This window comes from Eubalaena glacialis, chromosome 9, assembly GCF_028564815.1.
Source record: "Eubalaena glacialis isolate mEubGla1 chromosome 9, mEubGla1.1.hap2.+ XY, whole genome shotgun sequence".
In the NCBI taxonomy this organism is placed as follows: domain Eukaryota; kingdom Metazoa; phylum Chordata; class Mammalia; order Artiodactyla; family Balaenidae; genus Eubalaena; species Eubalaena glacialis.
The window spans coordinates 69586366-69657753 of record NC_083724.1 but is presented as its reverse complement, the minus strand read 5'-3'; the positions used below and the strand labels follow the sequence as shown (position 1 = coordinate 69657753).

The 71388-nt window shown below is 38.8% G+C and overlaps 2 protein-coding genes, 1 non-coding gene and 1 pseudogene across 4 annotated transcripts; all 4 read left to right on the top strand.

Moving 5' to 3' along the window:
- Positions 1-3301: 3301 nt before the first annotated feature.
- On the top strand, positions 3302-11676 carry PLIN2 (perilipin 2). 2 transcript variants are annotated; one of them, XM_061199086.1, is made up of 8 exons: positions 3302-3363; positions 4358-4411; positions 4498-4693; positions 6323-6405; positions 7567-7852; positions 8649-8830; positions 9741-9875; positions 10823-11676. In XM_061199086.1, exons 2-8 carry the CDS (start codon positions 4382-4384, stop codon positions 11276-11278), a joined length of 1368 nt encoding a protein of 455 aa, XP_061055069.1. In that variant the 5' UTR covers positions 3302-3363; positions 4358-4381; the 3' UTR covers positions 11279-11676. The 2 variants fall into 2 exon arrangements, with proteins under 2 accessions (XP_061055069.1, XP_061055070.1); XM_061199087.1 differs by having other exon boundaries at positions 3350-3367.
- Positions 11677-26260: 14584 nt separating this feature from the next.
- HAUS6 (HAUS augmin like complex subunit 6) lies at positions 26261-69872 on the top strand. The gene is made up of 17 exons (XM_061199085.1): positions 26261-26673; positions 31203-31298; positions 32618-32696; positions 33207-33339; positions 35636-35783; positions 37809-37874; positions 38178-38226; positions 46205-46375; positions 47811-48004; positions 48744-48870; positions 50974-51076; positions 57451-57532; positions 62146-62212; positions 62505-62681; positions 64481-64616; positions 66517-67563; positions 69379-69872. The coding sequence occupies exons 1-17, from the start codon at positions 26546-26548 to the stop codon at positions 69471-69473; spliced, it is 2898 nt and encodes a 965-aa protein (XP_061055068.1). The 5' UTR covers positions 26261-26545; the 3' UTR covers positions 69474-69872.
- Positions 48953-50179, top strand: LOC133098105 (DNA (cytosine-5)-methyltransferase 1-like; annotated as a pseudogene).
- Positions 61930-62063, top strand: LOC133098450 (small Cajal body-specific RNA 8). The gene has a single exon (XR_009702155.1). It is a non-coding gene; the product is annotated as a small Cajal body-specific RNA 8 (non-coding RNA).
- Positions 69873-71388: the final 1516 nt, after the last annotated feature.

The following is a 71388-nucleotide window of genomic DNA, read 5'->3' as shown; positions in this document are numbered from 1 at the left end:
AAGGGGAAACTTCAAGTCAGATTTTCTTTTTCTTGCTATTTTACTATTACTTTGTATCAATAATACACCCAGGTTGAGTTGTTACAAACTCTAAGAAATGTGTCTCTGTCAACAGAGTCTCTCATACTTTGTAGTCCAGGAAGGAAGATCAGGTGGGACCTGGGATATGGCCCGTCCCCTGGAGCCCCTTCTGCTTCCCCTGTGAGCAAGGCTCTCTTGGGCAAAAAGGCTCTGGGCGTGGTTAGAAAACATTAATAATAGCTACCATTTCCTTGGGTCATTTGTAGAGATGTGGATGGACCTAGAGACTGTCAGACAGAGTGAAGTAAGTCAGAAAGAGAAAAACAAATATCGTATATTAACGCATATATGTGGAACCTAGAAAAATGGTACAGATGAACCGGTTTGCAGGGCAGAAATAGAGACACAGATGTAGAGAACAAATGTATGGACACCAAGGGGGGAAAGCCGTGGGGGGGTGGTGGTGGTGTGATGAATTGGGCGATTGGGATTGACATGTATACACTGATGTGTATAAAATAGATAACTAATAAGAACCGCTGTATAAAAAATAAATAAAATAAAATTCAAAAATAACCAAACAATAGGTACCATTTCCATGTGCCTGGCATTATTCTGTTGAATGTATTGATTCATTTACTCCTCACAAAAACCTTATGAAGTAAGCACCACTATTTTTTTCTCTTCTCAACTTTTCAAAACTTTTAAAAAGAGAAGTATAGCATGCATATAAAAAATAAAGTGTACAGTTTAATGAACTTTCACAAGAAGAGCAGACACATGTAACTAGCACCCAGAACAAGAAAATTATCTGCACACAAAAGGCCCCTCGTGGCCCCATCCAGTTACTAGCCTTCCCCACCCTCGAAAGCAACTACCAAGCCTTACTTCTGACAACAGAGCTTAGTTTGCTTGTTTTGTACAGTATTATTTGTATGCAGCTTCTTTCACTTACATGGCATGTAGTTATAGGTCTGTTCATTCTCTCTCATTGTTGGGTAGTATCCTCAACCTTTTATTTTGAAACATTTAAAGCCCCAGAAAAGTTGAAAAACTAGTACATACAATGAATAACCATATACCCTTTACCTAGAACATGAAGGACTGTTATTATTTCCAGTTTTTAAATGAAGGAACTAAGGCAAAGAGCAACTAGGTAACTAGCTCAGGTTATGTCCCGGAGATCTAGTCTCACCTAGCTTGCTACTTAGTCAGTCATGACTGTGGGCAAAATCACCTAATGTCTCTGAGACTGTTTCTCATTATTAAAATGGGAGTAATAATCCCTATTGCACTGAGTTCCCAGATTGTTGTGAGGCTCAAACAATGAGGAACATATGAAAGTGCTTTGTGAAGAGTAAAGCGGTGTTACTAAAGAAAGTATTTTAAAAAATGTAGGCTCCTGGGCCTCACCCCCTGTAGCTCCTAACTCAGTAGGGCTTGGGTAGGAGACAGAATGTTTAACAAGCACCCTAGGTGATTCTGATGCACTAGTCCCTAGACCAACTATGAAAAATCACTTCTGTAAAACAAAGGTTCTCAAACGTTAGAGACTAACAGAATCACCTGGAGGACTTGGGTGTTATTATTGCCACTAGCTCCATGTTCTCCCAGACTCATGAAGATGAAAGAAAAGCAGGTGCAGAATTTGGTGTGCTTTATCCTCTGGGGACTTGGAGAGCCTAGACCCCAACATTAGTCTCTGGAGCCCTCTCCTTCTCAGGTATAGAAAAGCACAAGGAAGCTTGCTTATCCTTAAAGAGGGCAAGTGACTCACAGGTTTAAAACAAGTAAAAGCATAGAGGCATTTACAGGTGAAAGGGCAAGAGCCTTCTGTTGCAAAATAAGAGGCCAGAATAGTGAGAAGTTTAAAAAAAAAAAAAACCCTCACCATCATCACTCAAATTCCTGTTGTTTTACATCAGGGTGGTGACATTAACAACAGGCACACTAAACATCTGCTTAGAGCACCAACAAAGAGAGAACAGCAAAAAGAAGAGAAAAAAATAATTTGATTGCTTAAAGCATTGAAGATGTCAACATAGGAGAAAAAACCCCATAAATTTTTGGACTTCCTAACAGTTATTTTATGGTAGTACTGCATTTTGTTTTGAATGAGCTGGTGTGTGTAGGCGGGGCGGGAAGACACAATATTTGGTTTTTCTTGCTGGGGGCCTCCAGATGTCTTCCGTCCTGTATTAGGGATACATTTTGTAATGGGTCGGTTTGGAGCTTTAAATATGCACAGTATCTCTGTGCATGCAACATTAGTTACGTAATTAAGGTAAATGCCTTTGAGGGTTTCCCACAGTTCAAACTCTGTAACTTGACAAAGCCCGGCGCCAGGCTCCTGCGTCCTCCCTACCTCCGCTTGCTCCCAATTCCGGAGGCCGAGGACCCGGCGCCAGTTCCCCCTCGCACCTCCCACCTGTCCTTTCTTGTTTACCTTCCCTGAGAGGGAGCAGGGAGGCCGAGGCCCTCGGCGATGTCATCAGATCCCAGGCCACTCACTCGGGGAGCGGTCCACGGAGCCCCTACCCGGGATGCGGCAGTTGCACAATTTGTTTGCTCACATAATCTGGTTCAAATCCTGAATTTTACACAAGAAGAAACTGGGACTCAGACGTTGACTTGTTTCTTAAAAAAAAAAAAAAAAAAAAAAAAAGCCATCTTGCATAGTAATCATAGGCAGCTATCATCCCGGAGTGATTTGGGTTTAAGACTCGCTGAAACAAACCAACAAACAAAAAACCAACAAACGGTATTCTCGGGCCCTTTTTTTGAAATTCCGATTCAACTTTAAATCAGACAGATGTCTGAGGAACTGACTTTAAAGTCAAAAGAGCAGCAAAACAGCCATCTCTACACGTCCGTCATCATTTAGAATTTCACAAAACTTTAGAAGTTGTTATAAATAACAGTCCAGACGCCACTGCTTCCATTTTTAGAGACAATTCTATTCTGAGGACTGGTGGAAATCAACAGGTTAGTTACTGTTCGTCTGTCCGCGCGACTCCTCCACTGCCTTTTGCAAAACTACAAATCCAGCGTGGGCGCCGGCCGCATTTTTGTCCGGGGAACCCCAGCACCCCTGACCCAGGCAGGGCCCCCCCCGCCACGCCCACCCCGAAAGAGGCCCCCACCCCTGGAGGCGGACCTGCGGTGGGGGGAGGTGGCGGGACTCGGCCCGGCCTCTGGGGGTCGGGTGTCCAGGAGCCGCCGGTCACGTGGCTCGGGGGCGGGGCGGGGCGGGGCGGGGTATATAGCCCGGCGCCCGGGGGCTCGTCCTTGTGAACGCCGCGCGGACCCGCTGGACTCTCGTCGCTGAGCTGCTGCTGGCCGGTGGGTGCGCGCCACCTCTGCGGTCCCGGTTCCTCGCGGCTCGGCCCCCTGCAGGCTCCAGGCTGGACGCTGGCGGCCGCGTGGCGGTTTCCGGGCCCCGGCTGAGAAGGGGCTGTCTCCTGGGCCTGCGCTTTCCAACCTCGCTTTTGTTCCTTGATTCAGGCTGCTTTTCTGCACGCTGCCTTAGTGCGGTTGTAGCTTCTTGTCTTGGTTGCGGGTAACAGTTTCCAGTCGTCCCGAAAAGACATTATTTAAAAGGAAACGCGTGAGAAAATCGTCTTAAAACAGAATTTTGTGGGGTACGCAGTGACAGACGGGCTATTGATGCTGGCGTCTGATTTCCGCCTTTAGCGTGGTTCTCATTTCTTGTAAAAGTGGGACCCTTGGCCGGAGGGTGAACTGATTGGCTCCGAAGTGGTGGGTTCTTAACTTTCCAGCTCTGCTGCTTAGCAGTGAGGCTGTTTTGTGTGGCTGTGGATCGTTGGGGACACTAAATTGACATTTTAAAGCGTCCGGAAAAGTTTCTCATTTCCGCGGAGCACCTCCTTTCTCGTGTGTTCAGTGTCCCCTGAACTCGTTTCAGTTCTTTGACAAAGAAGGAGTAACCACCGCCCCCCACCAAAATGCTCCATCTTGATCGTCCTGACTGTCCAAGATGTCTTCTACTTGGAATATCTCTTTAGTTTTACCATGGATTTTAACTTGGTTAGCATTTTTGTGGACAGATATTTATCTTCAAAAAGCATCTCTAATGTTCTGGTGGGGAAAACATTGAATTGAACACTTTAAGTGGGTGACTTGTACACGTGAGCTTTAAGAACCTTCTTTCAGAACAGTTTGCCCAGAGGAGAGCTCTGAGAGCCAGAGGGTGGGAAGAAATGCAGACTAAACTTGATCTTGAATTTTGCTCTACTTGAAATTAGCATTTGCTTCGGTTGGAGAATGAATCTGGGAGTCTTATTACAGTGTCCTGAACCAAGTTTCTCTTCTGCAGATTTTTTCTTTCTCCAGAAGAAAAATGGCATCTGTTGCAGTTGAACCACAGCCGGTATGATTTATAAATAGCAGTTTCTTGATTCCTTTCCCTCCCCAGTGTGTTTTGGAAGTTAAGCTCCCCCTCCTCCTTGGTTGCAGAGTGTGGTGACAAGGGTGGCCAACCTACCCTTGGTGAGCTCCACATATGACCTCGTCTCCTCGGCTTACATCAGTACGAAAGATCAGTATCCCTACTTGAAGTCTGTGTGTGAGATGGCAGAGAAGGGCGTGAAGACCATCACCTCGGTGGCCGTGACGAGTGCTCTGCCAATCATCCAAAAGCTAGAGCCACAAAGTGAGTTTTGATTTCCCCCTCAAAATTTAGTCCTATGTACTCATCAGGAGTGAGCCCGAAGCTGGCTTGAATATGGTGAATGCCAGTGTTATGCCTTAAGTACGCATCAGGGAATCCTCAGCCTTTCCTGAGACACATGCTGCCTTTCCCGAGAAACTGCCAGGTGGCCCTCATTGTTATAGAAGGCCTGCTTCATAACAATGGCAGATGTTATGATATTACCAAAAAAATCCCCCAGAGATGCTTCTGTGTTGGCAAGTGAGATCATATGGGGAAAGAGTGAGTGAACTGAAATAGCTGACTTCTTTGGGACTACACAGTATATGTGAACTGCTTTAAAAAAAATAAAATAAAATAACATCAGCATACAATTCAATGGCTTTTAGTATATTCACAGAGTTGTGTAGGCATCACCGTAATCAATTTTAGAACATTTTCATCACCCCGGAAAGAAACCTTATACCACTTTCTGTTTGGGGTGATGAAAAAGTCCTGCAAATGATAGTGGTAATGGTTGCACAATATTGTGAGTGAACAGTATTGTGAATGCCAGTGAATGTACACTTATACTCATTCACAGTCACTCCCCATCCCCCTCCCCCCACCTTAGGCAACTAGTAATCTACTTTCTGTCTTCATAGATTTGCATATCCTGGACGTGTAATGTAAATTGAATCATAAAATATGTGGTCTTTTGTGACTGGCTAGTTTTCATTTAGTATAATGTTTCCAAGGTTCATCCAAATTGTAGCGTCATATCAGTATTTCATTCCTTTTTAATATGGAATAATTTAATATTCTATTGCATGGATATATCATATTTTATTCATCAGTTGATGTTTGGGTTGCTTCTACTTTATGCCTATTATGAATAATGAATGCTACTGTGAACAGTTGTGCCCAAGTTTTTGTGTGCACATATGTTCTCAATTCTCTCGGGTATATACCTAGGAGTGGAATTTTCAATTTCTCCACATTATGAACTACTTTTGAATAAGGGTTTAAGTCATTCCCCCAAGTGGTTATGTCATGGACTTTTAGGATTATACGAAACCTTTTAGAGATCAGTTTTCCAACTCTGCTACTTCCCAAATGAGTATAGTACTAGTTCTAGGCTTGGTCATTGTTGGGGGGTGGGGGGAGCTTGGACTAAAATCTGTGTCTTTTTAGGGAGATCCAGGGTGCTGTTAGCATACTGTTTCCTGGTGATAACCCAAAGTACACTGCCACCTACTGAATTAAGTGTAGGTGCGGATTAAACTAGCATGGAGATGCTAATTTTGAGAGTTTTCATATACCTCGTTCCCTGAATGAGGGTTCAGGTGAAGCCTGGCTTCTCTTGGCATTAACCTTAGGGGACAGTTGATGAGTAAGAGGCTTCTTGGCCCGCGTCCTACTTGGCCTGTCACTGCCTCTGCTTGCTGCTCCCCCCACTTCCCGCACCCATATCCTTATTTCCCTGTCAGTAGAAGAAAGTTGCCAGAAACCTGGCAAGAATCTTCTTTCTGGACTAGAGAAACCAGGCAAAGTATTGCATGGTAAATTTTTTTATAGTAAGAATGAAGCCTCAAGATATATATTCACTCTTACCCAGACTGTTAACATTTTCATCATTTGTGATTCTTCTAGTTGCCATTGCCAATACCTATGCCTGTAAGGGGCTAGACAGGATTGAGGAGAAACTGCCTATTCTGAATCAGCCAACAAACCAGGTGAGCTTGGGACAAGAGTGCTGAGGCTTGCCACCTGACATTTTTAAGTTTTATCTGTTTAACACAGGCTGTGCAGACCATAAACAGGTAATACTTGTTTGTTCCCTCAACCTTGGATATATTTTTGAAAGAGTAATGATCACTCCGTTACCTCCCGAACAGTTGTCAGGTTGTCTTAAGAAGCAGAGATGAACTATCCACCTTTGGGCTAGAATACCTTTAGTCTGATCTCTGTTAAATTTGTGGCTTCATCTCTGTAGGTGAAATTGCTTTCTCAAATCACTGATTCCCATGTGGTACTGGATAAATGCAGAGGTGGTAAATAGAGCCTTTTCTCACTTGGTACCTGAAAGCACATCTAGTAGGATGGAGAACTGACACCTCTGCCTGTGTTTTGGCCTGGCGCTGTGTGCATAGGGCCAGGTGTGCATGATACCTATGTCTATACTTATAGGCATGCATGAGGGCCTCAGTATAAGCATGTCAATGTGGAAAATGCCATTTTCTCTAGAGTACTCCTTGTGCCTTAATTACTATAGGTTCATCTAGTGTAAAACAAAAACCAAAAAAACCTTGGGCCTCCCTGGTGGCACAGTGGTTAAGAATCCACCTGCCAATGCAGGGGACATGGGTTCAAGCCCTCGTCCGGGAAGATCCCACATGCTGTGGAGCAATTAAGCCCGTGCGCCACAACTACTGAGCTCGTGCACCACAACTACTGAAGCCCATGTGCCTGGAGCCCGTGCTCTGCAACAAGAGAAGCCACCGCAATGAGAAGCCTGTGCACTGCAACGAAGAGTAGCCCCCATTTGCCGCAACTAGAGAAAGCCTGCGTGCAGCAACGAAGACCCAACGCAGCCAAAAATAAAATAAATTTTAAAAATTAATTAATTAGGAAAAAAAACTTGACAAATTGACAAATTTTTTATCTGTTTCCCTCATTTGGTCCTCCAACAACCCTTGAGTGGTGGCAAGTAGGGTACTTATACCTGATAAGGAAATTGAGGCTCATCAACTCTCAGTGACTTGTCTAAGACCTACAACTAGAAAGTAAAAGGGCCAGATTCATTCTTTAACTCTTCAACTATGCTACCTTAGTTAAGAACTTAACTAGGTTTTTATGCTTCTCACCAGCCAAATGATCTGCTTTTTTCCCTGTAGGTTGTGGCCAATGCCAAAGGAGCTATGACTGGGGCAAAAGATGCTGTGACGACTACTGTGACTGGGGCCAAGGATTCTGTGGCCAGCACAATCACTGGGGTGGTGGACAAGACCAAAGGAACAGTGACCGGCAGTGTGGAGAAGACCAAATCCGTGGTCAGTGGCGGCATTAACATAGTCCTAGGAAGTCGGATGATGCAGCTGGTGAGCAGTGGAGTAGAAAATGCGCTCACCAGATCAGAGCTGCTGGTAGACCAGTACCTCCCTCTCACCAAGGAGGAACTAGGTAATTGGATTTTTTTCTTGAAATAATGTTGTACATCTTTTTTTTTTTTTTTTTTCTGTGCCATGCAGCTTGTGGGATCTCAGTTCCCCGACCAGGGATTGAGCCCGGGCCATGACAGTGGAAGCCCCAGAATCCTAACCACTAGGCCACCAGGGAACTCCCAATGTTTTATATCTTAAAGCAATCTTTCTAAACAGCTTTATTGAGATATACTTTTATATACCAAAAAAATTCACGTGTTTTCATTCTAAATTTACAGTTATATGACCATCACAATCCAGTTATAGAATTTCTATCACCCCCAAAGATAAAAGATCCTTCATGCCTGTTGGCAGTCAGTCTCCATCCCCCCACCACCCCCACTGTCTGAGCAACCACTAATCTTTCTGTCTCTATAGTTTTCCTTCTTGAGGCACTCTTCAGTTTCACACTGAGTTGTATGTAGTAAGTCTTGAAACTTCCGGAGAAATTAGCCTAGAGAAATACTTTCTATAAATGGATTGTCCTTAATGGGCTGCTGTATAGAATCATTAAAGATTTAGTGCTCACTATGTGCCAGGTAAGAAGCTCTAGTGGGAAGAGACCTGTGTAGGTGACATGTGTCACACATAGGGATGTGTTCGGGGTTGCGAAGCCCAGCAGCAGACATGAGGCATCTTGGGAAGAGGGGTCCATGATTGCTAGATGGGTGAGTGGCATCAACAAAGTCAAGATCCAGGTGAGAGTCCAGGCCTTGTCACTTAGAGCTGTGATCCTGGACTTTTTTTTTTTTTTGGTCACTTCTATATAACTTCAGAAAAAGAAGCCAAAAAACTGGAAGGATTTGATCCTGTTCAGAAGCCAAGTTATTATATCAGACTGGGATCCCTGTCCACCAAGCTCCGCTCATGGGCCTACCAGCAGGCCCTCAGCAGGGTTAAAGAAGCTAAGCAAAAAAGCCAAGAGACCATTTCTCAGCTCCATTCCACTGTCAGCCTGGTGAGTACAACTTCCTTTAAAGGTATCTGAAGTGAGTTCATTTATTTCGAGGATTGGGAGTAAACATATCATGAAATCCAAGAATTTTAATCTTACCTTATGAACAATCCAATAGAAAAATGGGCAAAGAGTATACAGAAAACTCGCAGAAAAAAGAAAGTATAAATAGCCGAAATATCGATATATGAAGTGGCGTTAATCTTACTCTGAGGGGTCAAATTACTGATTCCGGTTTTGTCCAATGGCACTGGCAAAGTTAGATGCTGTGGGCGACGGTGTAGAGAAAGAGGAGTACTTGTGTTTTTGCACTTCCAGAGGATTCAAGGGACTCTTATAGGGAAGTTACAGACACACCTATGCCTGGAGCAGCTTTCCTTCTAGAAACTTATCCTACAGATAAGTATATTTGTTCAGAGTTGCAAAAGAGTATAAACAATGCACATCAACTAATAGGGGACTGATTACATTGATACATCACAAAAGACCACTGTGTAGCCATTAACGATTGCCAAGTTACAGAACAGTATGTATTGTATGGCCATTAGAAACCAGTTTATTCTTGGAAGGGGAAGTAGGTGGCTGGCAACAGGGAAGAGGAAGTTCGAGTTCCTTTCTCTTTTGTAATTTTATATTTTACACGTATTAAATTTCAGTTGCCTTGCCTGTGTTAAACTGGAAGTAAATTGGAGACAGTGGTTTAATAATTAAATAAGAGGCAATAAGTACTATGACTGCTTGATTGACTTACACATATTGATAACAAATAACAATGCTATCAGGGATAGGTCTCCTTAAAAACCAAGAATTTCTGTAAGAGTTGATGTTGGCTGATTTACATCATGGATCTGAGAACAGGCTAACAAGAATGTCTGACTAGTTTGTTCCTTTGTCTTCTTTCAACGTGTTCTAGATTGAATTTGCCAGGAAGAATGTGCATAATGCCAACCAGAAAATTCAGTGTGCTCAGGATAAGCTCTATCTGTCCTGGCTGGAGTGGAAGAGAAGCATCGGCTATGATGATACAGATGAATCCCACTGTGCTGAGGTGAGACAACTGAGACAGCCATCCACTACAGCTTCTGTAGAAGTTCTTACTATTAAGAACTTCTTACTAGAAACTTACTAATAAGTTTCTTATTATTCCTCTTAGAATACTCTTCTCTATCAAAAGTTTGAACAATACAGTGTACATAGGTTGCCTGTTACGTGACCGAAAAGCAAAAATGTGCAACTTTATCTAACAATTTACAGATAGGCATATTGTCCCTATCAGGATACAACTAACTGAGAAACACGGGCATTGCCCTTACAATGGGTACAGACTAAGTGAATACAGGCATCTTTACTGTCATAGTGTTTTTTTGATAGCATAAATATAGTTGCTATGAGAATAGTACATAGGAAGGGTACTAACTCAACCTTGGAGTGAGGATGGGTGAGTCAGATGGTTTGCTGGAGGAGATGAGTGGTAAGCTGAGACCTAAGGGGTGAATAAACTAGGTGAAAAGGCAATAAGGGGAGGAATGTTCCAGACAGAAGAAATAGCATATTGTAGTCCTAGAACGTGGTTCTTTGCATTCCAAAAGCTAGTATGCATTTGCCCTTGAAATCAATATTAACTGTTTGTTCATATCATATCTCACTTGAGGAGAGAATATCTAAGTTGCCCTACTAATATGGAGTGTATTTTCCTTCTGTCCGGTCTCCCTTGTTAGGTTTCTTCAGCTTAAGACCATGACCTTTGAAGACTCAGGCACTAGTTCAAATCCACACTCCAGCTGTTAACTGGGGCATGTTATTTCAACTCGAAGCTTAAGTTCATGTTTATGAAATGTGAAATAATACTGCTTCACTCAGGGTTGTTACGAGGATTTTAAAAAGTTAAAGAATCCACATGTGTGGTGGATGTATAACCAGCTGACTGTAAGTGAACTAATTCATACATAGGACTGTTGGATCCACTGCTAATTCTTAAACTTGTCTTACTTTCAGCACATAGAGTCACCTACTCTTGCTATTGCCCGAAACCTGACTCAGCAGCTCCAGACCACGTGCCACACCCTCTTGTCCAACGTCCAGGGGTTACCGCAGAACATCCAAGATCAGGCCAACCACTTGGGGATGATGGCTGGCGACATCTACTCAGTGTTTCGCAACGTTGCCTCCTTTAAGGAAGTGTCTGACGGCCTCCTCGCTTCCAGCAAGGGGCAGCTGCAGAAAATGAAGGAGTCTTTAGATGATGTGATGGATTATCTTGTTAACAACACACCCCTCAACTGGCTGGTAGGTCCCTTTTATCCTCAGGTGGCTGAGTCTCAGCGTGCTCAGGCCCAAGGTACAGCCAGGAGGCCCGGCAGCCTGAGCGCAGAACACATTAAACCTGTCCCTGTCAGCGATGCACAGGGCAGCCAGCCAGATGACACCTCCTCTTACGTTGAAACCTGCTAGACAACTCTGAAGTGGGGAAGCAACTATCGAGAAAAAAAGGTCCTCTATTGTAGTCATTGCCAACTGGATTAAGAGCTTTAAAGTTTCCACTTTAATGGATGAGTTCTGTTGTTTACTTGGCTGGAAAGAAAAGGATGATAGACTGTTCAGAGCCTATCCAGAACTCACGAAATGTCCCAGTGCAGTTATGGCCTCATTCTGTTGCCACTGTTGCTGTCTGTTTGTATTGAATAAAAACACCTTCGTGTGCACTGTTGTACGAACTCGTGTCTGCTCTCGTTTGGTCTGAGCAGGCCTCAGCACTGGTTTGTCTCACAATGCATGCTTGTGCACCCTCAGTTTTTTATTTTTCATAAGGGAATGGCCCCTTTGAATTCAATAAAATTCACTGCAGAATAGATCAGTTTTATGCTGTGTGTTACATGTGCTTTTAGTGTGGCTTTCTTGGAACTGCTTTGCCTGCATGACAGGGTTATTAATACACATGAATTCAAATTGGCTGTTGGGGAATTTGTAATAACATTGGAAGACTAATGTTAAAAATGGAATGTTTGATAACAGGTTTTAAACAAACTAAAAGCTAATGTTCCTATAAGAATTTTATTAGGTGGTGGTGGTTCCTTTCATTTGCCCATTTACTGGACCCCTGAGAACAGGTTTTTAAACTAGCAGAAGGAGCCACTTATGACTGACTGCCTTGCTGAAAAGAAATCAGAGCTGAGAGGAAGCAGTGACTCTGCATCAGTCTCACGTAAAGGTAGCAGTACTTCTTGCCAAGGGGCCATCTAACGTGTAAGGAATGAGGTTGTTCAGTGTCCAGTCTCAGCTGGACTTAAGGTACCATGTTGTCACATTGGGAGAAATCACTAACCTCAGTTGTGGGTGAGATGCCTTTAGAAGACCACATGAGAATAATTAGAAAAAAAAGACTTTGGGCCCCCTGTAGAAAAGGGTTCTTCCTACCTCCTACCTAGGGTGTCCAGACTTCTAATCCCCTCAATGTGGGTTAATTATTTAGGAAATATGGATCTCCTCATGACAAAGCTGCAGTATGCCAAACCTTTTCAAAAAAGCCAGTCTTAGAACTCGTGAAATAGAGCTACATGCTTCTGCCTGTCCTGCCCTTCAGCAGAACTGAAGTCTACGTCAAATTTGTCTCCTCTTTCTACCCTGCTTCACCCCTGTCTCCCCATGAAAACAAGGAAGCAGCGTATAACTTTACATGGACTTGTGTGAATAAACTTACCAAAGCTTACTAAGTTAGAGAACTAAATTATTCCCCCCTTGAGGTAACTCCAGGAATCAGTAAACATGTGAGCTCAGTTGGAGGGACTCCCTGAGATACTTGAAGCTAAGGAACCTCTGGTTTCTGGGACGGTGGACTGTCATGATTTATGGGCCTCCAGGGTGGAACCAGTCTATGCACTGGCCTGCCCATCCCCAGTGACTGGCTTTTCTAGAGACTCTACCTCTTAAAAAAATTTTTTTTTTTATTAGTCCAAATTGGATGTGATCCTGCTGTCATTTGCCTCAGAACTTCAAGGCTGGTATTTTGTGGTTGATTCTAAATGGTTGGAAAATTTATATACTACAGCTGTACCCAGACTTTCTTATACTGAACATAAACCTTTGTGTTTCCCCTTCATAAGAGTTATAGTACCTACTGAATTGCTTATGAAAAAGCGACTTCTCAAAGCTGTTCTTCATGAGCAAGACAGAATATAAAGAGACCTCTCTTAGTTTCTAGAAGAATACCACTGCCCTTGGTTTTGTCTGTCTGACTTTGTGTCTCAAGTTTGTGCCTACATGCATTTCATTTTGTTGTCAACATGTCTCAAAATTTGTGATGTCTTCGTTTTATTGTTGCATAAACTGGCAGTTTTAGTTTAACAAACTTTTTCCCAAAGAGGACAATTATTTTGAGGGGAAAAAAAGCTGACTAAGCCTAGCACAGTCTATAATTATGGCAGGTTCTTGAATATTTGGCTACATGAAGCCTGGCATAGTGTGCCTGAGTGTTCAAGCCTACTTCTTTCCTTTGCATGTAATTATAATATGAACTTTCTAATTAGTTCTGGGCAAAAAAAGGAACATGGTATATTGGCCATTAATGTCTTAGCCTTAGTTTTATCATCTGTAAAGTAAAATTAGTGATGTTTTTCAACAGATGGAAGTGAAGTGTTTGAGGATAGGGTGTCTTTCTATTTTGCACTAGTCATGAGGATACCTTCTGTGGGGCAGTGACACATAGTGTCTTTAACTGGCCAGTTCCAGAGTGAGTAGTGAGTATATAATATGAGATCATGATTGGGAAAATATATCCACTTTGATAAGGCATGATAGATACTGAAGGAATAATGAAGTGAAACAGGAAAAACTAAAATTTGATTTACCTGAGATATCCCTTTTAGAGTATCATTTAGCTCATGGAGATGACTGGTGAGGGAAGGAGGAATAAGGAGAAGGATAGATATTTGTGCACAAATCTAAGAAATGGCGTCTAAATGATGCTTGGGAGAGCAGGTGGGGGATGGAAAGGAGGGCTCTTGCCAGCCTGACCTTCCTGGGCTCTTGTGGACTTGAGACTGGGCCAGCTGGGCCTCAGTCCTGATCCAGCTCCAGGAGTGACCTAGCACAGAGGCCTGCATGGGTGATGGTCTTGTGAGATGTCCCTGCCTTATAAACCAAGGTATTTGTTGCTTGTATCTCAAAGGGCAATACCTTCATGCTTTAAATGTCCACCTTCCCAACAGGTATCCTATAATGTAGGATATCCTATCATATTTTCACAGTTGCTATTTAGTAAGGAAAAGATGCTGGATAATTCCACTGTTGGATGTCTAAGTTCCCAGGCTATCCTGTAGCAGCCTACTTCATCTGAAAGATGGAGAAACTGGAAAGGAAATAGCATCGGACTATTCGCAGAGAAGGAGAAGAATAAGAAGTCATATCAGGCTTGAGGTCAACTTAGGCCAAGGAAAGATGTTTTATGGTATCTTTCCTGTTCCCCTTGCTTACCTTTTGAGATTCTGATGCCATTCCCTCATGTTTGAGAAGTTACCGATTGCTAGAAGAAATTGTGTCAACTGGACCCTTACTGGGATAGGTTCAGGTCATATTTTTAGGGCTGGTTGGGGTTGAGGCCTTCTTGTTCACTATCCAGGGGTTGCTGAGCAGAGGCCGGGTGCTCAAGTGGAAAAGGCAGACTAGGAATATCACACCCTCAATTGATGATAAGGTAGTAAGAGGCAGGCAGCCCATGGCCTGTTGAATTTGACAGGTGAGATTGCTGATTAACACAACGCATCTTTAGTTGTTAAGATTGTCCGGAAGATGGCTAAGTGAAATGATAGGGTGGCAGTGTGAAAGCACAATGTTTGGGGGAGGGGACACAATTGCCTGGGATTTCTCCTCCATGCTTAACTTGCTGAAACTGGGCCTACAGATTACAGAGAAATGGGATATAATATAATGAAAGGTTTTAAGTCTCACAGAGGAGCCTCGTCTTGTTGTAGAATAGACCTAGGTTGTTTAGCTTGGTACAGATTTTATGAAAGTGCTGTTTGAGAGAGCCACATTAAAGATATGAGAGCCATATCATAATATCTATGTTTTTTGGCTAACTGAAAAAAATGTTTTCTAGAATTTAAGAAAGTGAGGAAGGTAGTAGATAGTGTTGTTAATTGATATTTTACAAGAGTAATGAATAGTTTAAATGGTGCTTTTGTGTAAATGTCAGTGATGAAGAAATGGTTACCATGTAAATGATCTTCTCATTTCTCTTGGGTATATACCTAGGAGTAGAATTACTAGTGGGTCATATGGTCACTCTATGTTTAATTGTTTGAGGAACTGCCAGACTGTTTTCCAAAGTGGCTGCACCATCTTACTTTCCCACCAGTAGTACATGAGGGTTTTGATTTCTCCATATCCTCACCTACACCTGTTATCTGACTTTTTGATTCTAGCCGACCATTTGTTTTCTTTATTTTTTTCTAGCCAACCATTTAAATTATAACTTAGCATTAATAGGAGTAGATGTTGAATAGTATGAATCAAGCACTTTTCCTTTTTCGTTGTCTACTCTACTCAGGTTAGAGCACAGGACAACTCAGTAAGGAGGTAGCTAATATATCTATCAGACTGACTCCCTTGTATGAAATGGCCCTAGTGAGCTCTCAGCATGGATAAAACCATGCCGTCTGTCAGTGAGCCTTCCTCTGCCCTCTTTGTCTATGCCAGGGATTATCAACTGGGGACACTGATGAAATGCAGATTCCTGGGTTCTACCCCTACAGAATCTGGTTCGTAGGTCTGGAGGTAGTACCAGGCATCTGCACTTTTAAAAAGCATCGCTTAAAAAAAAAAAAAAAAAGACATCCTAGGCAATTCTAATGCAGGTGGTCCAACGACTGTACTTTCAGAAATGAAGGAAACAGGAAACAAATGATTTTAATCTGAAACAAAGATAGGGCTAGGGTTACCAACAGTCCTACTCTTTCCAAACAAGAAATCTGGTGTGGGCTCCATAAAATGTCTTATTTTAAAAAGAGCTGCACGACTTCCCTGGTGGCACAGTGGTTAAGAAGACTCTGCACTCCCAAGGCAGGGGGCCTGGGTTTGATCCCTGGCCAGGGAACTAGATCCCGCATGCATGCCGCAACTAAGGATCCCACGTGCCGCAACTAAGGAGCCCATGTGCTGCAACTAAGGAGCCCACCTGCCACAACTAAGACCTGGTACAACCAAAATAAATAAATTAATAATTTTTTTAAGAAAAAGCTACTCTTAATTTACTTTAATTAACAAGACGCTTGGGAATTCCCTGGTGGTCCAGTGGTTAGGACTCTGCACTTTCACTGCTGAGCCTGGTCGGGGAGCTAAGATCCCACAAGCCACGCGGTGTGGCCAAAAAATAATAATAATAATAGTAAAAACAAAATTTAACAAGACCCTTGGTGTAGACTCCATAAAATGTCATTTTAGAAAGACTTACTCTAATTTAGCTTAATTAAAAAAATTTTGTATTGAAGTATAGTTTACAATATTAGTTTCAGGTGTACAACATAGTGATTCGATGTTTTTGTAGATTACATACCATACAAAGTTATTATAAAACATTGACTATATTCCCTGTGATGTACATTATATCCCTGTGACTTATTTATTTTATACTTGCTAGTTTGTACCTCTTAATCCCCTTCATCCCTCTCCCCTCTGGCAACCACTAGTTTGTTCTCTTTATCTGTGAGTCTGTTTTTGTTTTGTTACATTTGTTCATTTGTTTTATAGATTCCACATATAAGTGATATCATACAGTATTTGTCTTTCTCTGTCTGACTTACTTCACTTAGCATAATACCCTCCAGGTCTATCCATGTTGTTGCAGATGGCAAGATTTCATACTTTTTTTTTTTATGGCTAATATTCCATTGTGTGTGTGTGTGTCTATCCATTCATCTGTTGATGGGCATGTAGGTCGCTTCCATATCTTGGCTATTGTAAATAATGCTGCTATGAACATTGGGGTGCATATATATTTTCATTTTATTCAGATAAATACCCAGAGGTGGATTTCAGGATGTATGGTAGTTCAATTGTTAATTTTTTTTAAAAATTATTTATTTATTTATTTATTTGTCCATGTTGGGTCTTAGTTGCGGCAGGCGGGATCTTCCTTGTGGCATGTGGGATCTCTTTAGTTGTGGCATCTCTTTAGTTTTGGCATGTAGGATCTAGTTCCCTGACTAGGGATCAAACCCAGGCCCCTGCATTGGGAGCAAGGAGTCTTAACCACTGGACCATGAGGGAAGTCCCTAATTGTTAATTTTTTGAGTAACCTCCATACTGTTTTCCATAGTGGCTGCACTATTCTCATCAACAGGGCATGAAGGGTCCCTTTTCTTCACATCCTTGCCAACACTTGTTATTTTTTGTCTTTTTGATGATAACCATTCTGACAGGTGTGAGGTGATACCTCATTGTGGTTTGTTTTTTTTTTTTTAATAAATTTATTTCTTTTTAATTTATTTTATTTTTGGCTGCACTGGGCCTTCGTTGCTGAGAACGGGCTTTCTCTAATTGCAGCGAGCAGGGGCTACTCTTCCCCTTGCGGTGCGCAGGCTTCTCATTGTGGTGGCTTCTCTTGTTGCAGAGCACAGGCTCTAGGCATGCGGGCTTCAGTAGTTGTGGCACGCTGGCTCAGTAGTTGTGGCTCGTGGGCTCTAGGGCACAGGCTCAGTAGTTGTGGCGCACGGGCTTAGTTGCTGCGTGGCATGTGGGATCTTCCCGGACCAGGGCTCGAACCCATGTCCCCTGCATTGACAGGCAGATTCTTAACCACTGCGCCAGCAGGGAAGCTCTCTCAGTGTGGTTTTGATTTGCATTTCTCTGATGATTAATGATGTTGAGCACTTTTTCCTATGCCTGTTGGCCATCTGTATGTCTTTGGGAAAATGCCAATTCAGGGCCTCTGCCCATTTCTTAATTGGATTGTTTGGCTTTTTGATATTGAGTTACTGTATGAGTTTTTCCTATATTTTGGATATTAACCCCTTATGGGACATATCATTTGTAAGTATCTTTTCCCATTCAGCAGGTTGCCTTTTCATTTTGTTGAAGGTTTCCTTCACTGTGCAGAAGCTTTTTAGTTTGATTTGGTCCCATTTGTTTATTTTTGCTTTTGTTGTCCTTGCCTGAGGAGACAGGTTAAAAATATATATATATTATTGAGACTAATGTCAAGGAGTGTGTATTGCCTATGTTTTCTTCTGGGAGTTTTATGCAAATTAGAAAATGCCACCTTATCCTCAACACTTGTAGTGCCACCTTCTGGAAAATTGTCATAATAAATACAGGAATCATGGGGCTTCCCTGGTGGCGCAGTGGTTGAGAGTCTGCCTGCCAATGCGGGGGACACGGGTTCGGGCCCTGGTCTGGGAAGGTCCCACATGCTGCGGAGCAGCTGGGCCCGTGAGCCACAACTACTGAGCCTGCGCGTCTGGAGCTTGTGCTCCGCAACAAGAGAGGCCACGACAGTGAGAGGCCCGCGCACCGCGATGAAGAGTGGCCCCCGCTCACCGCAACTAGAGAAGGCCCTCGCACAGAGACGAAGACCCAACACAGCCAAAAATAAAATAAATAAATAAATTAATTAAAGAGATCCGGGGAGAGTAGACAGCCAGTTAGCAACTTTGGGGAGCTCCGGCTAGAAAAGAATCTCTCTAAAAAAAAAAAAAAAAAAAAAAAAAAAAAAAACAGGAATCAGTGAAGTTTATGAATGAGTGGTGCCCCCTTATGGTTGTATGGTGAACAACCTGCAAAAATTATGCAACTCCCTGGAACCCTGGCATGGTCGCTTGGTTTTCTTGAAAAGAATGTCCTTGCAGGGAGGGACTATGGTTATCTCATTAGTTTCATAGTAAGCATGTGATTCTGAGTTTGGCCTCAGAATGCCTGATGGGCATTCTCAGCAAAAGACTCCTTACACTCCTTCTTTGATGGTCCAAACTATTGTTGTTTATGCCAATGGAAAAGGAATTTATTTTATAAATCTGTGAAGTGATTTCTCTTGTGCCACATTTCTAAAAACCCTATGAAGATGGTCAGGCACAACCACTATATTTTAAATTAAACTCGCCATTGAAACTTGATAGACTGTGGCTACTTCTTAGCTGCTCCACCCTCCCCTATTTCCTTCCCAGCCCCCCAAATAGGTTTTGGTGATGGTCCCAAATAATGAAAATTATATACTCTGATTCATTCTGGATACATGGAAGGTGAATTATTCATATGGCTCTCCTAAATCATCTCAAGGACTAGAGCTACTTTTTTTGGTGGTGGTGAGGCTTTTTTCCTAAATCCTAAGTGTGGAATCTCCAATCTTCTGCAAAGAACTCTACTTTAGGCCAGTAGTTACCTGATCTATAGGTGACTTTGGAGGTTTGTGTGTGTGAGAGGGTGGTATTTAAGAAACTGAAGAGAATTGAAGCTGCTATTTATTGAGCACCTTTTACAAGCTAGGCGTATACTATCTTTACTCCTCACTTGCAATGCAATCAATTTGGTATTTTCCTCACTTGACAGGTGAGGAAACTGAGGTTGAAAAGAGGTAAGTGGAAGAGTGGGGATTTAGTCCAATGTCTTACTGATGTTAAAGTGCTTAGTTTTTCCATTCTAGCAATCTAGCCACTGATGGGAGATAACTGCTGCTTGCTTCCTTATTTGGGGTCCAGAAAATCCCTCTCTCTATATCTTCTTGTGTTGTAGCTTCCTGTTCTATTTTACATTTATTAAAAACAGAGTGATAATGGATGTTAAAATATACATTTAACAGAAATAGATCAGAACAGAGAGCTAAGCAAGGTACATCTTTTAACTTAAAAAGGCTAAAATTGCAATAGTTGACTTGCCTGGCTAATGCCCTGACTCAATTTATATAAGCAATGTTGGCTTTTGTGGATGTCAGATTGGGTATAATCTTTGAGAAGTGAACATTCATGAAGATCTAGAATGTAGTTTGATCTCCCCAAACAGAAAGCTCAGGAATAAATAGTGGAAGTTTTTACCTCAGACCAGACAGTCCTCTGAGCACCTGGGTTCTTACGGAAAAGTGCAATAACGGCCACAAACAGCCAGGTAAGGGGCCCAATAAAAAGCAAGATTCTTGCTTCGTGTTTTGTTTTGTTTTTTAACTATTTTTAAAAATGGTGGTAAAATATACATACCATCAAGTGTACCATTTTAGTCATTCTTAAGCGTACAGTTCAGTGGCATTAAGTACATTTATAGTGTTGTGCAGCCATCACCACTATCCATTTCCAGAACTTTATTATCATCCCAAGCATAAACCCATTAGACAGTAATTCCTCATTTTCCCTTCTATCTATTTTTCGATGGATATTTTTTGTTGTCGTTACTGTTAGTTGTTTTGCCTCTAATTTTTTCCTCTGCTATCAAGATTTAGCCTTTAGTAACTTGTTATACCTTACTAATTTTCTGCTTCTAATCTTCTGTTGGTTAAGAAATATTACTTTGCTTATCAAAATTGTATGCAAAGTAACAGTTAATAGAACTTCTTATCCCTAAAAGCCTTTCCTATGCAGAGAAGAGCTAGGGCTTTGTGATGGCTATTTCAACTATTCAAAGACCTTTTTGCTTCCTTAGTTCCTAGACATTTCCCTAAGGGTTTATAGTATTGGAAATCAAACTTATGGAAAAGAGGAGTATTATTGGTTTTAAGAGAATAATAGAAAAATAGACAGATGAATAACCAGAAATGCTTTATAGCTTGTATTTTCAAAAGCTTTCATTTAATTCGTTCTACCACTAGTTGGTTTCCTTTTAAAGAGAAATTTCCTTAGTGCTTTTATAATATGAGTGAATTGTGGGAATAAGACTATAAACATATTGAAGACAGCATAGTTATGGACAAAGTAAGGTTCATGCACATGCAGTAATTTATGTTTCTAAGAGCTCACCTGGACTTGACAACTCACTTCATTAGTGTTTGTTTTAATATCCAAGATTCTTCTTTTACAGGTACTTGATTTCAGTATCACAGACTTGACATCTGAGACTGATGAAATTCCAGATATTATAGCTTTGGAAGAGGAGGATGGACCAAATCATTCACATGCCAATGGCCCTCAGCCTTCTCAGGGCAAAATGTTGAATAACTAATAAGAAAAATCTCCTTTTGCTGAATACACAGTTTGTGTCACATTAAATTTCATGTTTGCTCATGTGTTTATTCCTGTGGCTTTGGGGATTAATCTATTGGGAGTTAATCTCTTTTTTGGCTACTTGGTCTTAATTGTAATGAAACTCTGATTGACCCAAACTTTTGGAAAAGAGTCTTGTTCTGCATCATATATTATTTTATGGAATTCTTCAAAGTTTAATCTTTGAAATGCCTATAATAAAAATGGGCTGTATAATCTTGAATCAGAGTGTTTTTTTTAAAAACTGATATAGTGGACTATTTTTTTCCTCCCAGGATTCATTCCTGTTTCTTCTGGTAACAGCACCTTTATGTTTTTTTGGGGGGGGGGTCTCAGTGCGTCTGCTAGTCAAGGACTTTTTGCTTTCCCTTGGCCTAGGGGGTAGGCATATGACTAAAAAACAGGTCAACTGGGAGGAAGCATATAATGATGGGTAAAGGCTCAGACTCTGGATTCTAATCTTGGCTCTTCTACTTTCTAGTTATGTCACTTTAAACAAATAACTTAGTTTCTCTGTACCTCAATTTCCTCATCTGTAAAATAAGGATAATAGTAGGTTTGTTATGAAGAATAAATAAACATTTATAAAATCTTAGAGCAATGCCTGGCACAGAACAACATTAAATAAGTATTAGTTAAATAAATTGTAGAAACAATGGCCAAACCAGTATTGAGGAGCACCCCCAGTGTCCAGATTGTAATTCTTTTTCATTTGTCAGAAAAAGGTATTGTAATACCTTTTCTAACTAAAAGAAATCAGTGCTTCTTGGAGAAATGGCTGATTCCAGGTCTGAGGCAGGAAATGTACAAAATGAGCCTTGAACTTCTTGCTATTTCAGATAGAAAAGAAGCTGATTTGAAGAGGTTCCCATTGACTAAAGATAGGACAATCTGAACTTCAATAAGGATAATAATTGCAATAGATTGAACCCCATCAAATATGAACCCCATCAAAATCTAAATATATCTATATCTGTCTATATATATAAACAACCTAATTGATCACTTTCAGGGGATGATAGCAAACCAATTATTATCTTGAAAACTGGTAAATAAAATGAAAGAACCGGGACTTCCCTGGTGGTGCAGTGGTTAAGACTCTGCACTCCCGATGCAGGGGGCCCGTGTTCGTTCCTTGGTCCGGGAACTAGATCCCACATGCGTGCCGCAACTAAGAGTTTGCATGCTGCAACTAAGGGTTCGCATGCCACAACTAAGGAGCCCTTGAGCCACAACTAAGGAGCCCACCTGCTGCAACTAAGACCTGATGCAACCAAATAAATAAATAAATAAATAAAAAAGAAAAGATTAGGGCTGGAAGTACAGTTGAAAAAACAATAAAATGAAAGAATCAAGAATTTATCCTTCTTGGGAATTCCCTGGTGGCCCAGTGGTTAGGACTCTGTACTTCCACTGCAGGGGGTGCAGGTTCCAGGAACTAAGATCCTGCAAGCCGCACATGGTGCGGCAAAAAAAATTAAAAAAGAATTTATCCTTCTTTATGTCTTCATCACTAGGTAAACAAATAGTAAATGAGGGAAAACCTCTCTCATAAAAGTTTTCCTCTGACAAATTAAAAAGACATGATATCTTAGTCAGTTAGGACTGCTATAACCTATTACCTTAGACGGAGTGGTTTAAACAACAAACATTTATTTCTCACAGTTCTGGAGGCTGGAAGTCTGAGATCAGGGTGCTGGCAGAGTCAGGTTTTGGTGAGGGCCCCCTTCTGGGTTGCAGAGAGTTGACTTCTTTTTGTATCATCACATGGTGAAAAGAGCAGAGAGAGGAAGCAAACCCTCTTGTGACTCTTATAGTTCTATGCATGAGGGCCTCACCCTTATGACTGCATCTAATCCTAATTACCTCCCAAAGACCCAACCTTCTAATACCATCACACTGAGCAGTAGGGTTTCAACATATGAATTTGGCGGGGGGGACACAAATATTCAGCCCATAACAAATGATAAATGAGAATTTCAACATTTTGCAATCACCTGTGAATAATGGATCTAAGCACTTAGCATTATTGCTTGTCAATGGCATAAACAGAGATATTACATATTTCCTGATGAAAAAGCATATACCAACCATCATCTAATCTTGCCAAAGTGATCATACATGAGTCCAGTCAATCCTCTGGATCCAGGTGCCAATTCGAACAAAGTACAGAGGACAGGGACAGTGGAACATGTTGAACCGTACCACGAGGATGCAATCAGTGAAACCCAGACCAGGGGACATTATTCAGGTCAAATAGCCCTGGTTCTTCAACAGATTAATTGTAAGAAAAAGGGGAGAGGGAATGAGAAAAATGTGTACTTAAATTATATTATTAAAAACAAACAAAAAGATACATGCACCCCAATGTTTATTGCAGCACTATTTACAGTAGCCAGGTCATGGAAGCAACCTAAATGCCCATCAACAGAGGAATGGATAAAGAAGATATGGTACATATATACAATGGAATATTACTCAGCCATAAAAAAGAACAAAATAATGCCTTTTGCAGCAACATGGATGGACCTAGAGATTGTCATACTGAGTGAAGTAAGTCAGACACAGAAAGACAAATATCATATGATATCGCTTATACGTGGAATCTAAAAAGAAGGGTACAAATGCACTTATTTACAAAACAGAAGTAGAATCACGGATGTAGAAAACAAACTTATGGTTACCAGGGGTCGTGGGGAGGGATAAATTGGGGGATTGGGATTGACATAAAGACACTACCATATATAAAATAGATAACTAATAAGAACCTGTTGTACAGCACAGGGAACTCTACTCAATACTCTGTAATGGCCTAAATGAGAAAAGAGTTGAAAAAAAAAAGTGGCTATATGTATGTGTATAACTGAATCACTTTGCTGTACACCTGAAACCAACACAACATTGTAAATCAACTATACTCCAATAAAAACTTAAAACAAACAAACAAACCCAGGAAAGACAGAAAAAAAAAAAAAGGCAAGACTAAACTATAGTGTCTAGGGAAGCATACTTGGGTGGTCAAACTACAAGACAATGCAAGGAAGTTATTATTATTATTTTTAAAATATAAGTTTAATTATTTATTTATTTTTGGCTGTGTTGGGTCTTCGTTGCTGCCCATGGGCTTTCTCTAGCTGCAGTGAGTAGGGGCTACTCTTCATTGCAGTGTGTGGGCTTCTCATTGCGGTGGCTTCATTTGTTGCAGAGCACGAGCTCTAGGCGCACGGGCTTCAGTAGTTGTGATGTGCAGGCTTCAGTAGTTGTGGCATGCGGGCTCAGTAGTTGTGGCTTGCATGCTCTAGAGTTCAGGCTCAGTAGTTGTGGCACACGGGCTTAGTTGCTCTCCGGCATGTGGGATCTTCCTGGACCAGGGATCAAACCCGTGTCCCCTTCATTGGCAGGCAGATTCTTAACCACTGCGCCACCAGGGAAGTCCGGAAGTTATTATTATAAAAGTGAGGATGGTGGTTATTTTTCGGGAAAAGAGAGGTTTCTGGAATGGATGGAGAACTTTTATTTCTTGTTCTGGGTGATAGTTATGATGATGTTCACTTATAATGATACATTAAGCTATTTTTAAAAAGTAAGTTGGAGTGCCTGGGGTATAAATCTTGAGTGGAGTGGCACATGGGCCTGCTGTTTCCTGAGCCTTATTATCTGGCCTTTCCGTTCTTTATTTATGCTATTCAGGACCATCCGATAAAACTCCTTCAGAGTCAGTTTTGCTGCTTGCAACCAAAGAACACTAACTGATTCAAGTGGCTTTGGAAAGTTACCACTAGCAGTGAGGTGGATACAGATAACTTTTTGGAGAAGTTTTGCTATGAAGAGAAATGGACTGATAGCTAGAAAGGCATTGGGGTCAAAGGATTTTTTTTTTTTTAATGATGGAAGATATTACATCATGTTTATATACCGATGGGAAGAACTGATGATGCTGCAGGAGAGAGTAGAGGACAAATGCTGGAGCAAACTCCTTGTGTGCGAGAAAGGGAATACAGTCCATCGAATGTGTGAGAGGACTGGTCTTAGGTAGGCACACCCTGATTCACCCGGACTAACAAAAGACAAGGAAGACTATACGGGCAAAGATATAGGCAGGTTGGTAAACTGTTGATGGAGGTTCTTTTTTGGAAGCATCTATCAATTAAGAACAAAGGACATCATTGAGAGTGAGGAGGAAGAAGGGGGTATTGGAAGTTTAAAGGAGGGAAGAATATACATGTAATTGTATGGAGAGTGAGATTTGGGGGAAATAGTAGGGTGGAGAGGGCAGACCTAAGAGTCTACTTCAGTTGCCATGAATTTTGGGTAATGCCAGGCATCATAATTGCATTTAGCTGCTAAGCTGCAGGTACAGAGTAGGCAGAGAATTGATATAATAGCCATTTGGATTCTGCCAGATAAATCTGGCAAAGACAGAAAGGGTCCAGGATGCTGAGAAGAGTTCGAGGAACTGAGAGGCCAGGGCATTGGAAAGATTACCTACATGGATATTGAAATCATCAAACATTATTCCAGGAGCAATGTTGGGAGAGACAGAGAATTAAGGGCTAAATCTCAGAATGAGGTCCAGCAACCTGGAGATCTTACACTTGACCTCCACAAGGAAGACTTGTGGGTGACAGCATACTTTTCAAATGAGCTGGTGGTTTTAGTGAGGCAATAATTGCCTAAAGTGTTAATGAGAAATAAGTAGGCTATCCACCCCATTTCCAGGTTCTGCTGTATATGGCATGCAGAGGAGAAAGCAGTCATCAATTGACAGGGCTGCAGGAGAAAGGTTTATGCGTAGGGGAGAGCCAGATTTCTTAGAGCAAGGAGATGAAAGGAACATTCAGCACTTGAGGGCAAACAAGATTTTACTAATAATAGATCCCAGGCTCAGAAGTTACGCGACTTGCTCAGGGTTACACATGTAGTGAGAACAGCTGAGGAAATCCAATGCTTTTTCTACTACAGTGAACAGCTTATGGTTTTTATCTGACGTAATAGGCATATACGAGCAAAAGGAACCACAAAGATCAGAAAAAAAGGATCAGAAAACGCGAAGCCGCAGGACGCCAGCAAAAGCCCGCAATCACGAAGAAGTTCGCCAGCCCCGCAAAGCCTTGTGGGTCTTGTATGTTCTCGGCTGGTCTTGACCGGAAAAGACCGAGGCAAGGGTGCATTGCATGGCGGGAGACACGGTCCTCTAAAGAAGCCCCTCCTCCCCCGGAAGCCGGGCGGCGCCGGCGCAAACCGCTTTTCCGGAAGCGCGGGACGCTTGGTTGGTGGTGACTTCGCTTTGGCCGCTGTGCCGTACTACCGTTAGAGGCTCTATTTCCCTGAGACTTTAGAGTCTCAGGCCATTTGAGGCATTTGAGGCCATTTGAGGCATTTGAGGCCATTTGAGACGAAATGGTTCCGGGCGAGAGAGGATCAGGCGGTGGCAATGGAGGGGCCGCCGCCATCTCAGGCTGCCCGTAGGCAAAAAGCCTGAGGGGCCCTCTCAGTCTTTGGAGCCTGCGCTTTCTTCCTTTGCCGGGCCCTGCCTACCGCGAAGATGAGTTCGGCCTGGGTCCCTTCTTTCGAGAAGGAGCATCTCTGGATGTATCTGCAGGCGCTCGGCTTCGAGCCGGGCTCGGCGACCGTAGCCGGTGGAAAGATCGTGTCGCACACGCACCTCGGAGTGTAAGGAGGCCGGGGCCGGCGGGGCGGGGGAGTCTGAGCCTGGCCGTGCTGGCGTGACCCGCCTTGTTGCGGACCTCGTAGGTTGATGAATTAAGTAGTCGGTTACTGTGGCCCAGCACTGGCTGCCAAGTTCCTGCTCCCAGTGGCAGCTAGCCGGGTGGCAAGAGACTGTCTGTTACGGGACCTTGCCGGGAGCGCTTTGTAGGGGAGTAGAGTCTGCAGTTGGGGCGAAACTGAAGGGGCGGCTTATTCCTGCTTTGGTAGTGAAGCTGGGTGGTCTGTGAAGTCGAGGGAGAGGTGGCGGTTTGGTAACGGAGGGACTCGGGAACGCCTTCCGTTAGGTGCAGACGCCTTTAGGACTCGAGGGAGACTTTCAAGGTAGTTGATCTTTAGTTTATAATTTTCACTAACTGAAATAGCAGGCTGAAGCCTGCCACAGTTAGCAAAAAACTAGTAGAGAGTGGTATTAAGATGAAAAGTAAAAAAAGCCCCTTCCTGCTTTGCTACAGATGTTACAGATCTCATCATAGAACTTAATGCTTTGTTTATATTTCTATGTCTTAGCTTATCAACTTTAGACAGTCTCTATTATCTTGCCCACTATAGGCCAAGGAAAATTTGGGATACATAGGCTATCTCCTGTTCTCAATCTTCCTGACTTTTGTAGTTACGTTCTTTCCGTTTTTCTTGTGGCAGTATTTAAATAATGTGCTTAGACCTGTGTTTCTTGATGTATCAGTCTCAAAAGGATCTCTGGATTCCCCACGATGTAATTTCACAGTGAAGGCCGCTATTCTTTATACGATAATTAGCGCACCTACACTTACCTACCCTCCTCTGCTTTCTCCCTCTTGACTTTTTTCAGCTGTATTAGAACTGTTTTACTGTCAAGGTTTAGAGCTGTAATTAAGTTTTGTTTGGTAACTATTTGTTTGGAAGTTACTACTATTTACATGTAGAAAGGTTTTGTCTAGAAGTCTAGTCTAAAAATTGACAACCAGTCTGGGCTTCCCTGGTGGCGCAGTGGTTGAGAATCTGCCTGCTAATGCAGGGGACACGGGTTCGAGCCCTGGTCTGGGACGATCCCACATGCCGCGGAGCAGCTGGGCCCGTGAGCCACGGCTGCTGAGCCTGCGCGTCTGGAGCCTGTGCTCCGCAGCGAGAGAGGCCCGCGCACTGCGATGAAGAGTGGTCCCCGCTTGCCGCAGCTAGAGAAAGCCCTCGCACAGAAACGAAGACCCAACACAGGCAAAAATAAATAAATAAAAATTGACAACCAGTGGGTAGCATTTATCAGGTTATGATTATGTATTAATAAATGCGCCACCTATCTCACATGATTTGATGCCCCACCGTATGGCAGAGAAGCTTAAAGCTTCTCCCAGGCCTCCACTGAGGATGGTTCCCATTGCCACTGCATCCTCTCTATTGTTTTGGCAATCTTTGTTTTCTCTGCTCTGGCTTATTCAATTGCAGTCTTCTTTCTGCCTTTGAAAATTAGAATCTGTCAAGTTCTGGTTCAGTGATTTTTTTTTTTTTTTAAACATTTTCATAGATTCCGTCCCCCCCCCCCCCCACCCCATGTCTTTAGAGTTGTCTCGGTTAGTGGGAGGGATATACTAAAACAGATGTCCCCTTTAAAATGCTTTAAGCATGAATGTGGCATCAAATTTACTTCAAAATTAAAAAAAATTTTTGATTCACTTATGTTTACGTATGTTAGAATTCATTCTTTTTGGTGTGCAGTTCTATGTGTTTCTAGTTTCTGTGAGCATGTAATTGTGTAGCCACTTTTCTTATAAAGTTAAATGTACATTTAACATATGATCCAGCAATTTCATTCCTAGGCATTTGCCCAAAAGATTTGCATTTTGGAAAAATCATTCTGATTGCATTACAGAGAATGGATTAGAGGGGGAATCAGGGCTTTGCAGTTAGGTAGACCTAAACTAAGGAGTCAGTGGGAATGGAAAGGAAAGGTCATTCATTCATTTGTGGGTTTTTTTTGTTTTTTGTTTTTTGTTTTGCTTGGAAGGTGATTCGCTTTTATTTATTTTGCCAGTGAATGTATAAGAGCAACAGTATACATTCTTTTGTCATCTATTTAGGAAAAATTTTAAAAGCTGAAGGATAATGTCGAGCCATATTTACTATGAGATATAAACCTAAACAAAATTTCTATTCCAAGGAAGAAAAAATCCAGTCTTCCCAAAGGAAAACTTTGTCTGCTTTCCTTACATTGAAATGCAAGTATTGCTGAAAACCAGTTTTTAATCCTCCACTTGATACACAGCCTGAAGTAATTAGCTAAGTTTGCAAGAGGGCGTTATTTTGTTAGGGTCCAAGATGTGTCTTTATCACACAGCAATGTGTGTGTGTGTTTGTTTGTTTATTTATTTATTTTTGGCTGCGTTGGGTCTTTGTTGCTGCGCGCAGGCTTTCTCTAGTTGCGGCGAGCGGGGGCTACTCTTCGTTGCGGTGCGCGGGTGTCTCATTGCAGCGGCCTCTCTTGTTGCAGAGCACGGGCTCTAGGCACGCGGGCTTCAGTAGTTGTGGCTCATGGGCTTAGTTGCTCCGCGGCATGTGGGATCTTCCTGGACCAGGGCTCGAACCCATGTCCCCTGCATTGGCAGGCGGATTCTTAACCACTGTGCCACCAGGGAAGTCCCACAATGTGCTTTTTACAAGCAGACTTGTGGACCATGACTAAAGGACATGTACAGATTCCAGTTCAATACATGGCAAGGCATTTAAGGAGCTGCCAATAGAGCTGACTTTTTGATTATTCTAGAAAGTAGAGACTCATCAACGAACACAGTAATCCCATTCTGCAAAGCTGGAGGCTGCCTAAAAGGAGCATTCCCACCAGACTTTCTGTGCCATAGCAAAGGAGATGCACAGTCTGTGGCTGGGTACACTAAGATATTGTTTGACCTACTGTACAACTGTGCACTTTATAACAGGGTAAAATTGCAGTAGTAAATTGTCTAACATTTTTCTGAGGTTATATTCCATAAGCTTAAAATTCAGATGTACTTATTTAAAGCATTCAAAACATTGGGCTCTAAGAATGTTTATGCATAAGGTTAATATCTGCCCTATAGAGATTTATATATTTCTGCACAAATACCTCCAGTTTATCTGAACGCATCGGTTTTGGACCAGCAGCTCCTGGCAGTGGGAGAGGTGGGTTTCCAGAAATCAGCACAGGTGCATTTGGTAAAAGTTCGGCAGGGACCAGGCCCATCCCAGGATGTGGTTAAGTAGGGATTGAAAGCCATGGCAGGATTAGTTGCCAGGGATGGAGTCACAGGAAAAGAAGTGATGACATTTGAGCATTTTGGAGCATAAACTGCATCTGCTGGGCGAACATGGCTGCAGCAGTCTTTTGTTGAATCAGATTGTTCCGTCCATTAATTTCCAGCTGCATTTTTAAATGTGGAGGAGGGTGGAGGTACTTGCAGTTCTCTCTAGCACACCGACCGTTAAGGTCATAAGCAGCCCCCTCCATGGAATCAGCCCAGGCTCTACTAGGCCTTCAGTTGCCCGGAGCAAAGCAGAAGGCACTCTCAGCCCCCCCCATTCATTTGTTTATTCAACAGATATTAATTGAGCACAGTATTGGACCTGGGTCCAATACTGGGTGGTGAACAGAGCAAACGTAAACTTTTCCCGTATAAAATTTCAGTCCAGTGGGTGAGCAAACCTTTAACAAATATCTTTTTAAAAATTAGAAGTGTTGAAGAGAACAGGATACTATATGAAAAAAATAGCAGGATTGAGAGATGATAAGGAGGTAGGAACTTCATTTGTACTTGTTGAGAAATAGAAACATTCCAAGGATAAAAGAGTTGTTTGACAAAAGGATAAGCATGGGAATTTTAATGTTAACTCTTTTTTTCCAACTCAAAAAAGCTTATTTCAGGAAAATAGCTTTATGTGTTCACGGGAGTACTCAGATCTATTTGTCATGTCATCTGTATTATGAGGATAATCAAACTGCTTTCTAATGTTGGGATTAGATAAAATACTTCATGTTAAAGCTGCAAGCACAGGTATTAACTTCATATGATTGCGGTGAAGATTAGATGAGTTGCTGCTTGTAAAAGGCTTAATTAAAATAATATCTGATAAATAATAAACTCAATAAATATTTAGCTGTTTTTTTTGTCAGAAAATGTTGGTGTGTATCATCATTTTCACCATATCTTAGGCCATGGTTTTCTTTCTACCTAATTAGGCTTTCCTTTTCTTTTTGTAGAATGTTTTCATTGCAGTAAAGCCAAGTTCTACTAGTTTTCTTCTATTCGATCTACATTTTCAGAATGAAAACAAAAACTTGTATGTGTTTAATTGTTTATAAATATATACATGAATTAGAAAAATTAATTTGCCTTGACCTCTTGAACAGAATGAAAAATATTAGTGGGTCAGACTCTTACACAGCTTTTGATGATGCTTAGTTTTATTAACCTTTTTCTTTTCTTCTTTTTTTTTTTTCCTGCTTCTATTTCTTTTTAAACCATTAGGAACATGTTTGACAAGTTGAACCGTGATGCCTTTCAGATAGTTTCTTATTTTTTGTTTCAAACACTTGACCAGTCTCTCACTAAAGAAGTTTTCAAGTGAGTAAAAGTTATTTCATTTTCTTTTTGTAAGGGATTTAAAAAGGGATTATGACTTTATATAAGCCAGAATTTCAACTTTGGACTTCAACTATTATTTTGAATGGATGTTATAAAAATTAGGCTTGAGTCTTACAAATTTAGTACTTAGCCTTTATAAATCTGAGTGATTTTTTTTTTGTAAAATTATTGTAAATTAAAATAAAAATATAAAAATGTGAATATTCACTAGCCTTGGTTCTGAGTTATTTTGCATGTGATTTGGGTTTCGTCTATAAGAAAAAGTGTTCAAATTTGTTTTGATATTTATATTGTGCCCTCATCCTCTTATATAGTAAGTCCATTGTTTAGGGCATTGTTTTTATTTGTGATAATTTATTTTTAATATTTTGCCTTCAGTTAAAGTTATGAATGACCAGGAGAACAAGTGTATTTGAAATGTATTTTCGAAATCCCTATCATTAAGGTATAGGGCTTCCTCTGCTCAAATAAAAATAGATTTTTTGATTTTTTTTCTAGATTATAAACAAAATACAGCTTACTTTAACCAGTTCAGCAAATACAGAAAAAGTTAAAGAAGGAAGTAAAAATTATTCCTAAACCCAACTAGAGAATATCACTGTTGACATTCCAGCTTTTTAGTCTTTTTTTCTTTGCATACTTAATTTTTTTCTATGAATATAGCATGTATGTTATGCTATAGAAATACAAAAAAAAGGGGACCCTAATCAAATAATTGCCTCAGAATAAAAATTTAGACAAAACATTATAAGAGGAAAGCAATAGGCAAATTTTAAAGTTCATTATTTTTGACTAAAACTGAATTTTTAATAATTTCATATCTCGTTTGTCCACAAAACAGTAGCATCCCTGACTGTAATATAGGTTATCTCTAGGGGTCATGATCTCTTATGCCATTCTTTCTGTGCTTTTCATGTGTAACCATGTGTTTTTCTCTCTTTTTCCCCAGGCATTATTTTCCTAATTTATTTTTACCATCTTTATGCATTAGTCCAGTGAATTCATTGAGAGTGTTGTCTTCTTTAGCTGATTTTCAGTAATTTTAATAGTGATTCATCCCTATATTTAACTTACATATTCATTGATTATTTGCACTAAACTGAATTCAACCCTATAGATATTCATAAAGAAAAAGACCTAATTTCTTACAGGTTGGTGTTTCTCTTTAGTTGAAATTTATGAATGTTAGCCTTGATTTAGCATTAATATTTCTAGTATAGGAGATAAGTTTGATGTTTTAAAATTTTGCTGAGTTTGGTTTTTTATTCATAATTCTAATTTTTATTTTTGTTTTAAAGACTTTGTTGGCCTCCATTTGACCAAAAAAGTGATACTGAATTCCGAAAACATTGCTGTGAATGGTTAAAAAAGATTTCTGTAAGTATTTTCTTTCTGAAAGACGCAAACGTTTAAGAGGTAATTTTTTTCCTGGCTTTATTGAGGTACATTAATTTTTTTAGAGGTGAAATCTTTTTAATGCTTTTATGCTAACAGTATAAGCAAGAAATACTAATCAGGATAATACTTTCTGGTGGTTTTTGGTTGGGATTCTGTATATTTCTGGGAAGCCAGCTTTGTTGGCTAAGTGCATTAGAAATAGATTTTTCAGTTCCTGGGAATCTATATCACAGTTTTTGTTTAAAGAAAAATTTTTTTTTACCATAGATTATTTTAGTTTATGTCCCCAAATAGTATCAATAATTGTGGCTTTAAATTTTAATTGCTTTTTGTGACTGAGTCCACCAAGAGTTTAGAAGGATTCAAAAATTCAACTTGTGGTTCAAATGGAATAATTCTGGTAAACCCTGTTATGCTTCAGAACAGTATGATGTAAATATAAAGGTTGTTGTTAAGGTCTTCAAATCATCTTGTTTCTTTTTTCCATAGGCTGAATGTGGAAGTAACTTCCCTCAAGTTGTTGGTTCACTATTTCTTTCTCCTGGTGGTCCTAAGTTTATTCATCTGATGTATCACTTTGCAAGATTTGTTGCAATAAATTATATAAAAACCCATTCTAAAAGTAAGTTAAACTTACAGTAGGAGTTTTTTTCTGTTTTGATTCTTAAGTTTTTATTATTTTTTTTACAATTTGTGAATCATTAAGAGATTTTAATAAAATAAGATAAAAATATTACTTTACCTCAAAAGGTAAATGGTTAATATTTTATTGGAACTGTAGTTTGAAATCCTCTTGTAATGAACATAGGTAGCAATACAGATTATTTTCTTATGTTCTAATACAGGGGTTGGGAAACATTTTCTGTGTGAGGCCTGACAGTAAATATTTTATACTTTGTGGACCACATAAGAGTGTCTGTCACATATACCTGTTTGTGAGTTTCTTTTTCTTTTTCTTTTTCTTTTTTGTAATATAACCCCTTAAAAATGTAGAAAGCAGTCCTAGCTTTCTGACCTCAGAAAAACAGCCAGTGGGCAGGTTAGACCTACAGGTTATAGTTTGCCTATAATTCATTGTATTAAATGTTGTGTTGAATTTGTTAGAGATTTATTTTGGCTACTGGCAATGTGTTGGAATATTTTGGTTCACAGTTGCTGTTTTAAAGGGATTTGATCTATTTGCTAAATTATAGAAACAAAATATTGGGTTTTTCAGCTAAGACTTAAAAGAATGTTATTTGTAGCTTACTAAGTATGCTGCTCAGTTTAATTGAGTTATGCTCATAAAACATGGGAGGTAAAAGCTGGAAAAGTTGATGCAATAATATCCCATCTTCCAATTTCTAGAGGCAACCATTGCTGACATTTTGGTTTGTTTTCTTTTAGGTGTTTCTGTTGTTGTTTGTTTGTTTTTTAATGCACATATTATATGTTTTAATTATTTTGAATAAATGATAGATTCTCATGATTCAAAAATCAGAAAGTGAAAAGTCTGTCTTCCATCTCTAACTACCTAGTTTCCCTTCCCAGAAGCAACCATTGTAATGAATAATACTAGCAAATGTGTATATATTCTTTTTTTTTAAACCCTAAATGGTGACATACATCTGGTTTTGAATCTTGTGTTTTTTATGCAACAGTGTACATTGGAGATCATCCCATGTCAGTTCATAGGTCTTCCTTCCTCTGTCTCTCTCTTAAGAACTGCATATTTGAATGGATGTGTCATAGTGTATTTAATCACACATTTGTTCTGAAAGCAGTTCTGCTGACAGTTGGCTTTTTTCTTAATCTTTTGCTATAAAAACAATGCTACAGTGACAAACTTTATACATATATCATTTTGTGTATGTTCAAGTATATATTGTGTGTGTGTGCATATATATATACGTATATATGCACCCAAACACATACCTTTTTTCCAGTTTATCTTTTGTGTGTGATTTTTTAAAACATGTACATGTGATCTTGCTTTATAAGCATTTACATATTTTAAATTTAATGTAACATAAGCACCTTACCAGCTTTTCTGTTAGATGATTTATTCCAGTTACATGTAACCCAAACTATTTTCTATGAATTATGTGTATTTGGATTTAGCAAGAGTTTATTGTACATAAGGCTTTTAAGCATGGGTTGTCATATTTCTCATTTAAAGCAGTTTCATTCGACATATTCAGTCTCTAGGTGACTTCTACATCCAGTGAACTCATCCCCTGTTAAATATTTAGGAGTTTTGGTTATTTCTTTGCGGGTAATCTAGGACCTGGATTTACAATGTTAAGTATGGTGTGGGGTCACTGTTTTCCAGAATATCCATCTTTATTGTATTGAGCCATCTTAAGGTAGGATTTATTACATTTTATTACAGGTGAAAACCTGGCCTGTCAAATGTTTAGAGGGATTGTTCTCAGGGTCTGCTTTGATCATTAGTAACATAGCCAAGAGTTACTTGAGAAATGGAGATTAGTTTTATTTGGTTGTCTTGTCCTGTTGGTCTTACTAGGAAGAAAGGTACGCTGATGGCAGCAATGAAGGTGATGTGATCTCACCTCATCTCTTTTAATTGATTTTCTTCCTTTGTTGTTAAAAGATCAGTTAAGAAGTTGCTTATGTGTAACGATGTATTTGTTCATGGATGTATCACGCTGTGATAATAAGAATTACTTTGGGCACATGGACTCTGAGAATTTTTAATTATGTAAAATACCTCAACTTCAGATATCCTTTTTTATTGCCTCCTTTAAAAATAGGTCATCCTTGCTTTTGCTGAAATTAGTTGTATCTTTTTGTGTATGTGGCATACCAGCTTTTAAGGAGTTGTTAGTTAAATGAGGTTGTTAATCTCTCAATAATCTCACATTTTTATATTTATTACCTTGTAAGTCTAAGTTTTGTATATTTTGTGTTCTGTGTAGATTCTTCTGTACATTTTACAGAGACATTTAACTTAAAGCCACAAGATTTGCACAAGTGCATTGCCAGATGCCATGTAGCACGTAACAGATTTTTACAAATTTTGCAAAGAGAAGATTGTGTTACCCAAAAATACCAGGAAAATGCACAGTAAGTAATACTTTGAAAGTTAGAAAATGTAAATTCCTTTCTTTTTGAACAAATGTCATCAATATCCTTTCTTTTTTTTTTAACCCATTGATGTATGCACTTTTTTTTTTATTTTTTAATTCCATCAGTATTTATTTATTTATTTTTGACTGCGTTGGGTCTTCGTTGCTGTGCGCAGGCTTTCTCTAGTTGCGGTGAGTGGGGGCTACTCTTCGTTGCGGTGCACGGGCTTCTCATTGGGGTGGCTTCTCTTGTTGCAGAGCACGGGTTCTAGGCGCGCGGGCTTCAGTAGTTGTGGCATGTGGGCTCAGTAGTTGTGGCACACGGGCTTAGTTGCTCCGCGGCATGTGGGATCTTCCCGGACCAGGGCTCGAACCTGTGTCCCCTCCACTGGCAGGCAGATTCTTAACCACTGCGCCACCAGGGAAGTCCCTCATCAATATCCTTTCAATGGCAATAATTCATGTCTACCTCAAACCCCCTGGCTGTTATCTTTCCATTTTAAAGCCTGATAACTTCTGAATAAAATGTTTTAAAACTTTAGGCATACTGTAAATGAAAGGTTAGAGAAAAGGAAGATATCATTTTAGTTCAAAAACTCAATTTCTTTAGGTGCTTTTTCTTTTAAACATGGAAATAAATTTTTAAGCTGTAATTATAGTGCTTATTCTATTTTGTATCCTTTTTTCTCTTAACATTTCATTCTATAAATTTTTCCATATTGCCATAATGTATTACTTTTAATTTCTACTTAGTGTCTTAGTTGAAGAGGTATTCCATAGTTTCTTTAGCCATTTTATACTGTCTTATATTTACGTTCATCTATTCAGCACTTTTTTTCTTGAGTTACTTCTATGTGCTGGATATTGGTTATACACTAGTCCTACAGCATTAAACAGGACAAGTAAGGTTCTTACTCTCAAGACATAAATTGTGTCCAATTTTTTACAATTATAAACAACTATAGTAAGATAACTTTTTTTTTTTTTTTTTTTTTTTATTTATTTTTGGCTGTGTTGGGTCTTCGTTTCTGTGCGAGGGCTTTCTCTAGTTGCGGCAAGCGGGGGCCACTCTTCATCGCGGTGTGCGGGCCTCTCACTATCGCGGCCTCTCTTGTTGCGGAGCACAGGCTCCAGACGCGCAGGCTCAGTAGTTGTGGCTCACGGGCCCAGTTGCTCCGCGGCATGTGGGATCTTCCCAGACCAGGGCTCGAACCCGTGTCCCCTGCATTGGCAGGCGGACTCTCAACCACTGCGCCACCAGGGAAGCCCGTAAGATAACTTTTTAAATGCTGTTATCTATTCCAAAAGCTACAAAATCCTTTGAAATCTCCTTAAAACTACAATGTTGCCTGTTTTAGGTAACATTTAAAATTATCCCCTAGGTATGCGAGATCAGGATAAGAGAGCGGAGTAGTCTTAACTGACCTGCAACAGTTTTACTTGAAGTCAGAGAGTATATGAGCCAAGAAGTCCTGGTCCATTTCAATAACCACCTATATGTTAGACCACTCCTGTAACTCTTTTTTTTTTTTTAAATAATTGACTTTTTATTTATTTATTTATTTATTTATTTATTTATTTATGGCTGTGTTGGGTCTTCGTTTCTGTGCGAGGGCTTTCTCCAGTTGCGGCAAGCGGGGGCCACTCTTCATCGTGGTGCGCGGGCCTCTCACTATCGCGGCCTCTCTTGTTGCGGAGCACAGGCTCCAAACGCGCAGGCTCAGCAATTGTGGCTCACGGGCCTAGCTGCTCCGCGGCATGTGGGATCTTCCCAGACCAGGGCTCGAACCCGTGTCCCCTGCATTGGCAGGCAGATTCTCAACCACTGCGCCACCAGGGAAGCCCACTCCTGTAACTCTTAAAGGGAGTCTAGAGTCCCTTTATGACTGGCTGTTGGGTATATTTGGAAGAGTAGTCCTCAGAGGCCTTGAGCAAAGATATGAAATGAGGGAAAATATCAAAGCAGGCTATACTAGTTAGTTGTAATAGATTTACAGTTGTCATTTTGTATGTTTTCTTGCAGATTATCAGTTAAACAAATACAAAATTTGAGATCAGAATGTATAGGACAGCAAAACCAGATAAAAAAGTAAGTGACTTTTAGAGTTGAAAGTTCCTTGAGATACTAGTTTAGCCTCCTGCATGTTACCGGTAAGGAAACTGAGATTAGTTAAAATAACATTTCAATAGCTAGTTGATAATAGGACAAGAACATAATTCTGATTCCTAGTCCAGTTCTAATAAATTATGATAGCTTTGAGCTTGAATTTTATTTTGGCTTTTAATAGGAATGGTTGTTAGTGGGTGGGTTTGCAGATTAATTAGCTTTTTGGATGGTAAATTACCATATGGTTTTTTAATTGACTAATGAGATTATTTAATTTTTAACTAGAATGGAACCCTATGATGACCAAAGTAATATACAAGAGAAAATTCAAAAGGTGAGACTTTTTTTTTGAATTTTATTTTATTTTTTATACAGCAGGTTCTTATTAGTTATGTATTTTATACATATAGTGTATATATGTCAATCCCAATCTCCCAAATCATCGCCACCCCCCCCCACCCCATTCCCCCCTTGGTGTCCATATGTTTGTTCTCTACATCTGTGTCTCTATTTCTGCCTTGCATACTGGTTCATCTGTACCATTTTTCTAGATTCCACATATATGCGTTAATACATGATATTTGTTTTTCTCTTTCTGGCTTACTTCACTCTGTATAAGACAGTCTCTAGGTCCTTCCACGTCTCTACAAATGACCCAATTTCGTTCCTTTTTATGGCTGAGTAATACTCCATTGTATATATGTACCACATCTTCTTTATCCATTCGTCTGTCGACGGGCATTTAGGTTGCTTCCATGACCTGGCTATTGTAAATAGTGCTGCAGTGAACATTGGGGTGCATGTGTCTTTTTGAATTATGGTTTTCTCTGAGTATATGCCCAGTAGTGGGATTGCTGGGTCATATGGTAATTCTGTTTTTCGTTTTTCAAGGAACCTCCATACTGTTCTCCGTAGTGGCTGTATCAATTTACATTCCCACCAACAGTGCAAGAGGGTTCCCTTTTCTCCACACCCTCTCCAGCACTTATTGTTTATAGATTTTCTGATGATGCCCATTCTGACCGGTGTGAGGTGATACTTCATTGTAGTTTTGATTTGCATTTCTCTAATAATTAGTGGTGTTGAGCAGCTTTTCATGTGCCTCTTGGCCATCTGTATGTCTTCTTTGGAGAGCTGTCTATTTAGGTCTTCTGCCCATTTTTTGATTGGGTTGTTTGTTTTTTTAATATTGAGCTGCATTTTAAAATATTGAGTTGTATATATATTTTGGAGATTAATCCTTTGTCCGTTAATTCGTTTGCAAATATTTTCTCCCATTCTGAGGGTTGTCTTTTCGTCTTGTTTATAGTTTCCTTTGCTATGCAAAAGCTTTCAAGTTTCATTAGGTCCCATTTGTTTATTTTTGTTTTTATTTCCATTACTCTAGGAGGTGGGTCAAAAAAGATCTTGCTGTGATTTATGTCAAAGAGTGTTCTTCCTCTGTTTTCCTCTAAGAGTTTTATAGTGTCCGGTCTTACATTTAGGTCTCAAATCCATTTTGAGTTTATTTTTGTGTTTGGTGTTAGGGAGTGTTCTAATTTCATTCTTTTACATGTAGCTGTCCAGTTTTCCCAGCACCACTTACTGAAGAGACTGTCTTTTCTCCATTGGCTATCCTTGCCTCCTTTGTCATAGATTAGTTGACCGTAGGTGAGTGGGTTTATCTATGGGCTTTCTATCCTGTTCCATTGATCGATATTTCTGTTTTTGTGCCAGTACCATATTGTCTTGATTACTGTAGCTTTGTAGTATAGTCTGAAGTCAGGGAGCCTGATTCCTCCAGGTCCATTTTTCTTTTTTTTTTTTTTAAAGATTTTTTTTTTAATGTATTTTTTTTTAATTTAATTAATTAATTAATTTATTTTTAGCTGTGTTGGGTCTTCGTTTCTGTGCGAGGGCTTTCTCTAGTTGTGGCAAGCAGGGGCCACTCTTCATCGCGGTGCGCGGGCCTCTCACTATCGCGGCCTATCTTGTCGCGGAGCACAGGCTCCAGACGCGCAGGCTCAGTAGTTGTGGCTCACGGGCCTAGTTGCTCCGCGGCATGTGGGATCCTCCCAGACCAGGGCTCGAACCCGTGTCCCCTGCATTGGCAGGCAGACTCCCAACCACTGCGCCACCAGGGAAGCCCCATTTTTCTTTCTCAAGTTTGCTTTGGCTATTCGGAGTCTTTTGTGTTTCCATACAAATTGTAAACTTTTTTGTTCTAATTCTGTGAAAAATGCTATTGGTAATTTGATAGGGATTGCATTGAATCTGTCAATTACTTTGGGTAGTATAGTCATCTTCACAATGTTGATTCTTCCCATCCAAGAACATGGTATATCTCTCCATCTGTTTGTGTCATCTTTGATTTCTTTCATCGGTGTCTTATAGTTCTCTGAGTACAGGTCTTTTACCTTCTTAAGTAGGTTTATTCCTAGGTATTTTATTCTTTTTGTTGCAGTGGTGAATGGGATTGTTTCCTTAATTTCTCTTTCTGATCTTTCGTTGTTAGTGTGTAGGAATGCAAGAGATTTCTGTGCATTAATTTTGTATCCTGCAACTTTACCAAGTTCATTGATTAGCTCTAGTAGTTTTCTGGTAGCATCTTTAGGATTATCTGTGTGTAGTATCATGTCATCTGCAAACAGTGACAGTTTTACTTCTTCTTTTCCAATTTGTATTCCTTTTATTTCTTTTTCTTTTCTGATTGCCGTGGCTAGGACTTCCAAAACTATGTTGAATAATAGTGGCGAGAGTGGACCTCCTTGTCTTGTTCCTGATCTTAGAGGAAGTGCTTTCAGTTTTTCACCATTGAGAATGATGTTTGCTGTGGGTTTGTCATATATGGTCTTTATTATGTTGAGGTAGGTTCCCTCTGTGCCCACTTTCTGGAGAGTTTTTATCATAAATGGGTGTTGAATTTTGTCAAAAGCTTTTTCTGCATCTATTGAGATGATCATATGGTTTTTATTCTTCAATTTGTTGATATGGTGTATCACATTGATTTGTGTATATTGAAGAATCCTTGCATCCCTGGGATAAATCCCACTTGATCATGGTGTATATGATCTTTTTAATGTGTTGTTGGAGTCTGTTTGCTAGTATTTTGTTGAGGATTTTTACATCTGTGTTCATCAGTGATATTGGTTGGTAATTTTCTTTTTTAGTAGTATCTCTGTCTGGTTTTGGTATCAGGGTAATGGTGGCTTCGTAGAATGAGTTTGGGAGTGTTCCTTCCTTTGCAATTTTTTGGAAGAGTTTGACAAGGATGGGTGTTAGCTCTTCTCTAAATGTTTGGTAGAATTCACCTATGAAGCCATCTGGTCCTGGACTTTTGTTTGTTGGAAGATTTTTAATCACAGTTTCAATTTCATTACCTGTGATTGGTCTGTTCGTATTTTGTTTCTTCCTGGTTCATTCTTGGAAGGGTGTACCTTTCTAAAAATTTGTCCATTTCTTCCAGGTTGTCCATTTTATTGGCATGGAGTTGCTTGTAGTAGTCTCTTATGATGCTTTTTATTTCTGCATTGTCTGTTGTAACTTCTCTTTTTTCATTTCTAATTTTATTGATTTGAGTCCTCTCCCTCTTTTTCTTGATGAGTCTGGCTAAAGGTTTATCAATTTTGTTTATCTTCTCAAAGAACCAGCTTTTAGTTTTATTGATCTTTGCTATTGTTTTCTTTGTTTCTATTTCATTTATTTCTGCTCTGATCTTTATGATTTCTTTCCGTCTATTAACTTTTGGTTTTGTTTGTTCTTGTTTCGCTAGTTCCTTTAGGTGTAACGTTAGATTGTTCTTTTGAGATTTTTCTTGTTTCTTGAGGTAGCATTGAATTGCTATAAACTTCCCTCTTAGAACTGCTTTTGCTGCATCCCATAGGTTTTTTTTTTCCTCAACATCTTTATTGGAGAATAGTTGCTTTACAATGGTGTGTTAGGTTCTGCTTTATAACAAAGTGAGTCAGCTATACATATACCTATATCCCCATATCTCCTCCCTCTTGCGTCTCCCTCCCATTCTCCCTATCCCACCCAATCCCATAGGTTTTGGATTGTCGTGTTTTTGTTGTCATTTGCCTTTAGGTATTTTTTGATAATCCTCTTTGACTTCAGTGATCTCTTGGTTATTTAGTAAGGTATTGTTTAACCTCCATATGTTTATGTTTTTTACGTTTTTTTCTCTGTAATTTATTTCTAATCTCAGAGTTGTGGTAGGAAAAGATGCTTGATGTGATTTGAGTTTTCTTAAATTTACTGAGACTGGATTTGTGACCCAAGATGTGATCTATCCTGGAGAATGTTCCATGTGCACTTGGGAAGAAAATGTAATCTTTTGTTTTCGGATAGAATGTCCTGTAAATATCAATTAAATCTATCTGGTCTGTTGTGTCATTTAAAGCTTGTGTTTCCTTATTAGTTTTCTGTCTGGATGATCTGTCCATTGGTGTAAGTGTTAAAGTCCCCCAGTAGTATTGTGTTACTGTCGATTTCCTCTTTTATAGCTGTTAGCAGTTGCCTTAACGTATTGAGGTGCTTCTTTGTTGGGTGTATATATATTTATAATTGTTATATCTTCTTCTTGGTTGATCCCTTGATCATTACGTGGTGTCCTTCCTTGTCTCTTGTAAGATTCTTTATTTTAAAGTCTATTTTATCTGATGTGAGTATTGCTACTCCAGCTTTGTTTTGATTTCCATTTGCATGGAATATCTTTTTCCATCCCCTCACTTTCAGTCTGTATGTGTCCCTAGGTCTGAAGTGGGTCTCTTGTAGACAGCATATAGATGGATCTTGTGTTTGTATCCATTCAGCAAGCCTGTGTCTTTTGGTTGGAGCATTTAATCCATTCAAATTTAAGGTAATTATCGATATGTATGTTCCTATGACCATTTTCTTAATTGTTTTGGGTTTGTTTTTGTAGGTCCTTTTCTTCTCTTGTGTTTCCCACTTAGAGAAGTTCCTTTAGCATTTGTTGTAGAGCTGGTTTGGTGGTGCTGAATTCTCTTAGCTTTTGATTTTTCCATCGAATCTGAATGAGAGCCTTGCCGGGTAGAGTAATCTTGGTTGTAGTTTCTTCCCTTTCATCACTTTAAGTATATCATGCCACTCCCTTCTGGCTTGTAGAGTTTCTGCTGAGAAGTCAGGTGTTAACCTTATGGGAGTTCTCTTGTATGTTATTTGTTGTTTTTCCCTTGTTGCTTTTAATAATTTTTCTTTGTCTTTAATTTTTGTTAATTTCATTACTTTGTGTCTTGGCGTGTTTCTTCTTGGGTTTATCCCGCCTGGGACTCTGTGCTTCCTGGACTTAGGTGGCTATTTCTTTTCCCATGTTAGGGAAGTTTTCAACTATAATCTCCAAATATTTTCTCGGGTCCTTTCTCTCTCTTCTCCTTCTGGGACCCCTATAATGCGAATGTTGGTGTGTTTAATGTTGTTCCAGAGGTCTCTTAGGCTGTCTTTATTTCTTTTCATTCTTTTTTCTTTATTCTGTTCCACAGCAGTGATTTCCACCATTTTGTCCTCCAGGTCACTTATCCATTCTTCTGCCTCAGTTATTCTGCTATTGATTCCTTCTAGTGTATTTTTCTTTTCAGTTATTGTATTGTTCATCTCTGTTTGTTTGTTCTTTAATTCTTCTAGGTGTTTGCTCTTTAATTCTTCTAGGTCTTTGTTAAACATTTCTTGCATCTTCTCGATCTTTGCCTCCATTCTTTTTCCGAGGTCCTGGATCATCTTCACTGTCATTATTCTGAATTCTTTTTCTGGAAGGTTGCCTATCTCCACTTCATTTAGTTGTTTTTCTGGGGTTTTATCTTGTTCCTTCATCTGGTACATAGTCCTCTGCCGTTTCATTTTGTCTGTCTTTCTGTGAATGTGGTTTTCGTTTCACAGGCTGCAGGATTGTAGTTCTTTTTGCTTCTGCTGTCTGCCCTCTGGTGGATGAGGCTACCTAAGAGACTTGTGGAAGCTTCCTGATGGGAGGGACTGGTCAAGACAACTTTTGAAGGGAGAAATTTAATCTTTCTTTTGTGTTATGCAGTGTTTGCTTACTTATTTGAACTCGTATATCTCTCTTTGTAGCAGTGTTTTTGTTTGTTTTTCTTTTTTTACTCATTATAAGTGATATATGTATAAAAGTATTAACAGGGTACCTTTAAAACACTTGAATATAATGGAAAAATTAGCTTATAATCTATCAGACTAAATATATACAAAAGCAGTTTTAAATTAACCAGTTTAAATTTGGTTAATTTAAAATCTTTCATGCCAGCGGGGAAAATTCAGCTTGATTCTGACTTAATCAGTAATATTTATCTAAATAAAATACATTACGTGAAGGCAGATGGTAAATATGGAAGAAAGATGAGAAGTCATGTTGAGGCTGACATGGCAGTAGAGAGGAATCTGGCAGATATAAATGATCTGAGGCTTTCAGAGGTTGGCTTTAACAAATGTGGGTAGGAGTGTTTTCTTAGGCCTTTGTGTTTGGATGAAATCTCTCTCAAGCTCTTTGTTCTGATTCTATGGTCACCAAGCTGCTTTGGGGTATTAATTTGGCTTTTTAGGCACTTTGTCACTGGAAAAGGTGAGTGCCCTCCTCAGGAAGTAATTATTCATTAATTCAGTGAATACTTATTGATCACCTGCCATTTGCTAGGCATTCTTCTAGATATTATGGACTAGAGCACTGAAGAAAACAGGCAGAGTCACTTCCTTTATGGAGCTTCCAGTTTAGTGAATATGAATATTCCTATTCCTGAATGTAGTATCTTTGATTGTAGGCTTAATAGGTTAGGTTGGTATGAAACCCATTAAGAGTTTTCATAGCAGTCTCTCTTGAGTTTGGGTAATGTTCAGTTTTCCCTGAGTCCGTTCAACTTTGAGCCATTGAGAAGGTAAACTTTCTAGATTTGAAAAATCTGAGAACCAGATCCTGGATCTTTGTATGTTCACCAAGGAAATGCCATCCTATGAGATCTTTAGATGCCCAGCCAATGAGTCTTCCTTTGGGGAAACAACTTTACTTTGTACTGTGAGAAGACACAGACACTAACACAAATATAATTAGTGTGTTTCCCCTCCTCTTTCCCACTTACGTAAATTCTTTTGAGGCATAACATACATATAAAAATGTGCCAAAATCCTAAGTGTGAAGCTTGACAAAATTCACGAAGTGGACACATCCATGTAACTAGCATCCAGTTAAAGAAACAGAATGTTACCTTCACCCCAGGAGCATTGAGCCCCCTTTCATTCACGACCATTTCCTTCCAAGGGTAAACACTATCCTCACTTCTTTTTTTGTTTGTTTTTTTAAAATTAATTTATTTTATTTTATTTATTTTTGGCTGTATTGGGTCCTCATTGCTGCATGCAGGCTTTCTCTAGCTGCGGTGAGCAGGGGCTACTCTTCGTTGTGATGTGTGGGCGTGGGCTTCTCATTGCGATGGCTTCTCTAGTTGCGGAGCATGGGCTCTAGGCACGCAGGCTTCAGTAGTTGTGGCTTGCGGCCTCCAGAGTGCAGGCTCAGTAGTTGTGGCACACGGGCTTAGTTGCTCTGCGGCATGTGGGATCTTCCTGGACTAGGGATCGAACCCGTGTCTCCTGCATTGGCAGGCAGATTCTTAACCACTGCACCACCAGGGAAGCCCTATCCTCACTTCTTATGCTAAAGGTTAGTTTTGCCCATTCTTGAACTTTGTGTAAATGAGGAGTGTATAGAATATATTCTTTTGTGTTTGACTTCTTTCACTCATGCTGTTTTATCCATGCTGTTGTATGTGTTCATTCTCATTGCTGTATAATGTTCTATTTTATGATTATAGGAAAGTATACTTTTTATTCAAGGTAGTTCTTCTGGTTGATTGCAGTTTTTGAGTATTACGAATAGGAGTGCTGTGAACATTCTTGTATGTGAATTTAATAAACCTAGGTTAATATATGGTTTTCAACATTTTAACTTTTTGAAACTTGAATGACTCTTAAAATTGATGTGTAGTGTTTTCTTTTTCTCCTGAAAATCTTTTATTTTCCCTGATGGCATGTCAGAATAGAGGAGATGCTAATTGCATCTCTGTAGTATAAGGTTTCTTAGATATGTTTTGCAAATCATAGTGGGCTAGATTCTCCTGAGAAATTCTTTAGTTTTAAAGTGCCCTTGAAAGTAATATCAGTGCTTTTAGACTGTTAAAATAGTTAGTTTTCTTACCAGAAGCCATTCCAGGAATACCTAATTTGTTCCTAGGAATGAACATATATTTGTATTTTACATATCTTTATGTATAGATTATATGTAGACTTTAATAATTTGTTTGTCTCTGTTTTCGAAGGTTCGGTCTTTGTGGGCTTCAGTGAATGAAACACTCATGGTTTTGGAAAAAGAGAGAGAAGTTGTTAGTTCAGTCCTTAGTGTTGTTAACCAATATACTTTAGATGGAACTAATGTTGCTATCAATATTCCAAGGCTCTTACTTGACAAAATTGAGAAACAAATGTGTCAGGTAAGCATTCGATAATTAAGGGAGCTTTGAGAAAACTCCCTTCACATAATTTTTTTATATATTGTATATTGTTTTTCTCACAATGTTTATCTACTGTTTTCGGAATTTACCTTTGTGAATATATCTGGTAAATCTTTCGTAAAGAGGGGTACTGTTGAAGGTGTTTATATTCACACCTTTATTCATTGTCCGTACCTTGTACGGCACTACATCATATAGTGTAGAGAGTAGAAGGTACTTAGTAGGAAGATGATATGATACCTAGTTCTTTATAAATTCTCAAAGAGAGCACCAATGATCTCCTGAATGCTAAATTTCTTTATAAAAACTCTTCTATTCTCTCGTTTTTCTTTCATCTTGATGCTATTAAGTGTTTTAAAGTTTTTTCTTCCTTTAGCTTTTGTGACCTCAGTGTCTTTGCCTTCCTGTGGTGTTTCAGACTGCTGTCTCCAGTTTTCCACTGGTTCCTTCTTCTCTAACTTTTAAATGAACATGTTCCCCATGGTTCCTTTAATGCCCCCTTTTCTTTCCCACATTATAAATCCATCTGTATTTTCTTACCCAATTCCATGGCTTCATCAGCCTCCTATACAATAATATTACCAGATTGGTATTTCCAGTCTCTCCCCTTCAACCCAAACTACATCAAATTATTTCCACTTGCTTATGGGACATTTCCATCTGAATAGCCTACGTTTTTTTTCTTAGTAAACTTAAAATTTTTTGAGCATCTCCTATGTGCCAGGTATTATTATAGTGAAGGGGGATATAAAGATAAAATATTGTTGTGACCGTGAAGAGTTTTCACTTTAATAGGTAACATGTCAGGCACTTCAAATTCAGAGTACATAAAAATCAGGATCTGTAAACTCGGATTCCTACAGGGGCTAGGCAGGTAATACTATATAAATGAAGTACGCTAATTATGTGTAACAATAGGGGTAAAGTAGGAAATGATGCGATCTTTGGGGAACTAATTTTGTGTGAAATCTGTGATTTTTAAAAATATTAGCAACTAATTCAGATGATTTTAAAACATTGGAACCGTACAGGCCAAATAAACATGTCTAAGTTTGGAATCAACCTTTAGGGGTCCTTTAATTTGCAACTTTCGGTAAAACATGAATTCATGATCTTTCTCCAAACCTGATCTTTCTCCTCAGTCTTTATTTTGCTTTCCGTTTATTTACATTTCTTTTATTCTAGTTTCAGCTTTTTTGCATGATATAAAAATGTAGCATGGCGTGTTAATTCTTCCACAGTAGTTTTCTTTGGGCCAGAATTATTTACATAGTTTTATTTTTGGGTAGACATTTGTTCTTTTTTTCCCCTCTTTTTTAAGGTAATCTTTTTATATAATAGTGAAAAATGTAAATATATATTTGTAGCATTTTATTATGTTAACAATCTATAGTTCACCACTTTTTTTTTTCAGTTGCACATAGGAAATGTTTATGAGGCTGGAAAATTGAATCTCTTAACAGTTATTCAGTTATTAAATGAAGTCTTGAAAGTAATGAAATATGAACATTGTCAGGCTAACCAAGCAAGACTGACAATAGACCTTCACTTCCTTGAAAAAGAGACCAAAGTTCAGAGAGAAAGATTGTCAGATCTGAAGCATATGAGGTACACTAGAAAGCTCTTCTGTTATTTCATTGGGGTAGGAGTAGGGTGGTTTTGATAATTTCTCAGCACAACTCTTGTTTAGTTAACAACTCAGTAGCTTTGGCAAACAAGTGTGAAAATTTTACTTGCACTCAAAAACCTTATGTCACCAACTTCTAGAGAGACACATGAAGTAGCAAGGAAAATTAATGTAGTTTTCTTTTGTCTGGAGTGTATTATTTGCCCTGAGTGATAATTCTTTATCAGATAATTCTGACTTTTCTCTAGCTTTTCTTTTGTGGGGTCTACTAATAAAACTAGGTTTCAGAAAAATTATTTGTATTGAGCAGGGTGACCGGGAGGTATGAGTTCTCTTTAGAAATGGATAGAGAGTAGGAGTAGAATTTCAACTTGAGTTCAGAACCAGGAAAAAATTGTATGGGGTTGGCCAAAAAGTTCGTTTGGGTAACATCTTAGGGAAAAACCCGAACGAACTTTTTGGCCATCCCAATATTTTTAAAGGTAAATGGAGTATAGATGTATGATTGCTATTTGGTGTTAAAAGGAAAGAAGGTATTTTAGATTCTGAACTCTCAATGGGAGAGTTTATGCAATTTAGGTGTGCTGTATTGGTTGAACTTTCAGTTATACTTTCTGCCCTTTCTCTACGAACTATAGTATTCTGACTTCAACACTTTTTCTCAGTGCTTCTTTTTATATATTCATGTTTTGAATGAAGTTCTTTTTTATGCCGTTACAGGTATAAAATAAAAGAAGATCTCACAACTATAAGACATTCTATTGTTGAAAAACAAGAAGAATGGCATAAAAATTGGGAAGAATTTCTCGGCCTGTCTCCTTTCAGTCTAATTAAAGGTTGGACTCCAGTAAGTAATATTGACTTGACTTTTGGAGAGTAGTTTAATCTCTTGCAAACTCTTGATTTATCATGTTACAAATGACCTGGAAATGCTATATGTGCGTATGCTTGTCATCTTTGCATCTGAGCCTAAAGTTCAAATATTTTGGTTTCTGTGATTTTTCTAAATACATATTAGAATGTTCATTAAGCTGCTGTTGTGATATAGTTAATATTTTTAGATTCAGTGGATTGTATTAAAAAGAAAATGAGATCGGGGAGAAGCTGGAGCTGAGGCTCAAGTCGCCCGTGGGGGCCGAGCCCGCTGTCTACCCGTGGCCGCTGCCGGTCTACGACAAACCCCACAATGCTGCTCATGAAATCATCGAGACCATCCGGCTCAAAGATTTGGGAAGAGATAGTTTAACAGAAAAGGAATGCGTGAAGGAGAAATGGAATCTCTTGCCTGAATTTCTGCAGACAGAAATAAAGAATCAGTTATGTGACTTGGAAACCAAATTACATAAAGAAGAATTATCAGAGGAGGGCTACCTGGCTAAAGTCAAATCCCTTTAAAATAAAGATTTGTCCTTGGAGAACGGAGCTCATGCTTTCAGTCGAGAAGTGAATGGATGTCTAGGAAACGGGAGCCAGACGAGTGGTGAGGGCCGCAGAGTGGAAATAGCAGAGAAAAACAAGTCCCCCAGACCTGTTTCCAAACTTTGCATGCCCAGGAGAAGCAAGTCCGATGGAGAAACAAACTCTGAAGTCTCATGTAGCCCCAGGATTACAAGGCAAACTACCAGGCAGACCACCATCACATCTCATTTCACAAGGGGCCCTGCCAAACGGAAGCCTGAGGAAGACCCTAAAAAAAGCAAAATCAGATGATTCTGTCGGTGAAGAAGAAAAAGACCAGGAGGAAAAGAGACGTAGAGTTACATCCAGAGAACAAGTTGCTGGACCACTCCCTGCAGAAGAACCGGGAAGAGTAAGACCAGGAACACACATGGAAGAAGAAGAAAGAGTTGATAAAGTAAAGCCTGGTCACCTCCAGGAAGAAAAGAGACTCAGAAGTCAAACCGAAGGACTAACACCTAAACAGAAATCTAAGGAGGAGCCAGACAGAGATGCGAGGCCTGGAGGAGCTCAGGCTGAAATGAGTGAAGAAGAAGACAAAGATGAAAAGAGGCACAGAAGTGAACCCAAAGATCTACCTAGCAAACAGAGACCAGAAGAAAAAACCTGAAAGAGTAAAACCACAAGTTTCTGATGAGAAAGATGAGGATGAAAAGGTAACAAATGCACATGGTAAACACAACAGCTCGACATGGTAAAGTTGCCCGTCAGAACGAAGGGACCTGGACCATCCTCTGGGGGTCTGTGCATGCCCGGAGATGCAGAACATGAAGAACACTCAGTCCCCTGTGCAATCTAACAGCTCTAGTCCACATGTCTCACCCCAAACCCAGGAAACTAAACCTACTAGAGCAGGAAGCAAAAATATGGTAGGACTCCTCGGAATGGCTGAGCCTTTGACCAAAGACCAAGCCCCACAATCCCTATGAACACATTGAGAATTTAGTTTGTTGCAAAGCACTGCTCTGAGCTTCACAACTATGGCGGGAGGTGGTGGTGGGGGGAGTCTCCATGGGACACACCCTGGCTAGAAGTCTGAGTGGCGTTTAATAAGTGACTTAAACAAGGACAACGTGCAATCCCCTTTTAATACTTCTGATCTCGGTGAAGAGCAAGTCTCACTATGTTGCCAGTGCATCTCAAACCTTTCCCTGCAGTTGGTTCATCTTTCAACAAAGACAACAGGGTTTAGGTCCCGAGTTTTTGGCCGGTAACAGTAAGGATTACAATTTAAAAAAAAAAAAAAGAAATTGAGACATTCCTCTTTATTTTAGGTACTATTACATTTGAGGCATAGTTGGAGGGCAAAGTAGCCCTCTTGTTCCTAATATCTTACTCCTTAGTTTAAAAATAGTTACAGGATAATTTGTATGTTTGCTAATTCTTTCTTCGTGGGAAAAAAATATCATCCATTCATAGATTTACTTAGTATTGTTACTGTGGTACTGAGTAAAGTGTGTATATTTCAAAATAACAAATTCTGTGTTTTAAGGCTGTGGATCTTTTACCACCTATGTCTCCCCTTTCGTTTGATCCTGCCTCAGAAGAAGCATATGCGAAGAGTATTCTTTTGCAGTACCCTGCTTCACTTCCAGGTTGGTTATTTATTTTTTTCTCTTTTAAACTTCCCTCTCATTAATATTTCTCACTATGATAATAGTTCTTCTATAAACTTTCATGTTTTTTTCCCCAGTTATTTACTGTGGTGAAATGCACATAGCATTTCAGTCATATGAGCCTCAGTTAACATGAGGCTTTTTGTGTCTCCTTTCTTTCAGTTGCACAGTTTTTTACTTTGCACAATGTTTTCAAGGTTTATCCAAGTTGTAGCATGTATCGATACTTCATTACTTTATTCGAATACATTCTGTTGTATGATTGAATCGAATTTTGTTATCTATTCGTCCTTTGATGGACATTTGGGTTACTTCCACCATTTGGCTATTATGAGTAATGCTGCTATAAATATTCGTTTACAAGTTTTGTGTAGAAGCCCACAATTTTTTAACATGAAAGAATAGTACAGTAATTACCTGAATACTTAACTGTTGCTTGTTTCAACAGTTGAGATTTTTGCTTTAAATGTGTATGTTTGTTTGCTAAACCATGTAAGTCTGAGACCTTAACACTTCACTCTGTTTCAGCATGCATTCCCATGAAAATAAGGACTTTTTCCTCTTTAATTACCATACTAATATTACACCTAAAATTAATAATTATCTCATTCAGTTTCCTCAAATATCATACCATTATCACACCTAAAAAATTAATTTCTCTACAATATATAATACCCATTTCATACTCAGTTTCACCAATTGCCTGGTACTTGTGTACAAGAAATTTTTATTGGGTTCAGTAAATGTAAGGTAGATAGGTGGAGGGATAAATGAATAAAAAATGTATGAATTATGTAGCCAGTCTGGAGCAGGTAATAAGTATAGGTCACAGTTGAGTTTAGGCAGGCCATCGGTTGTGGCAGCAGTTAGCACAGGACTTAGGAAGAAAAAGGATGAACACAGCTAGGATAGGTGATTGGTTTGGGAGTCAGGTGTATGTGGGGAGGACACTAGTTGGGAAAGATCATAGACCAGAGAGCAAGGGTCAAGGATAGGCGCCAGCATAAGAGTAGACACAAAAGACTGCATAGTTTGATGAATGAAAAAGATCTTCAGATACAGAGCTTCAGATACAGAGCATTGCTTATGATGATAGAATTACTTTGATAGTTCTTGGCATATTTGGTTGCCATTGTGTTCTCACTTCAGCTTGGAAAGGGCCTTTGTACTCTTGGCATACTTAGTTTAGGCCCTGTGAAACCATGAAATTGTCCTCACATCCATTTGGAGATTTCTATGTCGCCTTCAGAGTGAGGGAATATTTGTCTGTTTATGAAGTTTAGTTAGAAGTCCACATTTTAAAAGTGTTTGATAGGATCTTTGGGGGTAACCCTTTCCTTCAGACATTGCAGAGTTTGTTCTCTTGGGATTCCTTTTTTTTTTCCCTCTAGAGCCTTGGTCTGGGCTGGGGAACCTCAACATTATTTTATACTTTTTGTAGTAAACCACTTTACTTTGCTTAAAGTAAAACAGCTTTTTCCCTCCTATACCTTACATATTACATCTTTCTTGAAGTGATTTTTCTTTTCAGTAGATTTTAAAAATTATATTTCAGCATATTAAGTACAGGAATATTATAAGTACCTGTTTACTGAACACTCTTGTCAAATCTTTGCAATATTTGCTTTAGATTTTTTTTTAAAGTACTAGTGTAGTTAACCCTTGAGTATCCACCCTTCCTTGAGTATTCTTTTTTTTTTAATTGCAGTATAGTTGATTTACAATATTATTTTAGTTTCAGGTGTGTAGAGCATAGTGATTTTGGGGGTTTTTTTTTTAGATTATATTCCATTATAGGCTATTACATGATATTGGCTATAATTCCCTATGCTATACAGTAAATCCTATTGCTTATCTATTTTATGTATTAAAGTAGTTTGTATTTGTTAATCTCATACTCCTTTGTCCCTTCCCCCGCTTCCTTCTCCCCTTTGGTAACTGTAAGTTTGCTTTCTGTGTCTGTGAGTCTGTTTCTGTTTCGTATATAAATTCATTTGTATTATTTTTTAGATTTCACATATAAGTGATATCATATAGTACTTGTCTTTCTCTGTCTGACTTATTTCACTAAGCATAATATTCTCTGGGTCCATCCATGTTGTTGCAAATGGCAATATTTCACTCTTGTATGGCTGAGAAATATCCATTGTGTGTGTATGTGTGTATATATATGCCACATCTTCTTAAGCCAATAATCTGCTGATGGCACTTGCGTTGCTTCCATGTCTTGACTATTATAAATAGTGCTGCTATGAACATTGGAGTGCATGTGTTTTTTCAAATTAGAGTTTTCGTTTTTTCCGCCCATATACCCAGGAGTGGAATTGCTGGATCATATGGTAGTTCTATTTTTAGATATTTAAGGAACCTCCATACTGTTCTCCATAGTGGCTGCACCAATTTATATTCCCCCCAACAGTGCAGGAGGGTTCCCTTTTCTCCACATCCTCTCCAGCATTTATTATTTGTAGACTTTTTAATGAGAGCCATTCTAACAAGTGTGAGGTTGACACCTCATTGTGGTTTTGATTTGCATTTCTCTAATAATTAGTGATGTTGAGCATCTTTTCATATGCCTGTTGGCTATCTGTATGTCTTCTTTGGAGAAATGTCTATTTAGATCTTCTGCCCTTTTTTTAAAAAAATATTTATTTGGTTGCACCGGGTCTTAGTCGTGGCAGGCAGGCTCCTTAGTTGCAGCTCACTGGCTCCTTAGTTGTGGCACGTGTGCTCCTTAGATGTGGCTGGTGGGCTCCTTAGTTGCGGCTGGTGGGCTCCTTAGTTACGGCTTGCGGGCTCCTTAGTTGTGGCATGTGAACTTTTAGTTGCGGCATGCTTTGATTGGGTTTGTTTTTGTGATATTGATATGTATGAGCTGTTTGTATATTTTGGATATTAACCCCTTGTCCTTGACCATTCATTCTGCATTTGCAGAGGTAACCACTATCCTAAATCTTAAGTTTATTCTGATGTATGTTTATAAAAATAATTTTACTTTGGATCTAACCATACATATACCGTTCTGCTGTTCTTAAGTTTATAAATAAAATTTCTCTTATCCCCCAACATGTTCTTTGTAAATGTTTATTTTTGAACCAAGATCCAAGGAGGGTTCACTCATTGTATATGGTTGTTTTGTCCTCTTACTGACTTTTATTCTAGGATAATGCCCTACCCCTTAAAAAAAAAATGACATTGATAGATATTCTTTTTAACAATCATTGTGTGTGATTTACCAGTACGTATACTGATTTTTTTTTGTCAATATTACTTTTGTTCTATTCCTTCCTTTTGAGAGGTATATCTCGAAGTATATCTTTCACTTCTTTTAGTGACAGACCCTGAATAGTAAGATCTCTTAGTCTTTCTGAAAATGTCTTTATTTTTACTTACTCATGAATGATAGTTTGGATTCAAGATCAACACTTATTTTTCCTTGGGACTTTAATAATAGGATCTCATTGCTTTCTGCCTTCTTTTGTTTTTGAAACATTTGCTGTCGGTCTAATTGTCATTCATTTGTAGGTAATTTTTGATCTCTGGTTGCTTTTAAGACTTATTTATTTTTGTATTATGCAGGTTCATTGAGCTGTATCTAAATGTAGATTTATTTTTATTTAGCCTGTTTGGAACTTGTGTGTGCTCATTCAGTGTGAAGGCTCGTATCTTTCTTCAATTCTGGAAACTTATTCACTAATATCTCTTGTAATATTACCCCCCTCTCTCATTCTTTTGGTCCTTTTCTTTTATACCTCATATTATTGGGACTTCTAATTCTGTCCCCCATATCTCATAAATTCTCATTCATATTTACAACCTCTTTGTAACTCTGGACCTGCATTCTGGGTATTTTCTTTGTATCTCTCTATGGTTCACTAATTATCTCTTTATTTATGTTTAATCTCCTTTTTCACCTGTCCATTTAGTATTTAGTTTTCATGAATGTATTCTTTATTTGCTTCTTTTTTCAAAACTGCCCATTCTTTTTCATGGTGTCATCTTCTTTCATTATGGCCCCTGTTGTTTCTTTTTTGTTGATCATTTTAAATGTACTGATTTTTATCTTTATCAGTTTTCCCAGTATCTCTTCATTTCAGGTACTTCTCCTGTAGACTCTGCCTGCTGATGTTCTATTGAAATATTAATATTAAAATATTTGAATGAAATGTCAACTTCAGTGGGTCCCTCACCTCTGGAGGAGTCATGTGGGCCCAGGATTGCAGAAGGGTCTCTACAGAGTGGCCAAGAGTCCCAGGGATTTCTCTTGAACTAGACCAGTTAATGTCTTTGGTTTGGGATTCCTAAAACAAGTAGCCAGTATAATTATGGATTTCACACCTCCTTTTGAATAGGCTAGGTTTTAGATGTCTTTCCTTCCTTCCTTCTATACTTTTTTTTCACCAAGGAGTCCAGGTAGACAGCAGGCTTTGCCTGTCCAGTTGGCAGAATTTTTGTAATCCCTTTTCAGAGGCAGAGCAGTCTTTGCAGTGTCTTGTCTTATGGCGGTCTCTCAGATCCCAGCCTGAGAGGCCTGAGGTGATGTTTCTTGTTACCATGTAGGCATTTAAATCTCCTGTGTTCAGCCCCTGGAGCCTGCCTCACTGAGCCCTTGTTTCTCAGTTTAAGTTTACCCTGCTTGTTGTGCTTTCCATCTTTGGTTCTGTCATGTGATGATTTTTATTCTTCTGGACTTTCCTTTTTTCTTACATTTTATTTAGTAGTTGTAGTGTCTTTACGGTAGGAGTCAGAGTCTGCTTTATTTTCGTTTGCTTTGTAGTGGTGAGTTCAGTTTGTTTTAACCTCCTAAATGCACTATTATGACTGTGCCCTCCTTTGCTATCTTTGCATCTTAAGTTTAGTTTTCATCATTTCTTGCATGTGATTGTGTTCTAAGTAGCTACTCTGCCTCCAGTAGTCTATCTGTTCTATATTCCAAATGGCTGTCAGTGATCTTCCTGTAATGTAAATATGATCCTTTTCATGTCTTGGTGTAATACCCACCAGTGGCTTTCCATCACCCATCACCTTTGGAAAAGAGAAGAAGGCTCTAGATGCTTTTTCATTTAGCAGCTTTTACCTTACAGACTTTCTTTCATACCAGAACAAATGTGCATGAACTCTGCCTACCACCACCAGATGGTGTTTAAAGTTGTGCATCATCATTTTTATTTTTAAAAAATCTTTAAATTTAAAATATTTAAAAATTAAAGTATAGTTGATTTACAATGTTTCAGGTGTACAGCAAAGTGATTCAGTGATCTGAAAAGGAACATATATATATATATACACACACACACACACATATATATTCTTTTTCAATTCTTTAACATTATAGGTTATAACAAGTTGTTGACTATATCATCATCATTTTAGTTAATGGTTGTCTACTAAGTTTGTGGTATAGTTGTATTTGTGCTTATTTTTGGAATGTTTTATAAATAACAGTAACTCCATCATAATTAGTAGGTTCAAAAGCATAGGGTATTGAGAATGTTATGAGGTGGCATTATGATGAATTACAAGGAAAACTTTACATAGTATACACATTGGCTTCTTATACAGTAACACTTTGGACACATGTATAAATAGTCTTTCAGAAGCTAACATGTTGAAAGAAGAGGAGCTCCTGGAATATCAAATCCTTTGAAATACAGCCATGGCTTTTGTCATCCATTTCATTGCCTATCATGCTTCCACTAGATATACCTTATGCTGTGGCACACGAAACATGCAACTTATTCTCTTAGTACTTTCATGGCTTCTTCATGTTCCCCATTCTGGGCCAGGTGCCTTTCTGCCTCCTTGCATTCTGTGCATACTTGTATCATAATACTGTAGCAGTATACCATAATTCTGTATGTACTTGTCAATAGTCTTTCCTGTACTGACTCCTTGAAGACAGGTCTCCATTTTTAATTTCTTTTTCCCATTGTTAGTGCAGTAATGACACATAGTTATTAAATGATATGTTGAAGAATAAATACATAGGTCGACTGATGTCATAGGTGCTGGGCTAAAATATGCTAAGTACTATAACTTTTTGGCTGGTTTATGTGGTAATTGCATTATCTGTGTACTTAAACATGAAGCATGGCTGTATAATACTTGAGAATTATGGATTGTCCCTTTTTGGGAAACTTTGTGTGAGCTATTTCTAGAAAAGCCTATTGTACATATTCTCCATCACTGTCATGCATACTACTTTATACTTAATAATTGAATAATTGTCTTTCCCTATTAGCATTTATTTTTGTTTTCTTCTGTTTAGAAGTTGTTGTAGAACTTCAAGAGATCTCTGAATATTAGAATGTACAAACATAATTAAAGAGTAATTAATTTTTCTATTCCTTTAGATACATGTAAGCAACATATCCAGGAAAATGATTGCAGAAGGGCAAGTGATATACTGGAAACTAAATGTGATCTAGCCAACAGGTAAAAGAAATTTGATTTTCATATTGATTTTTTTCTCTTAATTAATTTTAGTCCCATCTTCAGCCAGCTTTCAAGCTTCTGCACTGTGAGATAGCTCATAACTTTCTTCTCTTAACCAGACAGTGTTTTCCTACTGTGGATCCACGTTTTCAGGAAAGATTCAACATTTCTGATGCAAGGGCATTTTTTTCCTTTTATTCTTATCTAAATGTTGGGACTCATGGGGATTACCTAATTTTTGAAGAAAAAGACATATGAAAATTATCTAATGCAAGTTTGGGAATTTTTGCCTTTTTGTGTCTGTGAACGTCTTTGAAATCACTTGTGGCTGTTGACTAAATCCAAGAGTTTAGGGACTTCTGAGATCATCTAGTTGGTAGTTTTCAGTCTGTGTTCTGCAGCGCCCTCTGGTGCTGTGGATGAATCAAATTTAACCTGTGACTGTTCCAGCCTTTCCCACTTCAACCTGAGCAGCCTACTCTTTTATCTGTACTATATATTGGGGCTTTATATGCCATTTGATAAAAAGAGTTCTGTACTTAAAAAAAAAATTTGGGGGAAGACTTCTGATTCAATCTAATCCCAAAATTTAGCATATGAAAAAACTGAACCTAGTTAGTTTGTTGTAACTAGGAGTATTCTTACTTTATTGTCTTTTTTCCTCTATCATCCTATTTATCCCTTAAATAAACTGATGCCAGATTATAAAAGCAGAAATCTCTAAACTAAATGTGAATGTGTTTGTCCCTTATTGAAACTAAACATTAGGTAGCAGTCAAACACAGATATGCTAAATAGATTCCTTTATTATTTTGCTTTTTCTGATTAACCTTTGATTTAAATAGTTGATTTTCAGTTCAGCTTCCCCATGTTAATGAAGCACAGATATGGAAACAAAATACTTAGGATAATTCTAAAAGAAAATTCTAAATTTTAAGTGACTTGAGGCCCCCTTCATTCTGTATACTCTTAATAAGTTAATAAGTTGAAATACCATAACTAGAGTAAAACTTACATGTGAAATTATGCTATTGGCAGTTTCCTCTGCAAATTTTCTGGTTCACAGGAGGTCAGGACTACTTGTGGGAGAATTTTATTTTTGTTCTTAGATCTGGGTGTGATGTTGATTTTCTGAGTACCTAAAGAAATAGAATGAAATCTGCAGTGAAGACCTTGTAAAGTGAAGAAATTGTAAAGTTATTGGGCTTGCTAATTTTACCCCCTTATCACAATTGTTCTTAAAGCATGCCTCTTAGAGGGAAATAGTTGGTGCTTCCCGATCTCAGTTATGTTTTTGGTCTGTCTGTCCTTGAGAGAGCAGATTAAATATTTTGATTTAAGGTCTCTTGCTGGACTAAAGATTGATGGAGTTAGTAGATTAATTCAGAAATCTGATTTTATTTATGAACTCCATTCAACCTCAAGATTCTTTCTTGAAGTAGAATTTTGTACTAAGATGTACTGTCAGAATTCTACAGGAGCCAGATGCTCAGCCCCTAAGAATTTAATTCAAATAGAATTCTCTTAATATAGGAAAAAGTTGTATTAAATAATTTTGACTTCCACATTTATCCTTTTCTAAGCTCTTGGATCTTTTAACTGTCTTTTCACGCTTTATTTTACTTATAGGTTGGGATATTGAAAGGAGGTAGAGGAAGGCTTTTGGTGATGAGGGATAAACGCTTAATGGGAAATGAAAGATTATTACTGCCTAATAGGAGAACAGAAGAGAGGTAAAGAGTTGAGTTACTGGGATATGGAAGTAAACATGTTGCTCAGAATTCTTTACTGTAAAAGGTATTTTGTAATAAAATGTTCCATGTGTAATGTGGATAGACTGCACTTAAATACCCTTTTTTTGGCATGTAGTTCAGCTATTATACTAAGTATTTTATTTGTAGTGGCATCATCTTACGTCAATATCCGTGTAGTTAATTGGGAAATTCATATGTGGATATGGTTAATATAATTATGCGGTTAAAAAACATGAGATGAATGTAGTTTTTAGAGTAAGTGTGTTGTTTGCCCTTTCCCATGTGGTTTTCATTTGCAAGTACTAAAATATTAAGTAGTCTTCTCCATAAATCTCCTGGCTTGGTTTTGATCAGAGTGAGCTCATGGAGGCTGCACCATACTTACAATCAGAATTCAGTGATTGATGATGCCTTTGCTGTACACTCTGGGTACTACCTTTCTTTGCAGTGGTTTCTGGAAAGGAGGGTTCCATGATATTTCTAGTGGTGGTGATACAGTTCTTCTAGACCTTTAACCTCTACAGTTTCTCCTTTACTGCATTTCAGAGATAGGGCAGTATGATCTTGCATGCATTCCAAACAAACATCCTTAGTCTTAGAAATTGAATTCTAATCTCATTTTATTATTTCCTTTCTCTTTTTATTATTTCTCTGTTAATTGTAGACATACTATAACAACAACAAGAAGTGAAAATAAAAAATAATTAGCTAAAATTTCCAATTTCCAATAAATCACTTGTCAGATTCTTTCCCAAGTTCTTTTTTAGACTTTATTTCCAATTCCAAAGTCTTGTATTCTAAAATACAAAATTTTCTCAACATTAACATAGCATAAATGCAGTTTTTTTAGTGTATGTGTATGTTTACTTAACATTACATTACCGCTTAAAATAGCTTTTTAACATTTCATTTATTTTTAGACTTTAGGTTTTCCTCAAAATTTTTACTGCTATAAAAAGCATGTCTTTTTTCTTTTGGTAGTGCTTTTAGGGTTAATTTCCACAGTGGGATCAATACCCTTTTTATCTGGATTTCATGGGCCTCAGTTTTGGCCTGGCAAGTGGGTAGAGAGTAAGGACTGAGCCAGGGCTGCTTTGAAGTTGACTTGAATTGAGATATTAACAAGGCTAATAGCATGTTGCCAATTCAGAAATGAGAGAGAGGAGGTATAGAATGTGGTTCCATTTTTCTCTATTATGAGACTCTGCGAGAATGATTCAGATAGAAAAACTTGGTGGCATCTATAGAACCTCATCTTCAAGTGACATTTATTCATTGATCCATCGTGTGGCACTACCAAGCGCCAGGCACTGTGTTAGGACTTGGGAATAGCCTTTGGTAAGACATAGTCCTCATCCTCAAGGAGCTCACCAGTATTTTGGTGGCATCTTAGTGGCGTTGGTCCGTAGCTTGCTGGCCCTGCTTCAGAGGGCTTTCTGATCATTTTAATGTCAATTTTGGGGAAGAATGTGGATAAAATCACACTAGATAGTAATCGCTAATCTTTTGCCTTAGATATCTAGATTATATCCTGTCGAGGCGAAGTTGAAACGAGCAATTTCAGTGATTTTGAATTATGTTTGGAAGGTAGATTTCAAGAAGGGCACATTTGAAAAAGTTTGAAAGGCATATTTGCTATTATATAAAATATTTGCAAAGTTGTTAATTTTGTACTTTTCTGTCTATGAACAGAAAGAAAAACACCGGCATGCTTGATGTTGAAGTTGGTTTCTGTGGTAATCCTGCCTTCATTTTACCTAGAATAGAAAAGCTTTTGGTCAGTGAGCAGACCCAATCCATGATTGAATTTGAAGGCACTTTCAAGATGAAGATAAATAAAGTTACCATTACTTTGAAGGCTTAAAAAATTTAATAACTTATTTTGTAATTATAGTGAAAAGATGCATAAGGTTTTCATGTTTACCAAAAGGGACAAGAGAATCTAAGAGATTAAGGAACACTATGTGTGGAATGTGTGGAATGCCGCAAATTCGAATTGAATAACCTTATGACTTTACTGTAAGTGTAATGTATTTGCTATAGAAAATTCAGCATAAGAGAAATTGATTTTGGACCTGAAATATCAAAAGAATCTTACAGTCTCTGTTACAGTGCTTCTGTGGTCTGAAGCCTGAGGACATTGTAATAATGTGATTCTAGTTAATTGAATTTTTTTTCTTTAATTTATTTTTATTTATTTATTTTTGGCTGCATTGGGTCTTCGTTGCTGTGCATGGGCTTTCTCTAGTTGTGGCGAGCGGGGGCTACTCTTCATTGCGGTGCGCGGGCTTATTGCGGCAGCTTCTCTTGCTGCGGAGCATGGGCTCTAGGCGCAGGGGCTTCAGTAGTTGTGGCACTCGGGCTCAATAGTTGTGGCTCACAGGCTCTAGAGTGCAGGCTCAATAGTTGTGGCTCACGGGCTTGGTTGCTCTGCAGCATGTGGGATCTTCCCAGACCAGGGATCGAACCCATGTCCCCTGCATTGGCAGGCGGATTCTTAACCACTGCGCCACCAGGGAAGTCCCTAATTGAATTTGTTTTTACCTTGTACTCAAGTTTTTGAGTGTTCATCAAGTCATCCAACCCTTGTAAAAAATGCTGTTGACTTAAAATACATAGTGGGTAAGGATAATGTTCATAATTTGGGAGGCTGATACACAAATTGGGCTGAAGTACTGCTCTAATTGTCACTGTACTTCCCTAGAATAATAAACTGCCTTTTGATGACCGGGACGAATTGAGTGAAATCGTAACGGACAGATACGGGGCAGACAGTTTCCTTAGAATATTCAGATACATCAAGTGAATGGAATTCTTTCTTACTCATAACTTGGATTTATTAATTTTTTTTCCTTTTAGCCCTGCTTCTTTTCTGTTGCAGCCCATTTCACCATCAGATAGAAACAGTGTTACACTACTTGAAAAGGTACATTTTATAACAATTTAAAATTAATTCTGACCATACTCACATATGATAAAATATTCTTTACTTTTGTTGATATCCCAATTAAATTTATATTTTCACATTTCCTAGTATGTGCACATTACATACCATTCCTGTTTACACATTAGTTATTACTTCTAAATGGGAATACTGGAATTTTTAAACTGCCAGTGAACATTTAATTTTACAATAATGTTAACCTTTTACAGATTAACATTAATGAAGATCAGGTACAATTATTAAGGTTTTAACATTACATGTCTGTCTTCTTCAGGACACGAAGTTGACAACTCCTAGAGAGAAAAATGAAACAGTTTCTAAGAAAACACCAGAATTTGAAGCGGAAGACTCTTCATCATCAAATATTGCAAAGAGTAGTGCATTTGGAGGGTCTCTGCCAGCTAAAAAAAGTGATCCATTCCAAAAAGAGCAAGATCATCTGGTAGAAGAGGTTAGAAAAAGATTGTAATAAGTATACTGAAATGTCATTTTCTCAATGGTGTTGGGGTTATAAGTAAAGTACAGTTAATTATTGATTAGGTGTAATTTGGGAAAGGAGGTCGCAGATAATAAAAATCATGGTTAAAGCAGAATTGGTCCTCCCCAAAAGTAGAAATAGATATAAAATAAACTTATTTAGTTAAGATTATATCCATGGTTTAGAACCCATGTCCCATTCTATATCTATCCAAAAGTATAAAAATAATACATGTATAATATTTTTGGAATTAACCATTACATAAATTGTTGGATAAATACACCCAATGATTATACTTGTTAAAATACTCTGTGAATGTTATCTGTTGCTTAGCTGAGCTTCCTCTTTTTTTGAATTTTAGAACAAAGACTATACAATATATTATCACCGAGTGAAGGTTTTGTCCTTCTGCTTTTTAAATATTTCAAAAGTGAATAAATACATGATTGTTTATGATCTTGGTTTTCTTAACCAGCTCTGTTCCTTAATACTTTTCTACTTTTCACGGGCAAGTGACCACGTAATACGACTATTGCTGAGTATTACAGAACTCGGTTTATACAAATGAAATGGTCAGGCCATTCTTTAATGTTATTTTTATTACATATTTCCCATTGTTTGAATTTGGATAAACAGCCAGAAAATAAATCAGCTGTTTTACATTCCTGAGAGACTGAAAGAAAAGTTTGGTTTAGTGCATATTGATTCAGGTATTGGAGTTCCCTCCTTTATCTTGATCCTGAAAAAAGTTAATAAACATTGTCCAAATAAGAGAGCTGGCTGTCAGTCATTTTTCTTGTTTGCAACTTGAGGAAGTTGGACCAGTTTCATGGTCTCTAAATATTTTTAAATCTCTAAAGTTCTGTTGTTTCTCTGTATTAGCTGATTGACTCTATACTAAAGAAAAGATGATTAGTCATTCTATTTTTCTTTCCTGATATGGGAGGAAAGGCACATTTTCTGGTTAAAAGAATTTACAGTAGCAGTGGAATGAGATAGGATGGAAGAGGAGAGCCCTAAAATCTCATAAAACTCTGAAAGTAAAGTGAAATTAATTCTCTTTAATAGTGTTTATGACAAGGAATATTTAGTGTTAGAATTCTAAGGAGCCCTCTATTTTCATGGAGGAGGGTGAATTGGAGTCAGTTTGATTAGGGTTGTAGGCAGTTTCTTTTTTAGGGATTTCAGGGTGCAGAGATTTTAATTTGCTTGTCTTTTGCTTTCTGGTTTTATTAAAATGTTGTTAATACAGAGTGCTATTTTCATATTGTACACTTTCTTTTCTCTATTTTAGAAATGTATCCCTATGTTTTCACTAATTTATGTCTGATGATGAGGTTTCTGGCCAAGAAGTTTGTTGTCAGAATGTACTGTGTTTATTAGTAGAGGTATTACCATGCGGTGGATTATGGTTAAGAAGAACCTGCATGCTTTAGAACCAGTCATTTTAGCAGATATGGAATTGTGAAGCTCAAAAGTGTGGCAGATAGTAGTTCAGATCACTGCAGTCAGAACTATATCTAAATCTTTCCAAGTATAAAGATTTCTTATCTTTTCTCTCCTGTGTAACAGGATATCCATTTAAGATAAGGGAGGAAACGGGTTTGGGGTTTGATTTCACCTTAATAGGATTGTGCCTGAAGAGTCTATATGGAGTGTCTGGGAACTACATTGTTGAGTTTATTTTGTGCTTGTTGTTCTTATCAGGGCCTTTGTTGCATTCTACCAGTGGGCTTGGTAATTTTTGCTTTACTTTTTCTTTTCTGTTTTAGGTTGCAAGGGCAGTTTTATCTGATTCACCACAGCCTTCTAAAGGAAAAGAAGTAATATTAGAGGAACTAATTGACTCTCTAGTTTCCAACCCGTTCTTAACAAGGAATCAAATTCCCCGAACTCCAGAAAACTTGAGTAAGTTAGTAATGTTTTTTGTCACTATTTTCTTTCTTAGACATTACTACTATTAGAACCATGGTCTGACAAATCTTTTGGAAACTCACTTTAAAACTTTTTTCTGTATCTTTCAATTTAGTGGCATTGGCTCTGTTTTCATGTGGGGGACTTACTTTTATTGAAATATCAACTGTGGGGACTGTCACTTATATGGCAGTCCTTCAGCAGTATTATTTTGCCCTAGAACTGTACAATTTTGTTTTTGTTGTTTTACTTGGCTTTTTCCTGGAAAATATTTTAGTTGATCACTTCAGAAATACCCTCTGCCTCCACATCTGATCTGTGATCAACATTTATAGAGTTTGGAGGCTGTACTCTTCCAGTCAGCAACCAGCAGCATCAGCCAGAAACTCTGCACAGAGATCTTACTTACCTCTCCCAAGCTAATCAGACTCCCCCGTACTTTCTTCTTACAACCTATATTGTGTGGGCAAAGTTCTGATATTCTTGTCCTCATGTAGGCACATCATCCTGGGTGAGTGATTAAATATAATTTCCATTATGCTACTAGAAATGACATGTCCAAAGTTAAATGGATTCAGTTCAGGTTGAACCTAGCCACTGTATAGATTGGTGGTTGGCAAACTACATCTTGCAAACCAAATCTGGCCCACCCTATGTGTTTTTGTACATAAAGTTGTATTGAACACAACCTTGTTCATTTGTCAGCATATCGTTTATGGCTGCTTACACATTACAGTGACAGAGCTGAGTATTTTCCACAGATAAGATGGCCTGCAAAACCTGAAGTATTACTATCTGGCCTTTTATAGAAAAAGTGTGTGTGTGTGTGTGTGTGTGTGTGTGTGTGTATGCTGTATATATATAAGTATATAAATAAATAAATAAATAAATAAATATGCATGCCAAACCCTGGCCTAGATGGGCAAGAAAATATCTTTTTTTCCATTTATTTATTTGTTTATTTATTTATAAAGAACATCTTTATTGGAGTATAATTGCTTTACAATGGTGTGTTAGTTTCTGCTTTATAACAAAGTGAATCAGCTATACATATACATATATCCCCATATCTCCTCCGTCTTGCATCTCCCTCCCATCCTCCCTATCCCACCCCTCTAGGTGGTCACAAAGCACCGAGCTGATCTCCCTGTGCTATGTGGCTGCTTCCCACTAGCTAGCTATTTTACATTTGGTAGTATATATAAGTCCATGCCACTCTCTCACTTCGTCCCAGCTTACTCTTCCCCCTCCCCTTGTCCTCAAGTCCATTCTCTACGTCTGTGTCTTTATTCCTGTTCTGCCCCTAGGTTCTTCAGAACCATTTATTTATTTACTTTTTAGATTCCATATATATGTGTTAGCATACGGTATTTGATTTTCTCTTTCTGACTTACTTCACTCTGTATGACAGACTCTAGGTCCATCCATCTCACTACAAATAACTCAATTTCGTTTCTTTTTATGGCTGAGTAATATTCCATTGTATATATGTGCCACATCTTCTTTATGCATTCATCTGTCGATGGACACTTAGGTTGCTTCCATGTCCTGGCTATTGTAAATAGAGCTGCAGTGAACGTTGTGGTACATGACTCTTTTTGAATTATGGTTAAGAAAATATCTCTTTAATACATGTGATTTGTATGTGCTGTGTGAAAGTATATGCACATTTCAGGAACACCTTTCGTTTTTTGCGTATGGTCAGTTGGAGATGGAATTCTTTGATGTTGTTGGGCTTTGGTATATTGTGGAGCCTTGTCATCCAACTGGCATATCTGTGAACATGTACTGAGTCAGCAGTTTTATCTTAAGCACTAGAAATGAAATGTTTAGTTGCATGTTCTGTTTGGGAATTTATTAATAACTTGTGTTATTTCCCCCTTCATTTAATTAGTAAGTGAAATTAGGAGCTCATGGAGAAAAGCTGTTAAAATAGAAGATAACAGAAGTACAGAACCAATTCAAATGGATACTGAACATAGAGAAGTATTGCCAGAATCCTTACCTGTGGTGCATAATCAAAAAGAGCTTAACGTGGACAGTTTTTTCTCAGCAACCACTGTGTCCGATTCTAGCCATTCTCATTTGCCTGAAGAGAAAGTTGTTTCAGATTGCCTCAAGTGTGTGCTTCAGAAACCTGTGGTAACCAGTTGCATAGGTGAACCAACAACACAAAATCTGTCAGATTTGTTAAATAAGGACATAATTTGTAAGCAAGATTTGGAATGTACAGCTTTACAGAACAAGTTTTTAGAAACTAGCCAAATAGAGACATTCTCCCCTGCTGTAGGCAATAGGAGAGATGTGATAGGTCGCAGTGAAGAAGAGTATATTAAAATATCAGACCACTCGAAAGCTTCTTACAAAGATCTTTCCATGCATAAAAGTATGTTATGGAACTCTTTTCAGATATCAAGTGGAATTAGTTCCAGTTTTAAAGATAGTGATTTTGGCATATTACATGAAACTCTTCCAGAAGAAGTTGGTCACTTAAGTCTTAATAGCTCCAGTAGTACAGAGGCCAATTTTAAACTGGAACCAAATAGTCCTATGCACAGTGGCATTTTCCCAGAAGGTGCTGTGGGAGGAAGACAGAATACTCCAGAATCAGACTTTAATTTACAGGCTACTTGCAGTGGATATGAGGCTCTGAAGAAATCTCTGTCCAAGCAAAGGGAAGAAATTTGCCTCTCTAATCCTGAAATACTTGAAAGACACAAACCAGAATTGAGCCTTACTTCCCAATACATGCAAACTGATGATATGCTTAACTTTTTGGGCACTCATGATTTGCACATTGACTATACAAAACCATCTTCACGTATGTCCCTTGGTGAAAGAAAACGGTCTCTTTCACCACTAATTAAGTTTTCTCCAGTGGAACAAAGATTGAGGACCACAGTACCATGTAGTCTTGGAGAACTTCTACCTAATTTAACAGGTAAGATTTAACTAGATAATGTGCACATTAACCTGCTGAAGTTTTCTCTCACCTTCTCCTAAAAATAGCATGCAGTGAATGTTACACGATCTTTATTGTTAATGTGACAAAATATGCTCCTATTCCTTCACCTAGGATGAGAAGAGTGAACCCATCATTTTTATGGGTACTTTCAGAATGTCTAGTGATTTTTATATAGCTTACAATTGGTATGGGACAGGGGTGGAAAACAAAACCAAAAGCCTGAAACCTGTTCCTTTTGTAATACAAACTACTGAAAGTAAACCTTGTCAAAATCTTTTTGGCTAATGGAAGGTGGTTCTTAAAAAAGTTGAGAAACGCTATGTTAAATATCATTATAATACAGTGGGACTTCCCTGGTGGCGCAGTGGTTGAGAATCTGCCTGCCAATGCAGGGGACACAGGTTCGTTCCCTGGTCCAGGAATATCCCACATGCCGCGGAGTAACTAGGCCCACACACCACAACTACTGAGCCTGCGCTCTAGAGCCCGCGAGCCACAGCTACTGAGCCCGTGTGCCACAACAACTGAAGCCCATGCACCTAGAGCCCGTGCTCTGCAACAAGAGAAGCCACGGCAGTGAGAAGCCCACACACCGCAATGAAGAGTAGCCTCCGCTCGCTGCAACTAGAGAAAGCCTGTGCGCAGCAACGAAGACCCAACACAGCCAATAAATAAATAAATAAATAAATTTGAATTTAAAAAAAATAAATAAAATAATATAGTATCTGTGATTTCGTTTGAAATAATTTGATGGGGGTGCAGTGACAAAACAAGGTAGGTCATTGTATTACTTTCCTAGGGCTGCCGTGACAATGTACCACAAACTGGGTGGCTTAAGACAACAGAAATTTTTGTCTCTGGAGAAAACAAGTTCTGGAGGCTAGGATTCAGAATCAAGGTGTTGGCATGGCCGTGTTCCCTCTGAAGCCACTAGAGCAGCGGTCCCCAATCTTTTTGGCACCGGGGACCAGTTTCTTGGAAGGCAATTTTTCCATGGTGGGGGGGTGGGGAGGTTCAGGTGGTAATGCGAGCGATGGGGAGCGGCGGATGAAGCTTCGCTCGCTCGCCTGCCACTCACCTGCTGTGCGGCCTGGTTCCTAACAGGCTGTGGACTGGTAGTGGTCCACGGCCCGGGGGTTGGGGACCCCTGCACTAGAGGATGATCCTTCTTGACTCTTCTAGCTTCTGATAACCTCCAGGTGTTCTTTGGCTTGTGGCAGCATAACACATTTCTGCCTCCATCTTCACATGGTATTCTCCCCTTGTGTTCTGTGTACCTTCTTATAAGGACATCAGTCCTATAGATTAAGGGCCCATCCTACTCCCATCTTACTTTTTTTTTTTTAATTCATTTCTGTATTTTTGGCTGAGTTGGGTCTTTGTTGCTGCGCGCGGGCTTTCTCTAGTTGCAGCGAGTGGGGGCTACTGTTCGTTGCGGTGCACAGCCTTCTCATTGCGGTGGCTTCTCTTGTTGCGGAGCACGGGCTCTACGTGTGCAGGCTTCAGTAGCTGTGGCTCGCGGGCTCTGGAGCGCAGGCTCAGTAGTTGTGGCACACGGGCTTAGTTGCTCTGCGGCATGTGGGATGTTCCCAGACCAGGGCACGAACCTGTGTCCCCTGCATTGGCAGGCAGATTCTTAACCACTGTGCCACCAGGGAAGTCCCAGAATAATGGTAATTTTATTGCAGTTACATATTTGCATGTGAACTTTTTACTGAAATTTGCTACTACTTGGAATTTGTCCTATATTTTCTTCATAATGTTTGCTTATCCTTTTTTCTCTTTTTGAAGTCAATTTTGCAGAAGAAGAAATCTGGAATAAGAGCCTTGATGCAAAAGAATCTCCATCCGACTTGAAAGATGAAGCAGTAGCCCAGTCAACTTAACTATGATGAACTTAAGTTGAAGCAATGTCACAGGATAAAAACATTTGTAATTTAAATACACATTGGAAGTGTAACTTTTTCAGGGTTTAAAAACGTCCTAAATAATGCTTTTTAGCCTTCTCTACTGATTTTAAGTAAGGAGAGTATGTTTGGATTTTCTCTCTCTGTATGGATATGGGGTTGAAATGTGAAGTATTTGGAAAGCAAACAAGTTATGAGAAGCCATTTTGGTTTCTTGCGTAATCTTGTAAGCATGAAGTAAATGGCAAAGTATTAGGTTAACTAATTCATTATGTTCTAATTTCAGTTAATTAACATAAGGATGAGTAGTTTTTGATGTGTTTTATTAAGTGGTTAACTTAATAGCCATTGGATATACTGATCTTTCTTTTTAGGGAAATAAACAACTTTTATTGTTTCTTTTTACAACATTCTGGTACTAAACAAAAAAAGGAAAGTAATGCTTTGGGGTGTATAATCAAAATGACAAAGTTTAAGTTTGGGAAAGCTCTAAAGAGGCTTAATGATTATTCAGGTAGGTTGATCCTGAAAAATGATGTTTGATGGAATAAAGTGCATGTGATGATAGTGAAGACTGGAGCAGAATGAATTTAGAAAAAAGGAAAAAGGCGGAAGATGACTAGATACTTTTGAGGGACACTATAAATCCATTCAGTGGGTTGTATAGCAGTTTTATGTTTAGTCTAATTTAGACTTCGAGAATTTAACTCTAGTTTTTTATTTTAACAAAAAATGTAAATTAAAAAATTAGTCTGTGTTTGGTTTTTTTTGGAGGGGCACTGTTTTTGGGGAAGGGAGCTAATTTTTTTAAAATTTTTTTATTTTTAAAAATTTTTTATTGGAGTATAATTGCTTTACAATGTTGTGTTAGTTTCTGCTGCAGAGTGAAGTGAATCAGCTATATTCATACACACATCCCCTCCCTCTTGGACCTCCCTGCCCCCCACCCGCCATCCCACCCAACTAGGCCATCACAGAGCACCAAGCTGAGCTCCCTGTGCTATACAGCAGGTTAAGGGAGCTAATTTTGTTACTTTCCTCCTCAAAAACCATCAGTTCCCCACTGCCTACAGAATAGCTTCAAATTAACTTGAGAAAATTGAATTTGGGGTTAAATAACTTGTTCAGTGTTACACAGCTAAGTCAGTAGTGAAGCTAGGATTTGACCCTATTTTCCTTCCTTAATATACCAGCAAGACCTCCTAGAAGTAACTAAAAGGCCAGGATGTAGGATATGGCTGCAGGAGTGGGCCTTCTGTACTCTAAATGGGAGTCAGATGTGAGGCCTCCTGTACAGTGTCCTGCCTCATGTAGTCAGACCCCCTGGCCAAGAAAAGGGCTTGTCTTTAGCATCCAAGTGAATACATGCCATTGCTCTCTGCGAACCAGGAGGTTAAGCACACACTGGAAGGGTGGTAGCACCTACAGCAGCCCTGTGTCTAGCCTCAACTCTTAACCATCACAGCCTTGTCCAGTTTGCCAAGAAACTGGCAAGAAGAGGAGAAAAGTTGAAGGGAAGAGTTCTGGAAGTGGATGGGCTTAATACTTCGTCTTTCTTCACTCATTTTGGTTTACTTTCTCTGTGTTGCTTGTTTGATCCAAGTTTGAAGGCCAGTCTTTTTTTGTGAGAAAAGACAGAAGAAAAGCACAAATAACTACCTTCTTTGCAGTGGAAAAGAAAGGGGAAGAGAAAAGCTTCTCCTAAGGTGCCATATTCTTTTATTAACAGAACAAATAGGAACTGTGTAAGTCTACTGGGAAACTGTCCTCTAGTCTTAAGAAACCTAGTATCGGTAAATCCAAAATTAACATGCTAAGGAGAAGGTAGAGCTATCATATTAGCATCTACAAAGTGCCAGAGCTATTCCTGGATACTTAATAATACATATATCAT

Bases quoted from the DNA above. Each gene is read 5' to 3' on its own strand.
- PLIN2 (XM_061199086.1), top strand. From the start codon at position 4,382: ATGGCATCTGTTGCAGTTGAACCACAGCCG. The intron at 6,406-7,566 runs GTGAGCTTGGGA...TTTTCCCTGTAG, and splicing joins TGAATCAGCCAACAAACCAG to GTTGTGGCCAATGCCAAAGG. The intron at 7,853-8,648 runs GTAATTGGATTT...ATATAACTTCAG, and splicing joins TCTCACCAAGGAGGAACTAG to AAAAAGAAGCCAAAAAACTG.
- HAUS6 (XM_061199085.1), top strand. From the start codon at position 26,546: ATGAGTTCGGCCTGGGTCCCTTCTTTCGAGAAGGAGCATCTCTGGATG. The intron at 31,299-32,617 runs GTGAGTAAAAGT...TTTGTTTTAAAG, and splicing joins CTCACTAAAGAAGTTTTCAA to ACTTTGTTGGCCTCCATTTG. The intron at 67,564-69,378 runs GTAAGATTTAAC...CTCTTTTTGAAG, and splicing joins ACTTCTACCTAATTTAACAG to TCAATTTTGCAGAAGAAGAA.